The following is a 50,617-nucleotide window of genomic DNA, read 5'->3' on the forward strand; positions in this document are numbered from 1 at the left end:
CAGCTTATTTAAGGGTGCCCTTTGGTGGGTTTTGTGCCCCGTTTTGTGGGCTTTAAACCCTGATTTGCGGGCTTTGGCTCGCTTATGCTACTCTGCCATTGGTTCATGCAGTTCCCACTGGCCAGCCAATAGCGTGTGAGATGTCTCAACATTGTTTTGACTGTGATTTTACAAAAATGCTTCAGTAATTCGAGAAATAGATTATTTCCCATTGTGTCTTAAAGATGCAGTACTCATTCCCTTATCTCAGGGAACCGAGGTTACTTAAGTAACCGAGTACGTTTTGGGCTAGTTGGCGAGTCTTGTTGTGAAAACTTGGCAACCATGCCTGCACGCACGCTGGAATAAACAATCTTTTTGCCGGTGTTGTAAAAAAAAAAAAAAAAAAAGATACACAGAGATACACTTTAAGGATACACAGAGTATACTTACCAACATGATAATCATTTCTGAGAGAAATAGCCTGAAGGTGAATGCATATAACGAATGCATATAACGAACAAGTTCTCCGTTTAGGATTAGAACAAATTCAACCAAGCTCCTTTGATGACGTGAATTTCTGTCCATCATCGTCTAAAGCCCGCCCTGACAATTTCATTGGTCCGAGCAGTTTCTGAACTTCTCAAGCTCAAATGTTGTGGGCGGGGCTGAGTTCGGCTGGCATCCAGGCTACCCATTTCAGTGCTGCCGGAATTTGTTTCCCCTCAAGCGACAAATCTAGTTCCTTTTTGGACAAGTAAATTTCCAGATGTCGCCAGTAAGCTATGTCATGCGAGCGCGAGGTCCCCCTGCAGTCACACCTCTCTGCAGTTGAGTGGCTGAGACTCTCAAGAGTCTCTGAGAGGAGCAGCAGCGCATTCCGTTGCTCGCACGGCAGCTGACTAGAAGTGAATGAGCGAGCTATACGAGTGCCACGGACCAGCAATCACTTTTGTGTTATATTGAAATAATTTATTTTGTATCGTTTTGGTTTCCATTATTATCGTGTGGTATCTTAATTACTCACTATTACAGGGCTTAGCCTTTATAGTTCATTACGTTTCCGAGTTCCCTGAATTCGTATAATGTATCTGCCTGTAGGCCTACATTATATCAAACACAATAATAAACATTAGACGTATAAAAAATGTAGTCACTGTCTATCACACTCGTTTTGTTGTCTGGCAGAAAATATGTAAATAACATGTACGGACATAATACAGCGAGAAAACAGACAATATGCAGAACGCATACATGCCAGCGACTTTTTGGGCTGGGTTTAGCTACTTTTCTTAGAAAATACAGTAGTTGGCAACACTGCACCCGTTTCTCTGCGTCATCATGCTCCACCCACCTCTGCTATGCGCTGATTCCCTGCAGACCCGCCCACTCAACCCAGTCATCTGAATGTGTGTATGAGTGTGTGTGAGAGCTTCCAGTACAAGGGCCGAACACTGAGGTGTCAGCGCATCCGGACACAGGACAGCCATGGCCCTGCTCGATCTAGCCTTGCAAGGGTTCTCCATCTTCGGATTTCTCTTGTTTATCGTCCTCTGGCTCATGCACCTCGTGTCAATCATCTACGTGTAAGTGAATGCGGCATCATTGATTTGAAACGCGACGCACAGACTCGCTTCCGTTATATTCAACGACGCTGATCGCGAGCTTGCAGTGTAGACAGATTCGTTGATTGTAACGGGAGCGTTGTAGTCTGTCGCGGCGCGGTGCAGATGGGGTGTAGTAGGCTATGTTAACGTTATTTGTCTTGCTAACAGGAACACGGGTTTCCTCTTCAGCGCCTTGCTGTTATTTCCGCGTGAAAAGATGTATATCTATCAATTTTAATATTGTGGCTGGCGGGCGAAGAACTCATTTTAATAACGTTAATAGCATGTCAATCATACACACATTAGCCTCTGGCTTGTCCTTCAGTAATCTCGTTTTTTTATCGCTAGCGATGATCGTTAGCATAGCTAACGTTACTGCGCACTGTCCGTGTTATTTTATTCGTTAATTTGAAGTCTCATGGGTTTTAAATCACTTATGCGGTTCATTTCTCAAAGGTATTTTATTAATTCTCAGTGGTGGGAGTCAAAGCTACTTCAGTTAGCCTCACCAGACAACCGGCTTACATGGTTTAAATAGATTATATTTGCATATTCGATGTTTTTTTTTAGGTAAGCCATGTTTTGAAAGCTTGCTGCTCACCAACACGTTTGGTTTCCGTTGGTAAAATGGTTAGTTTACAAGTTAATTGTTGTTCGTTATTCGTAAGGTTTTGTCTAAATTATCTACTTTATATATATATATATATATATATATATATATATATATATATATATATATATATATATATATATATATATATATATATATAATGCACATTTCAAATTCACTGAGAAATAAATGAAGTCAAGTGTGTCTGATCTTCTGACTCGTAGTGTTTATCATATGAAGGCTTAAATGAATTGAACTTTGGTAAATAAGGAACTTTGGGTCGGGAGTTTCCTTCACCTGCAACAATGTCATGTGAGTTGGCTTTGGCTCTATCATTCTACTACAGAATACACATGGCTTTCAGAAACTAAACTTTTGTGTGGGGGGAAAAAAACCCCATTCTGATCCATGTCAGACTAATTATAAAGCCTTTTCTAGGACCATGTCTTACAGGATAGTTTTTAGACATTTGCAAACTCCCAAATGATGTGTTCATATCCACCTCCCAATGCAAAAATGCCCAGGGATCAGGAGAAGGTCATCACGGTTCATACGACTCATTCAAACTAGTCTCGAGATGTCAGCTCTTTGTTTATGTTCTATAAAATACTGTGATATGTTCCAGGAAGGCAGCAGTTTAACCACTCTGCTCATGAGTTTTGTGTTTTTATTGTTCATTTTTACCTTCGAAAACGCTCAGTGATTTTGATATCTTGGTCAGTTCTTAGAACTCCAACATCCTTTGCAGTTTATAAGACATCATGCACTCTCAAATGAGTGTGTGTTTTCATTAAAGCCTTGGAACAAAGAGCACTTTTGAAGTTGGAGGGATTTGACCAGGTATATCTTTTTAAATGGATTCTGGCCAGAGACGAGAAATAATAATGTTTTTAATGGGGGTCATTATTGTCTGTCTTTGACCACATAATGCCTCACAGCTGGTCATGAGTCCACCACCACGAGTCATTCATGAGGTCATTCACTGATCTGTTTTGAGGCCAGAATGAAAGGACTAAATTCCGTGATCAGGTTGTACCCTGGGTCAACGGCTTTCTTTGTAATAGAAAATAATTCACTTGCACCGCTTGGACCCTGATGGGTATCATTTTGTAAGGGCTGGCAATAAACCAATAGACACAATCAACCGGTAGAGATTTTGGACTGTTGTCTCTATTGTAGTTACGGGATGTAACCTTGCTGCACCGTCACAAAAGCTTCTCATTTGCATATTTTTTTAAGCATTGCTGTTTAAAAACAAGTGATTTTAAACCTGATAAAGTGCAAAAAGCACCGAAAGAGAACTCTTTTCGGTATATGAGCACTGAGAGGTGGTCAGAAAATGGCCGTCTTTGCGAGTATCCTTATAAACAGTCACTTAAGTGAACATAAACCGTTTGGAAAGAGCCCATGCATAACTGTATATTAGATCAGTGCATTTAGTCTTAAAGTGACAGAAGCCTAATATCTGCTACTGATAACAAAAGCTGAAGAGAAACTTCTTCAGACTGAATCGGTTTTATCTATGCAAGGTGTCTTGTACATTGAATTGCTTTATACAATTTATGTAGCCTAGTATTTCTTTAGTGCTTGAATGATAGGTAGGTCTGTTTCATTTGTCTTTTGTTTTATTGTAGCTTTGTCCTATTGCTTAATTCGCTTTGCTCTTTTTTTTATCGGTGACGGTTTACTTGTTTTCATTAAGCGTGAGGTTTTTTTTTTAATTTAATTTTTATTTATTTTTATCGGGCAACCAAAAATGAACTATAGGCAGCTGGAAACATTTGTCTGTCTGCACAGAGAGATGTTTGGACAGATTGTGTTTCCTCTCTTGCAAGCAAAATATTGTTGTACTTGTGACTTTTATGAAGTGCAACCACACTTTTGACATTTTGTCACTAAATAAGCAGGGCCATTCGTTTTGTGTGTGATAGATACAGACTCTTTTGGATATGTTTCTGTATCTTTATATTTTTGTGATGAATAGGAAATGTATTTTCCTAAAGTTGCCATGAAATCAATTTTTTGCATGCTTTTTTTAAAGTCCATGAACCATGTAGTCTTGAATCAAAATAACACTGACTTTGAAAAAGACCCAAGAGTCACTGTCATTATAAAGCTGGGAAGAGCCAGGAGATTTTTAATGTAACACCATGAATAAAATGTAATTTTATTCATCTTAAGGAAGAATGTCATATACACCTAGGATGGCTTGAGTGTAAGTAGCGTAAATCATGAGCTAATTTTGATTTATGGGTGAACTAACAATTTAAATTAGTTTTAATGTAAAGGAAGCAAACCAATTTAGTCGATTTTTACTTTGGTTAAAATAGCGAAAGAAAAATTGGTTTCGATGGTTCGGCATCCTTTTGCTCAATGTCGGAGATCAACATTGTTTTAATGCCATGAGAGACTTTGATTTTCTGATGATTATATGCAGTTATCTGGTAAGGCTGGAAGCATACATACCTCATGCAGATCGGGCAACCAGAGATGAACTATACACTCTCAGAAAAAAGGTACAGTGCTGTCACTGGGGCGGTACCCTAAGGTACATCTGTGTACCTTACTCATCCCTAAATGGTACATATTAGTACTTTTTACCCCTATTAGGGGTTAACAGTACCTTAAAAGGTACATATCAGTACTTTAAGAGTGTGTATTAGTACCTTAAAGGTACATATTAGTACATTTTTGGTTTTGTACCTTAGGGTACCGCCCCAGTGATGTACCTTTTTTTCTGACAGTAGGCAGTCATAAACATTTGTCTGTCTGCACAGAGAGATGTTTGGACCGATTGTGTTACCGCTCTTGCAAGCAAAAGTATTGTTGCACTTGTGATTCTCGTGAAGTCTGACCACACTTTTGACACTTTGTCACTAAATAAGCGGGGGCTTAGATAGATACAGACTCTATCTAAGGGGCGTGGTCTTGTTACTCTCCCACGTGGAGAAGAGCGCGCATTCAGTGCTTGCAACTCCCTGTTATGGTAAGAGGCGGGACCTTTGCCGTTAAGGCAAAGTGTTCTAAGCTGCTGTCCAATCACAACACGGAAGGCACTGGCCCAATCAGAACTCGTTACGTGTTTCTGAAGGAGGGACTTCATAGAACAAGGAAATCATCAGGCCGTTTTTAGGACAGAGAAAACAGCGCTGTACAAATAAGTAAATTGTGTGAAAAATACTGTTTTTTTTTACACACAAAACATGAACTCATGTTATATTGCACACTGTAAACATAATCAAAGCATCCAAAACACGCGAAGAACGGGACCTTTAACATCATTCAATCAAGCATTAGACATTTATGGTAATTTGCACTATTTAATGATAGAACTTTAGTAATTAGAACCAAAACTGTTGGTAACCATGTATGAATGCATATTTGTCATTTAACTTTGGACTGGTGGTGCTGCTTAAGATGTTGCTGTTTCTGTAAAAAAAAAAAAAAAAAGATAATAGTAATATAATAAGATAATAATACTAATTCTACTACTAATAACAATATACAAAGCACTAATGATTTATTAGCTGCTGGGTTCATGAATATTAATCTCGTTGACGGCATTCGCTGGACTGATTTGCTGAAATCAAAACAGGCACAGGAAAAGATTAGCGCCAGCCAATGAGATTGCCGTTTGCACATTAGTTCCGCCCACTACCGGAAACAACGCCATTTCTTCTGCTTGTTCTTTAAAGCTGAATAATTCTAAATGAGCTCTGGTATTTTGACAGGAAAATACATCAAATAATATTGTTAACATGTAGCGTGTCGATTCTGTGTGGATATGTAAGACTCTCTCTCTCTCTCTCTCTCTCTCTCTCACATGTGAGAGAAACATACTCAGCAAAGCCACGGCGAGTTGTGCGCCTTCACACTTACGGTACGTCGTTAGATGAGCTGAGAAACTCTCACGAGCTCATTAGGAGTGTTCAGCAAGTGTAAAGATATCTATGCTACTAATGTTAAAACCTCTAACACACACACTGGCGAGTTAAATCTAAGAATTTATTAGCAAATGGCTAAAGATGGATGTAGTTTAGTCGCCAAGAGTGAACATCTAATCGCATTGTAGAGGGTTGATGAATCATGTAGTCTTGACTCAAAATAACAGGTTTACTGGCGCAAGGGCGGGGCAACCTGTCACTCACATGAGATCCACCAATAGCAAACCACAACCATCCAACAATTCAGTTAATTCCCTATTTATTTTCTTGTTCTGGAAGCTGTTTCACTTGAATACACTTCAAAATAGGGAAAAAAAGACTTGGGGCAAACTACGTTTCTTTCTGACATTAATTTACCAAAACAAAGGCAATATCATTGGTGCTTATTGATATACTGCCGCCATCTTTTATTATTTAGCCCTGTATCCCATTTAATACAAAGTTTTAGTATCCATCCCTAATGATGATATCTTATTTTCATCAGTGGTGAGGAGTCTGTTAGTATTTCCTTTATGTAATTGGATTCAAAGATGAGATCAGATTTACTTTTAAAATCACAAGGAATGTGTTTCCATTCACATGGAACATCACAGAAATTAAATGGGGAACTTAATCAAAGAGATAAGTTATAACACCTTAACATTCTACTATATTGTTCATCTGGTTGGGTGGTAATTCAACGGCTGCACCAAAGAGACGTTAGGGTGAAGAAATACAGGTTCAGTGATGTAACTGAGATGACACCGAGTTTCAGTAGTCAGGTGTGGGGATCGTGTGCGACTCGTTCTGTGGGAACCTCGCCCAAGTGGTATCCTCCTTCATGTGATGCATTTCCTGATTCCTCAGCACCGTGCTCCTCATGGGGTGTGTGTGACATTTGACCCAGTGTGATGGGATCTGTTTAGTAAAATCTTCTTTATGTAATCCTTTCCTCTTTGCATAAAATGGTAAAGTTGTGCATGTCATGTGCACATAGGATTGCCACAGAGAAACGACTGATAGCTTCCTAGAATGGGTGCAATGGTACACTAAAAGGACTGTTCTGTACATGCCTCGGTTTTGAAGTCACGGTTCAGTACCGTTACTATACATAAAATAGCTTTGTACTAATGTAGTCTCTGTCTTTTAATTCAATTATAATTAAACGTTTAAGGATAATTTTGCTAATCTCTGGCGCTAATATATGGAGCCCTTACTAGCACATCACTATAATAAAGGTTAACAACAGAACACAAACTATTAGACTAAATTCAATTGCTATTTATGTTTTGACAAATGTAAACTGCACTTAAGGTCATTTTTTAATTAACTACATTTTTACTCCATTTATTCATTGTTGAAATACAATTATTTACACAGTGGCTTTTATTTTCAGGACAGATTTATTTAAACATTTATTAAGCAATTAAGACATCACTAACAGGTTAATTAAAATATAACAATGAGTACATAGGCTTATATAGTACACATATTTGTCGAAAGAGTTCATTTTTCTAGGAAACTAAAAAGCTGTGGACACTGAATGACTTGCCTGAGGTAAATGTAATGCTACGTGACACTGTTTTACTGTTTTAAGTCTTTCCGCTTTTGAAACACTGATTGAGTGATTACACAAGATCTGATACGTTTCAGTAAGTTGTACTGTATGTTTCAACATACCACCTTCAGATTTCTGTTTATTCTGTAACTACTCACTTTTGCGCTGCGCTTACCGCTTTAACTGAGGTGCCTATATACAGTGATCTGTCACGGCACATTAAAATTATAATTGTTTGAATTTAATGATAAAATGGACAGAATCTGAAAGATGGCACTTTGTTTCTTTCTGAAATGAGCAACGCTCTGAACTTATTGTGGTTGGCCTACAACGCTGTGTTCGTCACACACGTAAGATGCCAAACCAAAATGTGTGGGACGCGTGTGCCATGTGTACTGATACACCCCTAATTACTATTTAATCAAATGTCATGGAAGAAATATTAGTTTTTACCTTTTATACAAAAGGTAAAGTTGGTGGTGTATGGCGTATTTTTGATCAGTTTTGAAAATTGTGAAACTAGCCACACACTGAATCCAAAATCGCCCCCATACCCTCATATTATTTGAGCGGACAGCCATTTGTGGTGGTGTTCGAAACAGTAGTGGACGACGTTATCGAGTGCACTCATTCTATCCCACATTGCACAGTAATAACGAGCTTACAGCCAATGTACACTCAACGGCTGTCCGAATTCACTCACTCGTTTCCATTCACTCCAAAGTGAACTCTATTAGCAGACTAATGTAGGGAATAGTGATTGAGGGTTTAGGGGGCGATTTAACATTTACCCAAGGTTTTACCAGATTTTCACTTATCTGCTCAAGACCAGCCCTTGACCTAGTATCTTTTGAATGAAATTTGGACATTTTGGATGAAATTTTGCTAGAAAACGGGTCATTTGTCTATTGTCAACAGTGATATATGAAGCACAGAAGACACTTTCAAATCAAGCTGCTTTCAGAGGCAAATCTGTTGTGAAATCTTTGTGGGGAAATCTTTTGCCTTAACACACAGTTGCTAAAGGAAATAATGCTTTATTTTTAAAGATGAGTTTCAGCCTTTGTGGTATGCGTGTGTCATGAGTAATCAAAGGATATGAATTCCTAATGGTTCATTAAAATTTCACCATTGTTATTTTAGGAATATAGTCTTTTTACTGGAGGTTTGGAGCACTAGGCCAGCCCAGTGGGCTGTGTTGCATTCCCATTCCACTAATGGTCTGAGTCAGTGAGATGAGGCCATGTTGCCCCCCATATTTAATAGAGCGTAAGAGAGGCCGACACCTCCAGCAGGAGCGTCTCTTACATGAAGTATGAGGAAGAGCTGCTCGCAGAGCTTTTAGAAATTCCCTCACTGATTCCCTCGTGTGCGGAGCTGAGTAAAGGCATTACACATGCATGAATAAGAGGCCTTTCCTTTTCTAATGTATGTCATATGATTTTTTTAGGTCATCAAGAAAGAGCTAGTAATGGGTTTGCCTTTCGATTTAATGGTCACAGTTAGGTAATGAATATTTAGATATTCATAGGTGTGTATAGGTGTGTATTTTATTTATATGACTGATACGGATTATTTTTATGTTTAAAGAGATAGTTCACACACACAATGACAATGGTGTAATGAATTACTCACCCTCAAGTTGTTCCAAACCTGTATGAGTTTCTTTCTTCTGCTGAACACAAAAGAAGATATTTTAAAGAGTGTTGGTAATCAAACAGTTGACAGTTGGTCGCATCGACTTCGATAGTAGAACAAAATACATTGGAAGTTCACGTATTACCAAGATTCTTTCAAATATATTATTTTGTGTTCAACAGAAAAAATAAATAAACTCATACAGGTTTGGCACAACCTTAATTGCTGGTAATTGAAGACAACAGTGCGTGAATGGCATATTTGTGTATTTACCGGTAAAGTAATTCTGGTAATTTTATGGTATAAATTTACCGGGATTGCTGTGTGAAAGTGGCCAATGTTATGCCTTTTCTCAGTTGAGAATGAATGGTTGCCACTAAGGTTGTTTACTTAACCATTAAACGAATGCCATTTATCAGAAGACAACATATGAACTGATTAAGAAGAAAATTGTGAATAGCTGGGTAACAAATATTGGTTAAACGAAGTAAATATAAGATTGTTGCCAAAACTGGTACTGCAATCACTTTCAAATGACTGTAGAGCGGTGTATCCCCTCTCCCCCTCCCCGCTGAATCGAGGTTGCCAGATAGACTGCAGGATCCAGCAGGAACGTTTGTAGCTGCAGATGTAGTAACTAGAGCAGAGCTGTCAACCCGGATGCCAAAACACTACTGACTTTGTGATTGATAGATAGGTGGAGGGTGGAGCTTCAGGCCAAAACACAACATGTCAACATCAACATTAGGGAAGTCGAAAACTAAACATTTTCTTGACCGACCACCAAGCCTCATTAGCCGGTTAAAACCGGTTAATCGATTAGTTTAAAATATGCTGCACTATGCAATTTCGCAGCTCTGTCGCATCTCTCTGCCGCTCTGCCTCCCACTCTCTCACACACACACACACACACACACACACACACACACACACACACACACACACACACTGTCCCGGCGCCGCCACCTCCCTTCCACTCACGTCACTTTTTTAAAATCCCCTACAGTGCAAAACATGAGTCCCGCAAACGCAGCGCCGAGGAGCTTGTTTGTAATCGACAAACAAATGGCTCCTTAGTTTCGAAATGGTTTGGGTACAAGGCGATCGCGTTGAAAATAAAGGCATTTGTCTAGTGTTAGAAGCTCATTTGAAACATTGCCGCGGCTCATTTAATAAAATGACAGCTCCGAAGAGACGTCGCTTTAGTTCGAGGTAGTGATAAATATGATGATCAACACCTTACGTGTTACCACTAAATGTAATATATTTCTGAATGTAAGCCAATCTTATGCGGAATGCACGCTTCATACTGTCATCTGCCCTGGCTCTAACCTCGAGTGTTTTAGCCTGTTTACTTTTTGCAAACCTTGTGAGCGCGCAAACCCAAACGCTGTGACCTCGCGGCAAATGTTTTTATTGGTTTATTAAGTACAAACAGGCGAGTTATGAAAAATTGAGTGTGAGGGATTTGTTCACTTCACACAAAAAGATTTTGGAATGAGATTGCTAACTGTAGTAGCGTTTAGTCCACTGTCTATAATAGCCTAATTTAGAGATCACTTTTTTTTAAACCGACAACTTTTATCGGTTTAACGTTAATACGGTCAACCATCGGTCAAACGGTCATCGGTTAACATCCCTAATCAACATCAGTTGAGGGCTGCAACAACAACTTTTAAATGACAATATACTGGCCGGACTACTGTTGTCAATGATATAAGTATTTGAAATGAACATGATTTCTTAATGTCTAGTGACATATCAGGGCCATTTTATGATTAATTGAAATACATTTCTTACATACAGTTCCTTTAAACTGGTTTTCTGTCTCTATATACATATATGCACAATGCAATTTTATACTTTATCAAGAATGTATCTCAAAAAACCTGGGATGTCCATTTCTACTAATAGCTGTGCATTAATAGAAACAGCAATTCATGGTGGTATATCTTCCTCTTTTTTTTTTTCATTCATTAGAGCCTGACATGGTTGACATTCACAAGAAAGTGCCAACAGCTCCTCCAAAAGTGATGTTTTGGCAGTCAAGATAGACAAACTTATCTCACAGAAGCAAACATGCTCAAAGAGCAAAATCTTTCGTCCCGCTTTTAATGGCTGTGGCCATCTTGCAAGCTTCTCCAGTAGTTCTGTGGAGTGCTGGCAAGTCTGTCAGAGACAGGAACAGATAGGAAGTGGATTTCCTGAGAGGCAGAGGGTGCCGGAATGGCTGATACAAATTGCCAGAGATTGAAACGCCTCTATAAACACTGACACGGTTAACTCAACATTACCTGAACATTGTTCCATGAAAGCAATACCAGAACATGAACGGTTCTCCGGAATTTCTTGGGGAGTATTGTGTCATCACAAAAATGTGTGATTTTCACCCTGGACCTGTGCCAGGGTGGTGCTCTTGAAGTCCTTTCTGTGTTCAGTGAACTTCTAGACACGATAATTATAATAGAAGCCATTTGAACCCATAGATTTTGAGCACTGTGTCGGCCGTGTGAAGCTAACAAATATCTGTAAAAGTGAAACTGCTGTTACTTGGGGAAACTAAACCAGTCGGATCAGCTGCTTTGCTTTGGTACATAGATGAACTTTCAGCTGCCAGTAATGCAAACAAACAGTCGGTCACTTTGAAATAATACACTGTCCTAATACATGCATGCGTGCACGTGCTGCAGCCTTCATTTGGTTATTTGCAAGCAACTATTTGCAACTTGCAGCAGAATAACCAGTCCCAGTGTGTGCAACATTGGCCTGGTTGTTGTTGCAGATTTATTATTTTTGATAAATCTTAATTGTAAATTGTGAAATTTTACAGATATAGTTCCACAGTATGGTTTGTGGTACAATATTGCAGTGTTTTGAAATATTTATATGATTGAGTGTGCAATATCCTATTCCTCTTTTTTGCTTTTGAAACGATGACAAAATGGTGGTCATTATACTAACAGTTTTTTTTCTATTATCATCTTTTATTCTTATTTATGACATATTTATTCAAAATTCTCTTGTAATTATTGAAAATACCACATTTATTTAGTTTTTGGCCATGTGATATTGTCAAGCTACATGTTTTTCATTTGAGAATGATCGGCTCAAATTGATCCAAACAATATATTAAATACATTGATTTGACTATTAACGATAAGGTTTTTCTGTCCTTTTCTTGTAGAATACCAAATGTTCTCATATCTTGATGTACCAAATAATAAAGACTCATTAATGTGTACTGCCAATCTCATGTTAATCTTGAGTACATATAGAGTAGTATTTTATTGTTCATATTTCCAAAGAGTCAATAGTTTTACATGATTTATTTATAACAGCTGAACTTGTGGAGGCTTGCAGTGTGCGGAGCTAAAGAGTCACACACACACACACACACACACACACGTTTGTTTTTGTGAAATGTGGGGACCATAGGCATAATGGTTTTTATACCATACAAACCATATTTTCTATTCCCCTTACACTACCCCTAAATCTACCCATCACAGGAAACATTCTGCATTTTTTACTTTCTGTATAAATTATAAGCCTTTTGAAAAGTGGGAACATGGGTAATGCCCTCATATTTCACCCTCTCCTTGTAATAACTGTGTTATACCCATGTCATTATACATATTTGTGTACCTATGTCATTATACACATTTGTATACCCATGTCATTGTATACATTTGATATTTTACAAAAACATGCCCACACACACAACACACACAATATCATGGCATTATCACCGGATAAATTTCACTCTATGATTGTGTTGTTTACATTATATGCCGATTGGCAACAAGACATTGATGCAGTTTTGACTCATGACCGGGAACAAACAAGCACACTTGCAGAACTCCATTGCTGCTCCTGGAAAACAAATTGCATCCACTGTTTCCTTTACGCTGGGTTATTTGGGAAGCTGAACAAGGTTATTTTTCCCTCACAATCAGAAACACACGTCTTTAGTGACAACTAAATGATAGCGTTGCCGACAGCTCTCGTAACCCGACCGAAGCACATTGATGGGCATGCTCTTGCTCTCCCTCTGGTTGAAATGCCCATGATCCGGGACAAGTGGCCAAATAAGGAGTTCTACCCTTTATGATGTCATACAGGGCCATACACATTTGGCACAAGAATCCAACTCTTTTACAGTAGAAATAAGTCTGAACGCATGAAATGGCATTAGACCCCCCCTCCCCCTTAAGCGATAAAATTGTGAATATATCCTGATGGATTTATGAAATGCACACAATGTTATTAAAAACTGACATGTTTCTCTCCCCCTCTCTCTTTCTCTCTCTAGCCGTCTTCATCTCAATAAGAAGACCCCAGACAAGGTGCCGTACAGCAAACTGGCTGGTGTGTCGCTGCTGAAGCCCCTCAAGGGTGTCGACCCCAATCTAATAAACAATCTTGAGACATTTTTTGAGCTGGACTATCCCAAGGTACCATCCTCTAAGCTCTTTGACCTTTGTTTTGCTGTTTCAAGTTGCTTACAGTCAAGTTAATATTATATGCGTTTGCTATTGTGTTAGAAAAACCCTTAACTCATTCCACACTGTTTAATGTTTTATGGTCATGCTATTTTAAATGTGCATATAAGCAATGCTTATATTGCTGGTTGGGGTGTGTTTTGATCCACTGATTCTGTACTCTTTCAGAAAATCTGTAAAATTTCGTCAATGGCAGGGAAACAGTAAATTATGAAACTTCAGTGCGCAACCAAAATAATCGTCATCGATTTTTGCCATAATCGATCAGCCCTAGTCTTACCTTTTAAAGATTAAATATTTCAATTAAGTACATTTCTCATAATTCATTTTCAGACTCATTTTCAACCACACTTTATGATGTCACTAGATGAGACTATACATTACAGTTCATATTTATACTGTTTCCGTTTTTTAGAAGTTGCACATTTTTACACATTCTTTCTTGCGCACATCCTGTGAAAATGCCCTGGAATGACCTTGTCAGGTTGTGACTGTTTAGAAAGGCTGCAAAGGCTTCCTGCCTCTTAATTCATGAAACACCATCTGAGTAGTTTGAATTAGTATTTTAACATTTCATGCAGTTCGGTTAAGTCTTTCTACACACATATATATATATATCTACACACATATATATATATATATATATATATATATATATATATATATATATATATATATATATATATATATATATATATATATATATATATATATATATATATATATATATATATATATATATATATATATATATATATCTACGCACATATATATATCTACACACACATATATATATATATATATATATATATATATATATATATAGTAAAGGAATATTACATTTAAATTTGTTTCTAATATATTATATTTCTATTTGAAAATATTTCAAATTTACTTTATTCCTGTGATCAAAGCTGAATTTTCTGCATCATTACTCCAGTTCAGTGTCACATGATCCTTCAGAAATCATTCTAATATGCCGATTTTATGCTTAAGAAACGATTTCTGATTATTACTAACATTTGTGCTGCTTAATATTTTTAAAACTATGATGCATAAAATGTGTATGTTTTACAACAATTCTAAATTACCATACTTTTTTTTAACGCAAAATATCACAGCATTTTTTGGGGTGAAATATGACCTGGATGTGTTCTTGTTAGGTTTTATGAGGTTCACCCATCCAGGAAGTTGTAACTGTGCTTTAGTAATGAAGAGGTTACCGCAGACATGAAGGAAACGTGCAGGGTGCGTCCCCTGATAATGCATATCTTTGTTGCTGAGCACCGCCACCATCTAATTACAGTGTTTCTGTTTTGCGTCCTGACTTGAGCACAAAGCTTTGGATAAATCACTGATGCTTTTCTAATGAGGAGCTTTTCCAGGTGGGGCAGCTCAGAGAAATAACCCATTTCCCATTGGATGCGCGTGCTCTGTTGTAAGCCATCTGTCAGTGCTTCTAAATTAAAAATCAAAATCTGGTGTATAATATGCAATGCATTGACCTACCCTGACCAGAAAGTCCAGTCCCCTTAATCTCTTGATGAGCGCAGGGCTTGATATGGTAGTGAAAACTAGTAATGCCATTAGAACCACTGCATTTGTTGTATGAATTTGAATCTAAAATGAAAGCAGTTCTTATGACAGTCCAATAAAACAGTGACTGTTTTTTGTTTTTGTGACTTAGGTTATGGAGATTATTTTCTTATCTCAATGCATTTATAGACTGGCCGGCCACTGCCTGCTGTTTGGATCCAAATTGGCAAATGCTTACGCTTCTGTGATTGGATCGTTATTGCATTGATTATTATGTTTCTAGCATATTATATGTTTGGCAACAGTTCTTCTAACCCAAATTGATGCAGTGTGTAGCTTTTCATTTCTTAAACAACTATGTAGGAGGACGCATAATGACCATGTTCAAGGATGACAATGTCAAGATTCATCAGGCTCAAACTGTGAAAGAATGGTTGGGAGGGAGCATGAAGAATCATTTTCACACATGAATTGGCACCTCTGAGTCCAGACTTTGTTTATATGTCTATGTGAAAGTTTTAATATGCTTTAAGACAAACCGTGTGCAAATTCATGTCAACACTGTTAAGTATTTTGAAAAAAGTCTTAAAAATGTGGTTTGAATAACCAATCACGTCAAAGTGCGCACAGGCTTTAGCATCTCATTAACTCAGTCATTAGTGTCAAGAGAAGCCAGGTTATCCCGGGAATATTTTTCTGTTGTTATAAAAAATCTGGTGCACTTAGTAATATAGCGGGTGAATGTTGTATATGATGTATATTATGTTAAAATGAACTATATGCCTTTCTCCACTGATGTTCTAAGTTGTTTAAAACGTTTCTAAGGATGCTGTTGCTAGCAAGCGGAAAGTTCAAATTAGATGGACATTTAAGAGATGCAGGACCACGTATTACACAGTATTTCACCATGTAAATAATTATGGGGATCATTTTTAAATGTAACTGTTTATCTTATAATCCATTACAGTGTAAAACAATAGCAGAATTGAAATGCATTTGAATGAAACGAGAGATGACAAACAATTTTACACAAAATATTGTTTTGAGTTTAAATATTTTTATTTGCTCACCAAACAAAACTTCCACAAAGAAAAAAACGTTCCTAGCAAGCGTAAATCGCTGACTTCAGGTACCCGGGATATTTATTTTTAATTATTGGGTAATAACAGTTGTAATATAGCGGTGATATGTAAAATAGCTATGTAATAGAAAAGTTGGCCCCACTTTATATTAGGTGGCCTTAAGTACTATGTACTTACATCAAAAAATAAGTAATGTACTTACTGTGTTCAAATTGTATTGCAAAGCAGTTTTACTGATATTGAAGTGGGACACGGGTAAAGTTAGGGACAGGTGTGGTGATATGGGTTAGTTTAAGGGTAGGGTTAGGTGTAAGGGAAGTGCCAACAGTGTGATTACAAATGTAACTACAGAAATTAATTACAGACGTAATTACATGCAGGTATTTTTAAAATGTAAGTACAATGTAAAAACATGTATGTACACAATAAGCGCATTGTATCAAATGATTAATTAAAATGTTACTACATAGTAGTTAAGGCCACCTAATATATAAAGTGGGTCCAAAAAGTTTAATGTAATTTAGAAAAAATAAAAATTCTGTTATTAATTACTTACCCTCATGTCATTCGAGACCCATATGAAGATATTTTTGTTGAAATCCGATGGCTCAGAAAGGCCTTCATTGACACCAATGTCATTTCCTCTCTCTTTTATGGTCTTGAGACAGGAAATGACATTGGTGTCAATTTCAACAAAAATATCTTAATTTGTTTCAAAAATGAACGGTCTTACAGGTGTCGAACGACATTAGGGTAAGTAATTAAGACAGAATTTTTATTTTTGAGTGAACTAACCCAGAGGCTAAAGGCAGCAACCTGTGAAAATGAATGATCTTGATATCTACAGAACAACAGACTTTCTCAGTGCTTTATTGTGAATAAATTCTATTAACATAAAAAATCTTTTTACATATTCCCGCTGTTATTACCCAATATTTAAAAATAAGTCTTCCGGGTTTGTGCGGAATTTTGCGCCACAAGTCCAATTCACAAATTGGAATGCAAACATCACTGAGTCATGTGTGTGTGAATGAAGGTCGAGGCTGTTTCTTTAGTTCGTTCTACTGATCAAAGTTTAATGCTGACTCTAGTGTTGTTGGAGGTGGATAAACCTCCACTGCTTACCCTGTGGTCCACTCAAGGGATTTGGGGGCGACGTGTATGAGCAGAGATGACGGGGTGCATTATTTCTGCTGTGGTGCATTCAGACGTGCAGCTCTGCAGATGGGATATTCTGCTCTATTTCCCATCACACAGCTGGTTGAGCAGCCCGGATGTTGATTCCTCCTCCTGCTGCTCCTCCTTGTTGGTTTGGAGAAGTGCTTTCCCTGTTTCGAAGCATTCCTTGTGGTTTTTTGAGTGAACTACAGGAGGCCAAAATTGTGTGAATGCAAATCTACTCATCTAAATGTTCAAGACAAAAGCTCCCTAAAATAATTTTCTCAATATATTTCCCTGTCTAAGCTGGGCATGAAACTACTATTGATGCCACACAATCACAACCAATCAGCAGATATTAAAATGTTTTGATTCAGTGGATAGTTTCAGTCCTTTGATCTGAACAAGCAGTGTTCTGTTAACTTATCTGTTCCAGACTGTATAATTCTCAGAGATACGCAACAATTGATCCTGCTTTGACTCTGTTTGGAACTTCCTTACTGTAGCAAAAGTAGATATGGAAGCAAATAAATCGGTACCATATCTATTATCAGATGATATTTATATTCCTGGGATGTCCAAAATCATTTGTAGCATTTGAAACAATTCATATTAGTTTTTAGCATTTTATTTATTTTTGAGTTAATACAAAATGTGATCGTTTTTTCCCAACTTTTTTTCTTCGTTTTTCTATGGGTTGTAACATGAAAAATGTCATTGGCTTATCGGCATTAAAGTTTACCATTAAAAATCAGCTGTGCTGGCCTTATGAATTGAAGTATTTTTTGATGTTTCAGGATTATGGTGTATCTACTTGTGAAATATCTCTTCTAGACCACACAAGCCAATTCTGCATCAACATTACTGAATAAGTCCATATAAAGACGGAAGATTTCTCCAGTTCTTTAACTCATCACTAATCAAATGAAAACAAGTGCAAATGTGTCTTTAATTTCTCTTCAGAGACATTAAATAGCTTCCCTGTTTTAAGCAGACGCAATGAAGCTCTTGGCTTATGCAATTACTAGAGGAATTAAAAATTTAAGACCGTTTTAGCTTCTTTTAAAAACGTCCAATTGAATCGTTCCAAGACTCTCAATTTTAAGTGCATTGGAAAGGAAAAATATATAAAATAATGAATTGCCTTGAAGGGATAGTTCACCCAAAAATGAAAATGTGATGTTTATCTGCTTACCCCCACATGTAGGTGTCTTTGTTTCTTCAGCAGAACACAAATGAAGATTTTTAACTCAACCGTTGGTGTGTGCCAATCATATAATCATGTGAATGGGTAACAACTCTATGAGAGTAAAAAAAAAACATGCTTAGACAACATGCACAAAGAGCCATGTGGCTCATGACGACACATTGATATCTTAAGACACAAAACGTTCAGTTTCTGTGAGAAATCGAGCCATATTTATATATATTTTTTTACTTCAAATACAATGCTAAATCCAACAGCCTGGAATGCGCTTCACTTCCGGTAAGGAACTTCAATATACACGCTCTGGCGTCGTGTACGTGTAAAGACATCACTTCCGGTATACACGATCTGGTGTAGTTTACGCCAACCCGAGAAGTGAATCTCGTACAAGATGCCAGAGCGTGTATATTGACCTTACTTACCAGAAGTGAAGCACGTTCCTGGCTGTTGGATATAGCGTTCTATTTGAGGTATAAAAAAATAAATATAATATGTAAAAATATGGCTCTATTTCTCACAGAAACTGGACGTTTTGTCTTAAGATATCAATGTGTTGTCATGAGCCACAGGGCTCTTTGTCCATGTTGTCTGAGCATGTTTTTTTTTTGCTCTCATAGAATTGTTACCCATTCACATATCATACATTGTGACTGGCAGACTGCAACGGTTGGAGTTAAAAATCTAAATTTGCGTTCTACTGAAGAAACAAAGACACCTACATGTTGAATGCACCGGGGGTAAGCAGATAAACATCAAATTATAATTTTTGGGTGAACTATCACTTTAAAATGAGTTAAAGTAACACATTTTTTATGAATATTTTGTAAGTTGTATCTTAATTTAATTGTATTCAATTAACCTAATATATTTAAAATGTTTACTTAGTAAACTTTGACGTTTACTTAATTAATTATGTTTGTTGACATAACTAACTGGGCTGTGATCTGTAGTTCCCAGCATGCTTTGCATTAGGAGAGTAAATGATTAGGGATTAAAGTGTTGTTTTATATGTTTTTCAGGAAAGGGGAAGATTTTGTTAGTTGATGTTAGTGTTTAATGTTCAGTTATGTTTGACATTTAGATGACTTTCTGTAAAGGTTTAAAATGTTGTGGTTACCATTATACAGATCATTCCAATATACTCCAGGGTTTCTACTGATAGAAAGCCATATGCTAATCGCTGAAGTAACCCTTTAAGTGGTACTGTATCTTTAAAACATACCTTCTGATGCACATTCATATTTATTTTGTGCTGTAATGAGTAGTAAAGCGGAATATGTGACCCTTTCACGTGCAGTTCTTTTGATCTGAGGCAGCAATCCCGATCTGTCACTCCAGATTAAAGAGCACCAAAATGGTCGTTTTTGATTATGAATTACTATGCTTAGAGCTAACAGTATTACTCTTAGCTGGGTTAGACTTTTTTTTTTTTTTTTTTTTTTTACCATGTTTAAATCCAGCTGAATTTAGCCAATTTTTCATTAAAGTTACTGCAGGAGTCCACAAATTGGATCTTAGGATTGGTCAAAATCAACTTCTTAATGAGCCTGTGAAAGTCTGAAAAAATCAGTTGAATATTACTATAATTGAGCCAATCAGCCCAGGCTCCCAGGTATTTAGTAATTGACGCACACAACCCAATGGAATTAGATCTGGATCTGGATGTCGTGAGGGCCAGCTATTCGGCTGTTAAGAGCTGTTTAAATCTCTCTTCAGAGCATTCACTTAATAGAATCACGCATACAACTAGGTAACAAACCATGGTAAATGTGCAACTTAAACAGCAGTTGAACTGTTATTTTTATCTGCTAATTTGTCTATAAAGGGCTAGTGGTTTCAAGTAATCTCTGATCCAATTGTTTCTGAAAAGTTGAGGTCATGTGATATGTGCTGATGTGAACTAATGTGCTGATCTAATGTGCCGCCATCTTTTGCATACATGCTTTTTCTTAAACAAACATCATCCATTCCCATGCTAATCAGTATGTGAATAGAGAGCTCATAGAGAGCTGCTCAAGATCAGTCCTCGGCTTAGATGCATGCTTTAAGGATCTTTCTGAATTCAGGAACAATGCTTCTCTTACAATATGGCTCATTGAAGTAAGAACACGATGTTTGCAGTTTGAGTGGCCGACTTGAGGGGCGTTATTTCTTTTGCATTACAGCAGCCAGGATTAATGTGTGTCATGTTGGTTTGCCTAGTTCAATGTTTGATTGGTTTCTGTATTCTGTTGGACACACCTAACCTACTATATATTGTTGCTTGCTATGTCCACCCATCCAATCCACTCCCTGTTTGGCATTCAACTTCCGTCGAGAGCAGAAAATAACAGTGTTCGTTTGGCAATTAAGTTTCCTGGAATAGATGCCAAGACCTCTAAATTAATAATGCCAGGAGGGACAGTAGTGCTGGGCTTTTTAAAGAGAGAAACGCTGATGATAACAGACAGTGGAGGTCAGGAAAATGGCCGTAGGTGATCTGTGCCTTTTCTAGTGTAGTTACTCCATTAAATTTAGAAGCCTTGGTCTTCCTTTTTAGCGATTGTAACAGTTCTGGTCTGGAAATTTCCCCAGAAATGAAAATCTTTGTTTATCTTCTGAACACAAATGAAGATTTTATTAAATGAAATCTGAGAGATTTCTGTCCCTCCATTGACAATCCAGTCACATGGATTACTTTATTGATGTCTTTAATACCTTTCTGGCCCTTTATAGTGGTAGTTGCATATACTGTCAATGGAGGGACAGAAATCTCTCGGATTTCATTTCAAAGAGCTTTATTTTTGTTCAGAAGATGAACAAATATCTTTCAGGTTTGGAACAACATGAAGTTGAGTAATTAATAATGGAATTTTCAACTATCACTTTAATTGCATTTATATACTTTATTTAATAATACAGGTCCTTCTCAAACAATTTGCATATTGCGATAAAGTTCATTATTTTCCTTAATGTAATGACAACTTTTATTTTTTATATATTTTAGATTCATTGCACACCAACTGAAATATTTCAGGTCTTTTGTTGTTTTAATACTGATGATTTTGGCATACAGCTCATGAAAACCCTAAATTCCTATCTCAAAAATATAGCATATTTTATCTGACCAATAAAAGAAGTGTTTTTAATAAAGCTTTTTAGCAGATGGAAGCATGAAGTGCTCCAAAATCTCCTGATAGCTAGCTGCATTGACCCTGCCCTTGATAAAACTCAGTGGACCAACACCAGCAGCTGACATGGCACCCCAGATCATCACTGACTGTGGGTACTTGACACTGGACTTCAGGCACCTGTAGCCCATTTCCTGTACACGCCAGTGCATGGTGGCTCTGGATGTTTCTACTCCAGACTCAGTCCACTGCTTCTGCAGGTCCTCCAAGGTCTGGAATCGGTCCTTCTCCACAATCTTCCTCAGGGTCCGGTCACCTCTTCTCGTTGTACAGCGTTTTTTGCCACACGTTTTCCTTCCCACAGACTTCCCACTGAGGTGGGAATAGATACAGCACAGAGTCCTTGATACAGCACTCTGGGAACAGCCTATTCGTTCAGAAATTTCTTTCTGTGTCTTACCCTCTCGCTTGAGGGTGTCAATGATGGCCTTCTGGACAACAGTCAGGTCGGCAGTCTTACCCATGATTGTGGTTTTGAGTAATGAACAAGGCTGGGAGTTTTTAAAAGCTTGTTTAGAGAACCTTTTCATGATATGCTTATTTTTCGAGAAAGGAATTTTAGGTTTTCATGAGCTGTATGTTAAAATGATCAGTATTAAAACAATAAAAGACCTGAAATATTTCAGTTGGTGTGCAATGAATTTAAAATATATGAAAGTTTAATTTGTATCATTACATTATGGAAAATAATGAACTTTATCACAATATGCTATTTTTTTTAGAAAGACCTGTATAGCATCCCTAAACACAAGCACTTTGCTGTCTTCGACACGTGATAAGATCTTAGAGTATGAGAATGTAGTGCACACTTGGATTTCCCCTTGTTTTCCGTCTTGCATCTCAATGACGCTAGTATGCTACTTGCTGTCATCTGTTATATTGTTTCGCAATCTGTTGTTTAGTCTAACAAGCTCCCTCATTCAGCCAGATCAAGCAGAGCGCTCCGGATCAGCTGATCTCGGCGCAGTTCATCACATTCCTTACACGGGAGCTAAGTTGGAGGGGCTGCTCCCAGACGGGTCTATAAATGATTGAATAAAAGCCTCCCACTCTTTCAGCGCAGCGCTCGGGGGTTACTGTCGTATATCCGCATCTCTGGACACACAGAAAAGTCCCTTTGTCTTTCTGCTCCCGTGTCCGGCGCCATAGCCATGGCAACATGGTCGCTATGCAGTGCTGTGAGGTGGCTGGAGGGGGGACTGGTGTCTCTTGTCAGAGCGCAGGCCTGTTCTTTTTCACTTTGGCCCTGGTGCGACTCCAAAACCTCAAACAGCCTTTCCCGAAAGCCTTTGTTATGTGGCCTGCCATGCTTTCTTTACTGATACATTCAATAGAGTGCTGGAAGTTTAGTGTTGTCTGCTCAGATGCAGCGAACCAGATCAATAGAAAATCGAGTGACTATTTCAGAGCAGTCTTGTGGCTCCTTTGAAATGTATGATGCTTTATAGGGGACAGATTCAACTATTTTACACACTTTTTTTCCATTATACTTTTGGCAGTTGTTGTTTGCACCTGTGTTTATTACTATTTTGGGTGGATCAATATTCTATTCTTTTTACATTATGATGTAAATAGTGAGTGTAGGGGAGATGGGGTAAGCTGTGTCGTAGATCTGCACGATTCTGGATAGGTTGAGAATCACGTTTTAATTGGCTTAAAATGGAGATCCTGATTCTCCAATGATTCTGAACAGACAACCTAAAAATAATGTTGTCATACCATAATATCAATTTATCTTGTTTTAAGAGATTTTTATCGACTTTGACACACGGTCACTACATGCACCACATGACTTTGAAGTTTAAAAAAAATAATAATAATAATAATAGTAATACAAAATAATCATAGTAATTATGCCAAACCACTTATGGTTTTCCTTTCAAGAAAATAATGCTTATAATAAGCCATTTTTGTTATTATTATATCAGGATGGTTCATCATCAACGGGCAACGACCCATCGCTTCTTTATCCGTCGTCATGTTAAACCCACCATTTGCACGCCAGGTGGAGAAGCCAGTCTGTGATTGGTTCCCGCAAAAGTGTAAAAGAAACAATAGAAATTAATGTAAGGGTTTCCAGACTAAGTTGCAAGACTAAATCAAATCGCCGGCAGATCAGGCAGGGTTTACCCAGTCTATATTTAGCCTATAATCATCATCAAAATGCCGTGAACATTGAAACGTTACCCATTCAGTATCGCACATTTAGTGGCTGTAAATGCTGTTAAAATTAAACCGTTAGTGTTCTAATTCACAGAAGTTAATCACTAAGCTGGGATCACAACAGGGCTCTGGTTAAATCTTAATTTATGGGTTTCCAAAAAGAAAAGGAAAAACATTTTCTGTCAATCAGCTATTTGTGGCCAGTGCTACACCTTTTCTTTTTTTTTTAAACAAATTTTGTGGAGGAAAATGGTCACTCTGATGTTGTTTATTATTATTTGCTGTTATTAACTCAATTCATCAAAAATCCTGACAAGATTGTACCACCATTTACACAAAATATGAAGCGGCACAACATTCAACATTTGATAATAATCAGAAATGTTTCTTGAGCATCATATTAAAGGAATTTCTGAAAGATAATGTGACACTGAAGACTGGAATAATGATGCTGAAAATTCAGCTTTGATCACAGGATTAAATTACATTTTACAATATATTAACATACGGTTCTTTTAAATTGTAATATTTCACAATATTACAGTTTTTACTGTAATTTTGATCAAATAAGTGCAGCCTTGCTGAGCAGAACTTCTATAAAAAACACCCTATTTAGCCATTTTTAATCTTTTACACCATTATAAACTACTATAGTACTTGTGCTGTATCGGCGGAAATTAATAGTGCATTAAAAACCACCATATACCTCAGCCTCTAAGTGTATTATTGTACCATAATAACATGAATGTTGAATGTTCTCTTTTGACAAATGGGCTGAGTTGATCAAAATTGTTTCTGCCTTTTTTTCCACAGTATGAGATTCTGCTCTGTGTCCAAGACCATGACGATCCAGCCATTGATGTTTGTAAAAAGCTTCTGGGCAAATATCCGAATGTTGATGCCAGGCTATTTATAGGTAAGTCTTTGATGATATTCTCTTTTTATGTCAGATGAAGCCAGTACTGGAGAAAAATCTGGCAGTTACATGCTGAGGTGCATTTTATCCCTCATGCATTTGGTTCCCTTTGTCGGTTTTGTCTAGTCGCGCGCAGGGAAAAGGCAGGAGTCCCTTAAGAGCAGCGCGGCGACTCTGCACGAGCGCCGCAGCTCAGCTGTGTATATGCAAATGCAGCTTTTGGAGTGGATATTGATTCTTGCTCATTTGGAACAGCTGGTGACTGGGGCTGGTGTCTCTCCGGGGTCCTGTTATCCGGCCCGCTGCCTTCAGCTAGTCTGTTACCGCACAGACAGTCAGGGGAGATGTCCTGTCCTGAAGATATCATCCGCTGCTTTGCATCAACCTGAAGCCATGTTAGAAAACAATGTAACGTCTGCGAGGTTGTGTTGGTTTAAACATCTCCAAGTTGTTTACCAGCCAATCAGACGGCAGAAAATTGTGCATTAGAGTGCATTAGTGCTCTCAGAGGCCTCGTCACAATGATCTTCAGGTGTTCGACCCACAAAAGAACATCTTCATTCGGCCTTATTGACATGCTTAAATGTGCTTTAAAGAGCATCTGCTTTATTGATGGATATTAGGCTTGTTGGGCTTTATTATGGAATTGCTTAGTCATGTTTATTTATGCTAAACTATTTATTACAAATACTAAAACCGCACTGATACATTTTATACCCAGATTTTTTACAAAACTGCAAAAACGATAATGGTGTTTTTCTTTTTTTTTTACTATAATATATTATGCCGGTGGCTGGGATTCACAATCATAACTTAATTTGTCCAAAAGTTAAATATTTTAACATTTTAAATGTTTTAATATATTTTGTAGGGCTGCCCCCTAATAGTCGACAACATTTGTTGTTGTTGTTGGTTAGTCGAAGAAAAAATGGCGAAGTCACGCAGTCTGTGAGGGACATATCGTTAAAGGGATAGTTCACGCAACAATTAAAATGTGATGTTTATTTGCTTACCCCCAGTGCATCCAAGATATAGGTGTCTTTGTTTCTTCAGCAGAACACAAATGAAGAATTTTAACTCCAACTGTTGCAGTCTGCCAGTCACAATGCATGTGAATGGGTTACAACCCTGAGAATTAAAAAAAAATGCTTCGACAACATGCACAAAAACCCTGCTGCTCGTGATGACACATTGATGTCTCAAGACACGAGAAACCAAACAGTATGTTCTTTTTTTTTTAACCTGATATCCAGACGAATCTCATATAGTGATCCCATCTGTCTAGATGAGATTCGTCTGGATATGAGGTAAAAAAAATCATAAATACTGTTCAGTTTCTCACAGAAACCGATCGGTTCGTGTCTTAAGATATTAATGTGTCATCACGAGCAGCAAATTTTATGTGCATGTTGTCTAAGCATGTTTTTTTTTTTTTACTCTCATAGAGTTGTTACCCATTCACATGATTTTATGACTGGCACACACAACGGTTGAGTTAAAAATCTTCATTTGTTTTCTACTGAAGAAACAAAGACACCTACATCTTGATGCGCTGGGGATAAGCAGATAAACATCAAATTATCATTTTTGGGTGAACTATCCATTTATTGCCAGGTTCTTGTGGTGATTACAATATGTTGTGCAGGAAATCCATGTTCACCTTTAAAATATGGCTTATAATTTGAGGCATATAAGTAGCTTGTCCACTCACTCTAACATTAATCTCGATAAAAAGGCACTATTATTAGGCGCATATTCAAGTGTTTGTGTGGAAGCTAATGTATAGTAAGCTTATTGCGTGACGTGAAGGCACCTGCACAATCGCTTGTATTATCATTTTTCTTTTTTATATATACACCATCATTTTTGGTCCTACAGATAAGGCATCATTGGAAACTGTAAATTTCTGTAAACTGTACTTTTATTTGTGCAAACTCACAATCACAACAAATCTTTATACTTTGAGCAAACAGGGTGCACTTTCTGCCATCTTGGTCTCTGTGAACTAGAGCGCATCACAACAATGAACCGAATCTTGACGTATACTTACTTCACAGATATGAGAAATATATCAATAAAAAGCTTGAAATGTCTTGAATGAGAAATGCTCTCAGATTATGTAATCGGTATGAAAGGTGTATTTACTATACTGTGGAGATGAAGAGTTTGCAGCCGACACTGACAACACTAGTTTATTAATAAACCGGTAACGTGTCTATTTTTTTCCCAGACATGTTCATATTAATTATTTTTGACAGTGATTTGCGAAAAGATTCATTTGTGTGCTTTAGCATGGGGGTATTTATTATCCCTATAACCTGTATATTAAAGGCTCTTTTTTTATTCAGTAACCCCCCACCACCATATTTAAGTAATTAAATTAATATTAACATGTGATTTAGTCAACTAATGTCTTAAATGACCAACTACTAGTCGACTACAAAAATCTTTAGTCTGGGACAACCCTTTCTATGTAGAATTTTATTTTTCATGCCGTTCTACCATGAGAACATCCGTACCTGATAGAAAGGAGACTATTCACTTGATAACCACAATTACTTCTTTTAAAATTGCCAAGTGGAAATTTTATAATCGTTTTATTTAGTCATTTATAGCCGTAATAAAGGTCATTATTATTGACACTTTATCTCTGTTTTTTTTAGGAGGTAAGAAAGTTGGCATCAATCCGAAAATAAATAACCTCATGCCAGCTTATGAAGGGGCAAGGTACGAACTTGTCTGGATCTGTGACAGTGGCATTCGAGGTAAGTTTGCCCACCTTATGATCTAAAATCCTCTGATTTTAATTTAAGATTATTCAGATTGTTGTGTTTCACTAAATAGTAAGTTTACTACCTTTTGAGAAGTTGGCCTTAAGGGTGAATATTGTACAAAATACAGTTCTTTAGAAAAATATCATGTTTTGGAGAGATTCACCCTTGATAAACTCTGAGATTCCTTCAGTGCTAATCATGAACTAATATTCAACAGTGAAGCCAGACACTCTAACTGATATGGCTAATCAGATGACGGAGAAGGTGGGACTGGTTCATGGCCTTCCTTACGTGGCAGACAGACAAGGATTTGCCGCCACATTGGAGCAGGTTGGGAGCCTTCACAACTGACCTTTTAAATTCTTTATCAGAACAGTGTTGAAGAGCTTTGTCTTGCTTTGAAGACTTCCTGTGAACTGACATCATTGCTTATTGTACCCGTGTATTGTGTGTACGAGAGAGGGCTGTGTTCTGTCCTGTTGCACTGCAATAAAACTGCCGAGTTGCGGTTCTGTTGCTACTAGTAGAGACACCAAACTTGAAATGGGACACCATATGGTGGAGTTCCTCTGTGCCTCTGGACTTTAAAGCTCTTTTGCCAAATTAATGCAATATTTAAATGCATTAACAGCCAGCAATATTGGTTTATTTATGAAGCTTTTAAGCTCAAAAGTAAATTCTCCTTACTAAATATCTATGTTGATTATCGGTGAGCAATTAAATTAAATGGACATTTAAAAAGAAAAGTCAATATTTTAACTGGTAAAACTGGCAGCCTTCCAAATAAATAATTGGCAGATGTGTTGTTTACATACGTAATGCGACTCTTAGTGCATCAAATCTTTAGAGATTAATTATGTGACATATAAACAGTTAAACATGTCCCATGTGAAATCCTGCAGGTTTATTTTGGAACGTCACATCCTCGTTCCTACATCTCGGCCAATGTGACGGGAATCAAGTGCGTCACAGGGATGTCGTGTCTCATGAGGAAGGACGTCCTGGACCAGGCCGGTGGGCTGATTGCGTTCGCACAGTACATCGCTGAAGATTACTTCATGGCCAAGGCCATCGCAGACAGGTTTGCCAGACTTTTTAAATATCAGTACCAGTGCTAATGGCTTACAATATATCCAGTCAGGTCTTATATCTTATCTATATTCCTGTATCAGTGAGTGAAGCATGCTGATAACGAATTACATTTTCTTTTAAAGGAATAAATCAATTAAAGTGTTGTAATTAACTCACCCTCATGTAGTTCCAAAACATTGGGCTTAATAGGGCTTTTTAGAGCTTGACAGTCTGGTCTCCCTATGCTTTTATTGTGTGGAAAGAACATCTCAAGGTCATATGTGTGGAACACGAGTAAATTATGACAATGTGTTGTTTTGAATTATATATTCATGTAATGCGTGTTCAGAATTCTATCTCTCATGCTGTCTTTTTACCATCAGTCTCAGCAAAAAAGTCCTTTATTTGCCAGTTCATTAATATAGTTTTTCTTTTGCAGAGGATGGAAATTTTCCATGGCAACACAGGTAGCCATGCAGAATTCTGGCTCATACTCCATTGCACAATTCCAGTCTCGCATGATCAGGTACGGCAGTTGTTCAATCAGCTTTTTTATGTTCGGTTGTGAAACCAATCTGTTTTCCTGATGGGTCCACCTCTGGCGTAGTAATGAGTCTGGGTTATTTTTGTAGTTTGTCGCAATTTTCTGATAGCTTTGCAGATGGATCCCTGCCTATTTAAAGCGCAGCATTGATAGGATCAGAGTTTGATATTTAACTTTTTTGCTCACCAGCCACTATGGCTAGTGGTTTTTCAAAGTTGCTAGCCACTAAGCATTTTCAATGGCCACAATTTCAGACACCTTCAACATTTTCTCACATTACACAGTTTATTCGCTATAGTTTAGAAAATGGTCATGCAATATGACAAGAAGTCAAGAGTTAAACTGTGTCAGAACAAATTCATCTTAATAATGTCAGAACTTTGATAGAAAGGTATGTAATGGATTAAAATCAACCAATCAGCTGTTAAATTTAAGTACACAATTAGATAATACCAATTTAGGTCAACCAATTACAAAGCAATGCTTTATTTTGTTCAGTATGTGGGGTAAAAGGTCCCATTTTCCAATTAAAGAAAAAACACTATAGCAAAACATGGTCAGGTGAAAGTGGCTGAATCATTTTGGTCCCACAATTTTATTTTTATGAAGATTTTTTGGTATAATATCACAGTGTACTTTATTTTGCTATCCTCACTTACATAAGTTAACTATAGTGTCCTGCACCCAGTAAAAATTTTGGTTTGACTATAGATAATTTTTAATATTATCTCATAATTTGTCAGCGGGTATATTAGGCTGCTGTCACTTTTAAGACTGACGCACAGATCAATTATATTGTTACACATGCGTTTTCTTTCTCAACTGTTTACATTCACTTAAAACATAACTGATTGTGTTTAGATGAATACTCGCCAAGGTTGGCATTTTGACATTATTGTGTGTGTTTGACTGTTAAAGTGAAAATAAGCAGCAAAAAAGAACTCAATTTGGTACTTAGAAGCAGCTTTATATGAGCACACTTTGGGTGTGAACACAAAATCTGCCGGAATGTGTAAAATAATGCGCAAAAACATGCAATCCTACAGCGAAAAATTCAAGCCCTGTAACACCAACAATATTCATCCGGAGCAAATGAAACGAGTGAGTGAGGGGAGGCAGGTTTGTGTGTTAACTCACTGTCGGAGAGATGAGAGAGAATGCGCAGCTGGTATTGTGTATCTGTTCTGCGGACAATTAGTATTGGAAGCATTTCAGATATTTCAGTGTCAATGTAATAATAATTTGTTACATTTATATAGCGCTTTTCTACACTGTAAAAAATTATTTAGAAAAAAAGTTACCTGGTTGCCTTAAAATTTTGAGTTCATTGAAATTAAAATTTTGAGTTAATACAATGAACATTTTTTGAGATTCGACAGCCTTTATTAAAATATTATTAAAAGATTTTGTTAGCATATTGGGTAATTATGTGTGTGTTATTTCTGATGATGCAGTGAAACATGCCAAATAGTGCTATTTCCATGATTTATCACATTTTTTATGTGGTTCAGATACAAAAATATTTTGAGTTTCTATTTATTAAAAATAATTTCCTTCATTGTATCAACTCACATTTTTAATTTCAATAAACTCAAAATTTTAAAGCAACCAGGTTACTTACTTTTTTAAGTTAAACCAACATAAACCACCACAAATTTTTTACAGTGTAGGCACTCAAAGCGCTTTACATTGAAGGGGGCAATCTCCTCAACCACCACCAATGTGTATCGTAAACCAATATGTATCGTAAAATCCATATTTTGACTACATTGCATTTCAGCTTATTATTCAGATGCCTTTTTAAAAGACTACAATTGAAAAAGTGGCTAGCAGGAGTGAGTTGCTTTACACGTCACTGCTGAAATCCACCGCATTTGCCGGGTTGGTGTGTGTTAATGTCAAGCCCTGGTTAGGATCATATCTTTAATATTTTGATTGATTTTGCCTTTTTTTTTTTAATGATAGTTTTTTTATTTATTTAAGTGATATGTTAACCTGTATTATTCATTATATTTTGACACGGCTTTAGATGGTATCATTTCCCTTTTTGTGGTGCATAATATCTGCTGAGTTTCTCATAAACTTCTCATGGTTATCTGCTCTTTATAGATGGGCCAAGCTGAGAATCAACATGCTGCCAGCCACCATCATTGAGCCCATATCAGAGTGCTTTGTGGCGAGCCTCATCATTGGCTGGGCTGCGCACCATGTCTTCCGCTGGGACATCATGGTGTTTTTCCTGTGCCATTGCCTGGCCTGGTTCATTTCTGATTACATCCAGCTCAGAGGAGTACAGGTAAGACACCAAGTTTGGCGCACACACACAAAAAAAAATCAATGCACGGCAAATCTCCAATATAACAACTGTTTTTAATGATGATCCAATCAATTCCAAATGGATAAAATCCAAGTCCTGGCCATTTTTTTTCTGGGTTTAAATCCCATCCCTAACCTCATTCCAATCAGAAATGTCACATTACTGAAGAAACAGAATGGGTTGTTTCTTCATTTTCTTGACTTTCCAAGTTTATAAACAGACATGGTTTTAATTTTTAACAGCCCTTAGAAGCAAAATCATAAGTTGTTCCTCATAGCCATTTTATATTGAATTGCCACATTACCTTTTGTAATTCTCTTTCTACACTCTTTTCTCAAAGGGCGGCCCTCCATCCTTCTCTAAACTGGACTATGCGGTGGCCTGGTTCATCAGGGAATCCATGACAATTCAGATTTTCTTGTCCGCTCTTTGGGACCCCACCATCAGCTGGAGGGCGGGACGCTACCGATTGCGTTGCGGAGGTACAGCAGAGGAAATCTTGGATGTTTAAACGGCACCGTGTGCCAAGGACTATGCACTGGTGTAAACATGGAAACCGAACTGCTAGAAGACATGGGCGCAGATGGACAAATGAACTGAAACTTTTTTGTTCTGGGTTTTATTCCAACTTCTGATAGTTTTTATCCTGTGACTTTAGCAAGCTTGAATAGATTATTTATGTCCTTGGTGCTTTTTTTTGTTTTTCCTGTGAGGTCTCTTGACAATGTGAGACGTCATCCTAGATGAGCCAAAAGTTATGAAGGGGTGAAGAAAACAAAAACTTACGAGGAAACGATGAGTGGCGATGAGGCGGCACTTCAGCGGGCATCGGAACCCTGATGAAAATACATCTAAATGAAATTTTTTTTAAGGTCCTTGCAATGTTTAGTTGTGGTTGAATAACTCTGTGTATTGCGACATATCCATTTTATCATGTGTTTGGATGGGCGGTACATTTTTTAAACATTATATTAGCACGAAAGGGAGGTAGAGAATGACTGAAGCCTTTTAAAATGGCACTAGCTCATGAATGGATCACTTGCTTATCACAGTGTTGCTCTCAACATACAGCACTCTTGCCATATTTTATACATTTTTGGACTTTTGAATGCTCAAAACGGATCCACTCAGGTCCATTTTTATGTTTACTGGACAGGGCAATATCTTCTATAGAGGTTATACATAGGGAAATGTGGCAGAGGTTCGTATACGCTTACTGTCAAACTATCCTGAAACAACGAAACGCTTGTACATGCTTGTACAGTTTTTGCAGCCACCCTGCAGTATTCAAACAAGAGATATAAAGGCCTAGTTTGAGCCCAAGTTATCCTCAACATGATATCTGCAGATTTAAGATTGCATATCTTATGAAACGTAGTGCCATTTAAAGAGGAAACGTTTTTAACGTTATAATTTAGGCTTTTTCAAAGCCAACACCATGGTTTTTCTTCAAGGACTTTATTTTCACATGCTTCATTCTCTGAACTATTCGCTCTCGTACCAGAATCAGGGTTTGCTAAAACGTTTCCTTCCCGTGCTGCTGTTTGTTTGAGAAGCTCTGTCAGTATTTTCCTGCAAATGTTTGACTGGATACAAATGCTCAGATTTACCTCTAAATTGTCCGAACATTTCGTCCGACGCCATTTCAGTTATCCAATTAAACCAAATTCTGTTGTCATTAAGAGTTTGAGTGGTTATATACACTTTTTTTTTATAGTTATCGTGTAAAATTATAAAAACTGTTGGCAAAACATCTGCATTTACGCACTGAGACATTTCAAAATATTGCAGTTGCACGGTGTGCTTTTTGGCTTTTTTAATTCCTCAACCACGTAAATCCCCTTAACTTGAAGTCAAACAGTATTCACGAAACAATTGACAATCTTCTCTGCCTTTTTCCCTTTTTTTTTCTTCACTCTGCAGTTGTATCTTGAGAAACTGCTTGTGTTGTTTCGTACTGCCAGCACTTTGCTGTTAAACCGCCCTTTCTGCATTTTCCTCATTTCTTGACTCGCCTTCATGTGCTGCTGTGTTCATGAATCATGGCGCTGATCGTGACGTACCCATGCCAGCACTGGCAGTATTGTTTTACAGATACTCATTTACCTGGACAGCTCAACCCTTCTTGTTATTCTGGAACCGTATTCTTTGATTCAGGAAAACAGATTGGCGTGAGCCGTCTGCACGTGTCTTCATCAGCTGCCATTTAGGAAGTGATAAACACTGTTTAGCCCAATGCCAAACCCTCTATTGTTTGAGTTTTTGGTGTTGGTTTATTATTTCTAATTTGAATGCATCAGAGTTTGTTCTACTGAACACTTGGACTGACTAATGGAAATATACTTAAACTTGTGTTTTGTGCATGAGGCCACAAAAGGAATGCCATTTGTTCGTAACATTGCAGTTAAAAAAGTATTAACAGTTAGCAATAACCATATACATTATAAACTGTAATACTGTATTCAGGCTGTGAAACACAAGCAAGCTTCCAAACCCATTTCTTTGTCCAGTCGTGGTATAATAAACATTTCAGATTTTGTTGACCGTTTCACATGAATTGTTCCTCATACAAATAATGGGCCTCATTCATGAAACACGAACAAGTTTTACAAAATCGTAAAAAATAAAATAATAAAAAAAGCACTCTTAAGTTGTTACACGGGATTAATCATTCTTGTGAAAATTGTGTTAAATTTAATAATTTGTAAAACCATTCTGTTGTAAATTGGAAACTTTAAGGTGACAAATTATGACTAAAGGGTTTTATGAATTATTCAGTTTGATCTGCCAATTTAAGCATGAACATTTTTATGAACTTTGTTTCCATTAACCTAATTGCTGCCATTGAGTTCGAATCAATTCTTGCGTAATTGATGTTAAATTGAATTATTACTTAAAACCATCCTTGCATGAATTGAATTCAGTTCTACAATTCAGTGCTTTTATGAAAAGTTATGTAAGAATGGTTTTATGATTAACAAAAATGAATTCCGCTCTTGGAATAAGGCCCAAAGTGTTGTCTACCTGCAACACTGGTAAAATTGAATGTACGTTTGCATGAACGTGTGACTAACATTTTTTTGGGGGGGTTGGTTTTCTATCAGTTGAACACTTGAAACGCCACTTTAGAAACCGAAACCATAACATTTTAGTTAGGGAAGGGGAAATCCAGCTTTTCTGCAACTATTGAAGTTTCGCTCTTTACTTTCAACCATATCTGCTGGCTCTTATTTTGTATATGTGAAATATTGTGTCAAAATGTAACTTGTAAATTCACCTCATTTATGGAAAGTCTACAATGCACTGTACATTTCCTGTTTAGACTTTTCCCTAGCTGTGAGAATGCTGAGCGTGTCTGCGAAAATATGATGTTTATGGCCTTTTTTTGATATGTCAATTCTGAAAGGATTGTATTATCGTAAAGCTTAGTGGGGAACTGGACTTTTTTTCCCACAAGTGTACAGTTGTCTGTCGGACTAACATGTTTTGTAGAAGACTGGTGACCCGTATGGTGCCATGTGGACATGAGAAAATGCGCGGCTGTTCTGCACTTGTCAACCTGAGTACCAGCCGCTGTTAACTCACATCTCCAGTCATAAGAAGTGTGACCGTCTACATGAACTGTATTGATCTGAAACAATATGGTTATGTTTCAAGACTTCCTAAGCTGCCTTTTGAAACGCAATTTTGAGTCTCATCCTGAGGTATAATTGAAACATTACTACATTTCACTCATGATCATTCTTTACTACAGCCCTGGACTCAAGGTTGAACAAAGCGACCAAGAAAAACTACTGCTACATGTATACCATCTACGGTCATCAATCAGAGTAACAAAAAAAGTCTAGTTGTGATCCACCGCTTTTATTTTATGTGCTGTAAGTTGACAAAAAAGCAAAGGAAAAAGCTTTTAACTTTTTTTTTAAAGAGTATGTACAGTTTATTTATGAAGTTTGGTTGATAACCATTACATACACTGCTTTCATAGGGTTAATTTATCACCAAGTTGTACATTTTTGTTCTTGCATATACATTTGTTTAAAAAAAAATCTGGCAGTGTAAAGGTATGGCTGGACAGACTTCAGTTTTTGAATCTTTTGTGTTTTTTTTGTAGGTGTCGTGTACTGTACTCTTGATGCTGAATGCGTAATCCACAGCTGGAAACTGTGTCATTACAGATAAATTAAAGCTTTATCAAGCAATATAAAAAGTGCATGTTTCCTCAGTTTTTATACCTAAATTTCTTCTGTATGATCCTCATTTTTTACCTTTTAAAGTTGTTTGTTTTTAAGACCCGTTCACACTAACTTTGAAGACAATTAGTGTCGACACCAGCGGACGATATTGTTCTGTTTATTCTAAAGTTTTGTCGCCTGCCACTTTAAACGCTCAAGCTCTTTAAAGCGGGATAGATTCTGATTGTCTGTCAATGTTTTTTAACATTCATCAGCTGAAAAAAAACATTCTGAAACTGTTTCAAATTATATGGTTTCACTGTGCCATTATAATTCTAGTTGTGGTGTGGACTCTATTATTTTATATTTAGAACTAAATCTTTAATGTTATTGTCCATGGTGTAAACTGGCTTTTAGCTGCATTAGCAGTATAATAGTTCTTTTCAAGTTAGTTCCTTGCCCTCTTTCTGACTTCCTGTGTGTTTGAGTTTGCGTGCACCCATTCATGCGCCATGTCACATGTTTAAAACGGTGAACTCCAACATCACCCACAAGATCTAGGCATGACCTTAATATTTGGTTTATCATTTGAAGTTAGAAGAAAACTGTTATTTTATAGACACTGAGCTGTACTTTCTAAACCCTCTGACCTTAAAACGAGGTTTAAGCCTATTCAAAAATTGTCTTGTTTGAGTTTTAACAAACCAACTTGCCCTGATCTTAAAATATGTCAGTGCCCTTGTTTTGTCTCGAGATGCTTAGGCATGTTTATATAAGCTACTTAAATGTCCTAATTGAACTAAGGCCTAATCCTGACTAGGCCCTGCCTGTGAAACAGAGCTGTAATCTTTACCCAAAAATTCAGTCGATAATTACTTACCCTAATGTCGTTCGACACCCATAAGACCTCCGTTCATCTTCGTAATACAAATGAAGATATTTTTTGTTGAAATCCGATGGCTCAGAAAGGCTTTCATTGACACACCAATGTCATTTCCTCTCTCAAGACCCATAAAAGGAACTAAAGACTTTGTTACAAAGTCCATCAGTGGCTCTACAATAATTTTATGAAGTGACGAGAATAGTATTTGTCTGCAAAAAAAACTAAATCTGACATTTCTGTCAGAAAGTATGATCTGTTCAGCATTATGAAAAAATCCCTTACAAAAATTATCTGTGGTTTTATTATAGTAAAAGTAGTAACCTAGCCTAGAAATCTAGACGCACCCTAACGGCAGAAAATCGAATCTGCCACGAGTGTCGTCTAGCAACTCTCAATACAGTTCTGAGCTGTAAAAACCTAATTCTGGTCAGGCCAATCACATTATGTATAGAGTCGGTGGGTGGGGCTTAAAGTGACGGCAGAGTTGCGTTTGCGTGCTTCTAGTAAACACAGAAACTGGCGAAAGGCGGTCTTTCGAATCAGCTTTGACTGCGACTCTGGAAGACTTGGAGTTAAGCTTTTCTCTGAGAAAAGAATAAAGAACGGCACTGAAGACATTCTTAAAAAGGGAAGATGTGTTCGGAGTTTTGCTGACTGGATACAGCAGATGTTTAATCTATCAACGAACTCCGCTTCATGTTGCTCTGGTTGGTGATAGCGCTATCCTATCGCATGCAGAGAGAGTTTGAAAGACAACCGTTTAACCCGCCCCTCGGATTGAGCCCTGTCAATGGTGAGTTTCCAGACCAAACATTACTATGGTTTAACTATAATGACCATGGTGTTTTGTATTTTTTGAAGGAAATTGTTGTGTTATTAAAGGGAAAAAATGCACTTATATATTTTTTTTTTTTTGGAGAAAAAATACACTGAAAGTCAGTGGCGCCCCAAAATATTGTTTTGGACACTATTCACTTTCGCTGTATGAACATAACTGTTCTTCAAAATATCTCCTTTTGTGTTCGACAGAAGAAAGGGTTGAACAGGTTTGGAATGGCATGAGGGTTTTGGCACTTGACATGAATAACAAAATCATTTTTAGCTTTTTTTCCTAGAACAGTATGTTGGTGTGTAGATAATGCTTGGTATTTTGGTTGGTATTTTCTATGACATCATTTCCTGTTGATCCCATCATTTTTGATTTCAGTCAGCTGTCCAGACCAGCAGTTTTGGTGCGTGTCTGTGTACATAATGGCATTGAGCAGGCCCAGGGACGTCAGTGTGCTGCAGGTCAGTGCTCTGTGTTTGCTGAGGTGTGTGATTCACTCCAGGTTATGTGCACTACTCTCTCCCAGCACTACTAACTCTATCATTACCAAGCATCTGGTCTCCCAGTCCTCCGTCAGTGTGTTTTACGATCATAAGCACAAATATTCCTGCATCCTGACTGAGGCCTAAGCTGCATTTATGTAGTCTTTCTGTTGTGTCTCTTTGTGTTATCTGCTGTATTATCTGGTCTGTGCTCTTGCCTGGAGAATGCCCGTCAGTTCTTATCTGAGTGATATGTTAGATAGCAGCCCATTATTAGGGGAACAGGGAATGGAGATCTGGCGCCACGAGAAGAGAATGACATCTTGCTGAAAATTCGTTGTTGAGCTCAATGCTGTTTCCTATAGGCATTGCTAACACGATTTTAATGTGTAAGGCTCATTTAAAGATTGACTGTAGAGAGTTGCCTGTGTATACATTATGCAAATATTTATTGCATTGAATTAAAGTATTATTATTTTCTAGGGTATTAATTTGCATTAACCAAATGTAAATGAGTAATAGCAATACAAACACTAATAAAGCCCCAATCAAGCACATTCAATTCACAAATCAGTCCAATATATCACAGTAGTTTGTTTATTTTTAGCAAAACTATTAGACTGGTAGTTCTACAGTAAATGGTGAACTAATGAGCAACTCATGCAACAAGTTCTTTTTGAATGGCTTATATTGTTGAGACAGACACAGTCTCATTAATCATTTAGTCAGCGTGCAGATTAGGCATTAAAAAAAAGACCATCTGACAAAAAAAAAAAAAACAAAGATTAAAAGCTGGCACACGAACACCGCCCCAAAATAGACTTCTTGATTGCATGTTCTCGCCAAAAGTGACTTTCAAGCCATGTGGTTCTTCATCATAGCCTAGAAATCTAGACGCACCCTAGCGGCAGAAAATCTAATCTGCCGCGAGTGTCGTCTATCCACTCTCAATAAAGTCTTCTGAGCTGTAAAAACCAAACTCTGGTCAGGCCAATCACATCGTGTATAGAGTCGGTGGGCGGGGCTTAACATAATGACGACCAGTGATGCCAGTAACGCGTTACATAGTAACGCGTTACTCTAATCTGACTACTTTTTTCCAGTAACGAGTAATCTAACTCGTTACTATTTCCAAACCAGTAATCAGATTAAAGTTACTTATCCAATTCACTGTGAGTTACTATTTTAGTCATTTTCCTTAGTAAAAACCGACAGCTTATCAAAATTCTCAGCCCGAGTTCGGGTGTTTTTTATTTATTTTATTTTTTTTACATTGTTGCAGCCATTAAAATAATTCAGTTTTGTTTTTAATGTCAAAGTAGTTATTTTTCGTTTCGTTTCTTTATAAACCTAATTAAGAAAAATGTTCAGAGCAATTTTTTGTTTGTTAAATTAAAGTTTATATAGGCAAGACAATTCAAGAGTTGGTTTGAGAGACTAGGCTATTAAACATGCGGTAAACTCACTGGGTCGTCACATAAAAAAATTAAAACTTTAATTTAACAAACAAAAAATTGCTCTAAACATTTTTCGAAATGAACTTAAAAAAGAAACGAAACGAAATATAACTACTTTGACATCAAAAACAAAGTAGGCTAGTTATTATACCACCACAAAGGCATTTTTGACGAGCTGAGGCAGGCTGATAGATTAGCCTTCTGCTCGCAACGGCGCTCAAAAAAAAAAACAATCTAAAAAAAAGAAAAAAAGAAAGTACATGCAGGTTGTCTTATAGCCTACCTTACACTTCAGCAAAATTAATATAAATCCGATCTTCAATTCCGGCGGTATATGCTCATTTAACGGAGTTCACATCAAAGCAAACGATTCTAGCATTTTATTCAGCAGCCCATTTCAAATTCAAAGATCGCAATATGAGAGAGAGCGACCTAAGCACTGGTAAGATCATTAGTCTCATTAATTTATATTGAAGATGATTGTGTTTTGTGTGACTTATTTTAAAGTTTCATTTACGGCCATATGCGTTGGCTTGCTTTACTCATTTGCAGCGATGTTGCAGTAGGCTAGCACCATCATATCTATCTGACTACAACATAACACACTCTCACACATTTATTTTTTAATTATTTGCCAGGAGTAAAATTAACACATGTGGTTTAAACAACCAATAAATTTACATTTGTCCGGTTTAGTTTGAAATGCTTTCATGCACCTTCTGAATTGGTTTGTTTGAGTGATCGGAATTAAATACGTCTCGAAAGACATTAGGCCTACTCCTGGTCATTTCGCAATCAGATAGATACCTGGTCAGAGAAAATGAATGAAGGAACCAGTTGTAAAAAGGCCATAACTCTAGCAGCTGCACTGAAGAGACGGACTCTTTAACCCTGCGCGAGCCATATCTTGACAGTGGCGTAAGCTATCATGGTCTCATGTTGTTTCCACCAGCACATCTCATTGTTCATTTTAATTATTAAAATAAATATAAAACGAAGGAGAAGCCTAAAAAAAGGGGCGTAAAAAAGTCGGGGCGTCAGGCTCGGGCATAAATGCAATAAAGTGTGTTGCCAAAAACGGTTGTCATTTCTATTTTGAGGAGGCAGGGGTGTTGTCGGCAACTGCTGAATGTAACTTATAAAGTAACTTGTAATCTAACTTAGTTACTTTTAAAATCAAGTAATCTATAAAGTAACTAAGTTACTTTTTAAAGGAGTAATCAGTAATCAGTAATCAGATTACTTTTTCAAAGTAACTGTGGCAACACTGATGACGACCAAGTTGTGCTTGCGTGCTTCTAGTAAACACTGAGGCTGGCTAAGCCTAACTGCGGTCTTTCGAATCAGCTTTGGCCGCGACTCTGGGAGACTTGGAGTTGAGCTTTTCTTTGAGAAAAGAACAAAGAACGGCACTGAAGTCATTCTTAAAAAGGGAAGATGTGTTCGGAGTTTTGCTGACCGGATACGGTGAAAGTTTAATCTTCACATGTTTACTAGCTTCAACTAGCTCCACTTCACCTTAGTTGCTCTGGTTGGTTGTATCCTATCCTATCGCTATCCTATCGCGTGCAGAGAGAGTTTGAAAGACAACCGTTTATCCCGCCCCTCGGATTGAGCCCTGTCAATGGTGAGTTCCCAGACCAAACATCTTGATGTGGGTCTGGCTTGTCAGGCAAGACAAGGAAATCTAAATCTAAAAGAAATCTAAACGAGTTTGTATATAGATAATATACTATTGCCTGGGTGTTTATTTGCACTTAAAGGCGGTTACCATATTGGTAGGGTGTTGTAGGTTGTTCTAATGCAGTTGTTAAGGCATTGTCAGTGGTTGTTACCACATTGAAAGGGTGTTGTGGGTGGTTGCCAATGTGTTGCTGGGCAGTTGCTTAGTTGTTTTAAAAGGTTGATACAGCATTACTAGAGCGTTGTAGCAGTTTACATGGTGTTGTTATGCATTTGAATTGTTAAACCATTCTGAATTGTTGTTAACACATTAGTATGGTGTTTTAGGTGGTTGTAATGCAGTTGCTAAGGTATTGTCAAAGATGTTGAGCTGGCGCTTAGTTGTTTTAAAAGGTTGTTACACCATTTCTAAGGTGTTACTTCTAACATGGCTGTTTTTGAAAATAGCACATTGGATCCAGACGTAGTTTAAGAGTTTATTTAGAGCTGGGGTGGGCAATTCCAGTCCTGGAGAGCCGCTGTCCTGCAGTGTCACCTGCCTGTAGCTTTATAGTAGTTCTGAAGACATTGATTAGCTGTTTCAGGTGTGTTTGATTAGGTTTTGGAGCTAAACTCTGCAGGACAGTGGCCCTTCAGGACTGGAATTGCCCACCCCTGATTTAGATAGCTCATAGATGGCTCTTGGCCTTGACAGGATAGACAGGGTTCTGGAGCGATCACTGAACAACTGAGTTGTTCTAAATGCTAGACTGTGTGGTTGTTAAAGTGTTCTGAATGTTTGTATCCATTTTGCTAAGTTGTTGTGGATTACTACATTGGTAGGCCATTGTGGGTGGTTGCCAGAGAGTTGCTATGCAGACAATATGTTCCTAATGACTGTTATTGCATTGATGGACTATGTGGTTGTTAAGGTGTTCTAAATGGTTGATACGAGTTGCTAAGGTGTTATGAGTAGTTTCTAGGGCGTTAATTAGCAGTTGTTTTTCTGCTAAGGTGTTGCTAAGCAGTTGTAAGGTGGTTCCTATAGGGTATTGCTAAGCAAGGTGTTTTGAATAGTTGTTGCAGATTTGCTATGGCATTAGGGATGACTGTCCGTATGTTGTTATGCATTTGCAAAGTTTTGAATGGCCATTTCCAAGATGTTACTATGTGGTTGTTAAAGGGATAGTCACCCAAAAATTAAAATTCTGTCCTCACTTAGTCAAACTCAAGTTGTTTCAAACGTGTGAATTTCTTTCTTCTGTTATACACAAATGTATTTGGAAGAATGTTTGCAACCATGCAAACAAGATCTCGGCAGCCATTGACTATCATAGGATTTACCCCCCACTATGGTAGTTAATGGCTGCCAAGATCTGCTTGGTTACAAACTAAGCAGTTTTCTTCCAAATACCAATATTGCTATATTTGTTGTTGTTCTGAATTACACTAGTAAGATGTTGCAAGGTGGTTGCTAAGGTGTTCTGGGTGGCTGCTGACAAGCCCAAATGAGTCCCGCCCGAGTTTCTGTCATATTCTGGTCCCCAGATATGCCTTGAGTCCTCCTTCAACCATTGTCAACTACAACGTGTAAAGGTGTGTAGTGTTTCAGTTGTACAACATTTTTTCCTACATAATTAACTTCTCCATTAACAGTGAATGATAGGCTTACTCATTGTGGTGTCAAGGCAGTTGTGTTTGTCCTCATGAATAAACCCTTCAGATCACAGACAGAAGGCCAACAATTACAATGGCCACCCTCAGTTATTTACTAAACAAAGTCATCTAGACAATTTCTATAAATAACTCAAAAGATGGTTCTGCTGAAAGCTGCCCACTTTGCTTTTCACTGGGTCCAAAGTTTATCTCCAAAATGAACTCAATGGATAACCAGGACTAAAACAACTATCAATGTTATCTTAAGGGCTTTGTCCATGTAATTTCTCTCTATACACATCTGAGGGTGTGTAATTGTTCACTGAACTGGTTATTGCATAATTTTCTGTGAACTGGCAAACATAATGACAACAAGTTTCTTCTTAGCATAGGTTGATAAACACACCCTTGACTGATTGCTGAAAGAAAGTAGCTGTTTTATGAAAATCACTGACTGTACATATAATTATGGTCATGTAATTAGAATATCATCAAAATGTTTTTATTTATTTTTCTAATTTCATTCAAAAAGTGAAACTTGTAAATTATATTCATTTATTACACAGACTGATATATTTCAAATATTTATTTATTTTAATTTTTGATGATTATAACTGAAAACTAAGGAAAATCCCAAATCCAGTATCTCAGAAAATTAGAATATTAGGTAAGACCGAAACAAAGAGAGGATTTTTAGAAATCTTGGCCAACTGAAAAGTATGAACATGAAAGGTATGAGCATGTACAGCATTCAATACCTAGTTGGGGCTCCTTTTGCCTGAATTACTGCAGAAATGTGGCGTGGCATGAAGTCAATCGATCCTGATTTCCAAAGAAAATGCTAAATTTACTTTAATTAAAGAACATAACTTTAGACCACTCAGCAGCAGTCCATTCCTTTTTTTTTTTAGTCTTTTGCCCAGGCGAGATGCTTTTTACGTTGTTTGTTGTTCAAGAGTGGCTTGACACATGGTATGCAACAGCTGAAACCCATGTCTTGTATAAGTCTGTGCATAGGGGTTCTTGAAGCACTGACTCCAGCTGCAGTCCACTCTTTGTGAATCTCCCCCACATTTTTGAATATGTTTTGTTTCACAATCCTCTCCAGGGTGCGGTTATTCCTATTGCTTGTACACTTTTTTCTACCACATCCTTTCCTTCCTTTCGCCTAATGTGCTTGGACACAGAGCTCTGTGAACAGCCAGGCTCTTTTGCAATGACCTTTTGTGTCTTGCCATCCTTGTGCAAGGTGTCAATTGTCGTCTTTTCGACAAATGTCAAGTCAGCAGTCTTCCCCATGATTATGTAGCCTACAAAACTCGACTGAGAGACCATTTAAAGACCTTTGCAGGTGTTTTGAGTTAAATAGCTGATTAGTGTGTGGCACCAGGTGTCTTCAATATTGAACCTTTTCACAATATTCTGATTTTCTGAGATACTGAATATGGGATTTTCCTCAGGTGTCAGTTATAATCAACTAAATTAAAAGAAATAAACATTTGAAATATATCAGTCTGTGTGTGTTTAATGAATATAATACAAGTTTCACTTTTTAAATGGAATTAGTGAAACTTTTTGATGATATTCTAATTATGTGACCAGCACCTGTGTGTGAGTATTCTAGATAATGGATATCAGAAGCCTGGACTAGTTGTTACAGTATTACAGAGTCAGCAGCATCTCCTATAAGTTGCCAGAGTCTCAGGGTAGGTGCCAGGGCACAGAGAGGCGCTGGTAAAACTGAAGTGCTTGAGTACAGCTCTACAGGCAAGACTGCCGCCTGCTCGACAGCTTCCTCTCTCCATGAATGCTTCTCTTTGTTGGACTAGTCCCATCATCCAATCAACATACTCTTTAGATTTAGGGACATGATCCAGAAAACCCCAGCTGCTCTTTGGCTAAGAAATCTACTGTCTAACTCTGAACGGAAGAGGAGTTTTTAAACATTTATCTTATCCAACCCCATAAAGAATTATTCATGATATCGCAACCAACCAGATCACATTATAATGTGGCAATATACCACCCATCCATCCATCCATCCATCCATCCATCCATTCATCGTCTTTCATACAGAAAGAAAGATCTATCTATTCGTCTGTTATACAGAAAGAATGATCCTTTTGTCTGTCAACACTTCAGAAATATTGTCAGGTCTTCAAATGTGTGTCACAAGTATTAATGTGGTCAAAGATTCACTCATGTTCAATGACAGACATGAATGCCAAAGCATAAACCCCCATCATTAGCTGCTCTTAAGTCGGTGGGTTAAATTACTTTCCAGAAGGTTGGATCAGTTTTCACAGACACTGAGTGTTTGGGGTAGGTCTCATTTCAAACCAATTTCTCCTCACCCACACACTCTTGCAATACAGACCAGCTAATTAACAGTGTCATATCAGTGGCACACGAGTGCAACATCACCTCCAGCAGAAACACTCCACATTCAAGGGCTTCTTGTGAGTTACAGGGATAAGCATCTATAGCATTGCTGTGTTAAAAAAGAAATTCTGGGATGTTTGAGTCTCCATTGACAGAGGGCAAAATGCTTTAATGATTTGTGATATTTAATGCAAATGCGTATTAAAAACTTCATCTACTCTAAGCTTTCAAATTAAGCTCTAAAATTTGTAGCAGAGCACATGTAGAGTCGTTTCTCATTAACAGAGGTAAATATGCACGTGTGGTCTCCACTGATGCGAAAGTATGCAAAAAATGCTTTGGAGTACTTGTGTAATGTGAATGAATGGGGTTTTGGGTATTTGCTGCTGTTACAAGTCCAGAGGGGATGACTTTCACATGATTTCTTAGAGCTTATGAAGGTCATGGGACGTATAGGACTAAAAGTTTTCCCCCGCCTGTTACCGGAATAAAAATGTAAGGAATCCAGGCCTACAAGCTCACATGTCGTCTTAGCTACATTGGTGAGGATTAGCTGTTTTTACGCTATGGCTATGTTTGGAATAGCTCGCTACCATATTATTCTTACTATGTCTGCAGTATATACAGTAATACATGTGTATGGCCTGTACGCTATGTGCAGTATACTCAATGTTGTGTTCACCTTCCATTTCCAGTGTTTTCCAGGGATGAATATAATATAAGCAGCAATGATTTTTACGTCCTTTTTGATGTGATCCACAATAATTAAGAAATGTTTTACACAAATTTGGATTTAAACTATAAAATAACCATTAGTTATCCCACTTGCTGAAAACATGCAACATATTGAGGTCATGGGACAACAATGTGGCATGCTTTTGCTACTATTACTGTTGCATAATACAGTGTAGAGAGCTGCATTGGAATTGAGATCCGGTGGGTCCTATGGACAAAGCAAATCTCACGGGAGCAGGCGGTTTTACCTTTGCTGTGTGGACAATCAAAAAATACACCAAAGAATGTGCCACGTAACAAGAAAGAAGTTAGCAAATTAAGTTCACAGCAGTCGACCAGCACCATTCAGTAACATCAGTAACATTCTCTACCCCCGTAGCAGGCTAGGTCAAGTGATTAATTATTTAATTAATCTGTTAATTACCTTTTTAGTATATTTTCTTTTTGCTATATATGTTAATTATCTAGGCTACATAAACACCTCTGATATTGGTATTTTTTTAATTTCCTTTTTTTAATTTTTATTTATTTAATTAGTTTATTAAGCAATTTATTTATTTAATAAGTAATATTTTGCCTTGTTATGAGTTTAACTGTTGTGTTGTTGCATATGTTTAAATGTTTTTGGGCTTCACACAATCCCTCCTCTCAGGGAACCATGGTTACATGAGCAACCCGAGACGTTAACAAAACACACAGACACTGATCCTGATGAATAGAATGAACAAGCAATTCCTTTCCAGCTAATGCATGACGTACCAGTAATATAACTTACTGGTACTATTTGGTAATTTCATGACTTGACATTTAGTACGTTTACATGGACATAAATATTCTGATATTCCCAATTAAGACAGTACTCTGATTAAGAAACGACCATGTAAACAGTGATTGCTGATTATCTTAATCCAGCTACAGTCATTCTCGACGTAAACACAGATCGAATTAAGACGTGGAGTATTCCTATTTTAGTCGCATTATCAAAGTGCGTATTGGACTTATTCTGAATAAGACAATATTCTGATTATGGTGTGAGTTACATGAGTTTCTTTTATAATATTCATTTCATGTTCCTGTTTTACATGTTATAGAACATGGACTGATTAATGGCACGTCCTTACGTCAACATAGCCTACAGTTCATCTTTGTTATGGTTCCATATACGAAAGCTTCAAGTGCAGTTCATTATTTGTCATGCTATATGGGCAAATACACAAATGCGGACTCAAATTCCCCTCTGTCCTTTCATTCTGCAACATTTCATTCATGCACCATGACAAACTCGGAGGTACTGGATGAGAGTACGAATTAATGACTGGAGTTGCTTGAAGCCATGGGCTGCATCCAAAACCTGGAAAATGCTGCCTTCGGAGGACAGATTTCAAGATAGGAAGGCACCCAAGGCCCATCCGAATCAAATTTTTGCTTCACTTCCTGTCTCCTGAGATACCTGATCAAGTTTTGAGATATCTGATAGAGTTTTGAAGGCAGCATAGATGTATCCTTAGCTGCCTTTGATATCCCACAATCCTGTGCTTTCCAGTCAGTGACAACTGAATGGAGCTGAGCTAGAAAAAAAAACGATGGTGTCCGAAAGTTGCATGTGCTGGTTAGTTTTTATGTATATGTATGTTTTTGATCAAATTTTCCACTTCTGATGTCATTTCTTGCGAGAAATTACTACTGTAGTAATTAAATAATTTTTTAGTTCTCTCTCTATTTTGCTGCAGATCATTAAATGGCTACACTCCCTTAGAATTTGCCTTATTATTTTCGTGAGGTGCTCGCATTGCACAAAATGCTGCCTTACAAGCCATTGTCTCATAAGGCAGCGAGGCAACAAGTCAGCTGCCCAGGTTTTCAGACGCAGGTCTCTTGTTTGCGGTCAAACGGTTGACCACTGCCAGCCATGTGTGTATGTATCCAGTACTAGCAAAAAGCGGCGAAAACCCCAGCACAACATTAATAGTGTGTGCCCATGCAGCTAACAATTTTAGGTTATAAGAACATTTCCCTAACGTTCCCATAAAGCTATAAAAAACGTTTTCAGAATGATCTAGGAACATTAAAATGTCCAGTTTGTGAAACTAAGCTAGTGGGCTAAGCTAAATGCTATCAGATCTTCACCGCGCGTCAGAGAGATTAAGTGCACACACTGAGATGAGAGGGGTATGTATCAACTCGTCTTAGTTAAGGGAATAACAGTTAATATCCTAATTGTAATAATAATGTCCCAATTCATTTTTGCATTGTTCTCATTTTTTCTTGTAGGTGTCATATTCTGTTTGCACCCTGTCATCAATAGGCTGGGTGCCTGTGTTTGGATCTCAGTGTGGATAAGGGCAGGTGAGACTTCAGACAGGGCCAGAAGTAATGTAATCTGGGTGTGGCATCCATCTTTCTCGCACACACATAGAGGTATCTTTGTCTCATCTAGCGACTGTCTCCAATGGGGAGTGAGAAATCCGAGATGGCATGTGTGTACGTGTTGGATACTGGCAGTCCCACTGAGCCATCTGCTGTAGCAATGTGTCACTGTAATTAGGGCTGGATGGCTTGTGTCAGATATGACTGCTCCTTTACAGCTTGTGTCTCCTGCAGCTGCAGAGGCTAAGAACTGAACAACGGATGACTGCCGGCCATACACACACTTTTGGCCAGTGAGTTAAAGGATCTCATTGCAGGCAGAATCGTAATTCTACTCTTACTAAGAATTATCGCATCAGTAGATGTTAATGAGTGCTACATTCACCCATGAACTACCAAATGTGCTTTTTTGTCATGATACTCACCTTTTAGACAAAAGTAGAAATTTAGAAGAATGTCATAGCCGCGATTTGTCATATAATAAAAGTGGGCTGTGCTTCCAAGCTTTAAGAAGCTTTTAACAATATGAGTTATTGATCTTGATACACAATCATGAGGAGTCGCAGGGCTCCTCTCCATGATATTGGTTCCATTTTTATTTATTATTTATTTATGTTCGAGTGGCCAATACCAACTTCCTAATATTGTGTTGGTCCCCCTTTTGCTGCCAAAACAGCACTGACAAGTCGAGGCATGAACTCCTCTAGACCCCTGAAGGTGTGCTATGGTATCTGGCACCCATATTTTAGCAGCAGATCCTTTAAGTCCTGTAAGTTACGAGGTGGGGCCTCCATGGATTTGACTTGTTTGTTCAGCACATCCCACAGATGCTCGATTGGATTGAGATCTGGGGAATTTGGAGCCCAAGTCAACACCTCAAACTTTGTGCTCCTCAAAACATTCCTGAACCATTTTTGTTTTGAGTCAGGAGACATTATCCTGCTGAAAGAGGCCACAGCCACCAGGGAATACTGTTTCCATTAAAGGGTGTACATGCTCTGCAACAATGCTTAGGTAGGTGGTATGTGTCAAAGTAACATCAACATGGATGGCAGGACCCAAGGTTTCCCAGAAGAACATTGCCCAAAGCATCACATTGCCTCCTCCAGCTTTCCGTCTTCCCATGGTGTATCCTGGTGCCATGTGTTCCCTAGATAAGCGATGCACACGCACCCGGCCATCTACGTAATGTAAAAGAAAACGTGATTCATTAGACCAGGCCACATTTTTTTATTGCTCCATGGTCCATTTTCTATGCTCACATGCCCGTTGACACTTTTGGCGGTGGACAGGGGTCAGCATGAGTACCCTGACTGGTCTTCGGCTCCCCACGTGCATCAATGAGCCTTGGCCGCCCATGATCCTGTCGCGGTTTCACCACTGTTGGAACCTTGGACCACTTTTAATAGATACTGACCACTGCAGACAATGGAACAAGCCAAAAGAGCTGCAGTTTTGGAGATGCTCTGACCTAGATCTGTCGTCTAACCATCACAATTTTTCCCTTGTCAAACTCGCACAAATCCTTACGCGTGCCCATTTTTCCTAGCCTGACAAGCCAGACCCACATCAAGATTTTTGGTCTGGAAACTCACCATTGACAGGGCTCAATCCGAGGGGCGGGATAAACGGTTGTCTTTCAAACTCCCTCTGCACACGATAGGATAGCGCTACACCAACCAGAGCAACGAAGGTGAAGCAGAGCTCGCTGACTGATTAAACATTCACCGTATCCGGTCAAGAAAACTCCGAACACATCTTCCCTTTTTAAGAATGACTTCAGTGCCGCTCTTTGTTCTTTTCTCAGAGAAAAGCTTAACTCCAAGTCTTCCAGAGTCGCGGTCAAAGCTGATTCGAAAGACCGCCGTTCGCCAGTTTCTGTGTTTACTAGAAGCAGCAAACGCAACTCGGCTGTCGTCATTATGGCGCCGCCCACAGACTCTATACACGATGTGATTGGCCCGGGAAGAGTTAGGCGAATACAGTTTAGAAGGGTATTGAGAGTTGCTAGACGACACTCGCGGGCAGATTAAATTTGCTGCCGCTAGGGTGCGTCTAGATTTCTAGGCTACATTTTTCCACAAAATGTTCACTTGCTGCCTAATATATCACACCCACTAACAGGTGCCGTGATGATGAGACAATCAATGTTATTCTCTTCACCTTTCAGTATATAAAAAAATGTTTTAATTCTGTCAGGACCACTATCATCAAAGATGATTGATTGACTATTA

The 50,617-nt window shown here is 37.8% G+C and overlaps 1 protein-coding gene across 1 annotated transcript; it reads left to right on the forward strand.

The window, feature by feature from the left end:
- Nucleotides 1–1,356: 1,356 nt before the first annotated feature.
- Nucleotides 1,357–35,965, forward strand: ugcg (UDP-glucose ceramide glucosyltransferase). Its single transcript, XM_067432822.1, has 9 exons — nt 1,357–1,565; nt 13,628–13,769; nt 24,947–25,049; nt 27,713–27,814; nt 28,041–28,153; nt 28,726–28,904; nt 29,334–29,420; nt 31,548–31,734; nt 32,096–35,965. The coding sequence occupies exons 1-9, from the start codon at nt 1,468–1,470 to the stop codon at nt 32,264–32,266; spliced, it is 1,182 nt and encodes a 393-aa protein (XP_067288923.1). The 5' UTR covers nt 1,357–1,467; the 3' UTR covers nt 32,267–35,965.
- The last annotated feature ends 14,652 nt before the right edge of the window (nt 35,966–50,617 follow it).

This window comes from Pseudorasbora parva, chromosome 23, assembly GCF_024679245.1.
Source record: "Pseudorasbora parva isolate DD20220531a chromosome 23, ASM2467924v1, whole genome shotgun sequence".
NCBI lineage: Eukaryota > Metazoa > Chordata > Actinopteri > Cypriniformes > Gobionidae > Pseudorasbora > Pseudorasbora parva.

What these genes read in the sequence shown, in the direction of transcription:
- ugcg (XM_067432822.1), top strand. Translation starts at nt 1,468, where the DNA reads ATGGCCCTGCTCGATCTAGCCTTGCAAGGGTTCTCCATCTTCGGATTT. An exon ending in TTGAGCTGGACTATCCCAAG is followed by an intron (nt 13,770 to 24,946) that starts GTACCATCCTCT and finishes TTTTTTCCACAG; the next exon opens with TATGAGATTCTGCTCTGTGT. An exon ending in TGATGCCAGGCTATTTATAG is followed by an intron (nt 25,050 to 27,712) that starts GTAAGTCTTTGA and finishes TGTTTTTTTTAG; the next exon opens with GAGGTAAGAAAGTTGGCATC.